The following is a 71,195-nucleotide window of genomic DNA, read 5'->3' on the forward strand; positions in this document are numbered from 1 at the left end:
TTAAGGTTCCTTCCAATCCAAGCCACTCAAAGATTTCTATAATTTCTGTGTGAGGGTCAGTTCTCCAGTGTACCCATCTTCAGGTGATGAGCTACACCCAGGATTACCTGGTCTGCATAAGCACCTCTTCTTTCAGCATGAGTCCCTAAAACCTCTCGCCACTGCCTGCTCACATCACAAAAGCTCATCTCCAGCTCATTCTCACTTCTCCCCCTTTCCCGACCCCTCCCCTCCTCCCTGAAGACATCCTTTTTACCAAAACGAGCCGTGGAGGCTCGAAAAGACACTGACGTCAACGTGAAAGTAAACCAGAGAGGTCTGGTTCCTGTATCATCCCCGCCGCGCCGAGCGCCGGGGAGCGACCCGCGGCCACTCGGCGCAGGAATCCGGAGCGGGCTCAGGGCTCGGCAGCGGAGCTTGCTCATCCCGGCCGTGTGAGTACTGCCTGCAGCGTGCCTCGGGCTGGGAGACAGCGGGGAGAGGGAGGGACATTCACCGGCTGCGGCTTGGGAAGGCAGTGTGCGCTGATCCCGGCTGGGCTGAGAGTTTGGAGGCATCGGGATGGGGATGGGAGTCCCTGCAAGCTGGCTCGGGAGCGGAGCACGTGGATTTGGATGCGGGTTGGCTCCGCGTGGGTGGGAACAGCACTGGAGAGGAAGGAGGGTGTTCTACACCAGGTGCTGGAGGGATAGAGGAGGGTTGGGGACTTCAGAGCTGGTGCAAAGGAAAAGAGCATCTCATCTAGGGAAATGTTGGGTTTTCTAGAAACTGAACTGATCTATTTGGATGGTAAAGAGCCTTGTGAGGGATTCTGCATGAAAACTTGAATATTTCTGGTAAACTTCCATGTACAGATTACTTGTGTCCAGTCCAGCTACACACACACCTGTGCATCCCACAAGTGTCCCGGTATAGAGATGCAGAGCTAGACACAGGATTTTTAGAATCATCCATGGCCACAAAAAAGTGATCTGAGAAGGCTCAAAACGAACGTTATAGTTTAAGGTTAGGAAGCAGAAAACTTTCCCCAGGAAAACAACATGGAAATGTCCTTACTCTGATTGCTGTGTGGTGGGGGAAGTGGCTCTGCCAGAGCTGGGATGGCTGAGAGGGATGAATGGCCTCACTAGGTCCATCAGCAAGTCTCTGCCAAATGGGACATGTCTGGCCACAGTAGAACACAGAGAGAGCATCTCCCAGTGTTTACACAACCCTCAGTGGCAGCGTGATGAATTGGCAACGGGGCTCTTCGGACTTATTTCAGCTGTGTTTTGGTGACAAGAGGCGCCTTTTCCTCTAACATTTCTCACATGCCAAGTCCAATTGCTCTTCTTCAGCAAAAAGCCAGCCCTTTTTGTGAAATGACAGCTTCCTTCTGCAAAGCTGAAACTCTCCCATTCAGAAATAAAACAGTGGGCATACAAGTTTAATCCCTATTACTTGCGCGTGACGGTCCCAATTGAAAACCACCAGGGCAAATGCCTCTGTCGCCCACGATCAGATGCAATGCTGAGCCTCAGCTCACCCTGTAAATCTCACCCTGAGCAGGGGAAATCTGGGCAGCCCTGGAAAAAGGAGGCAGAAATGCCCACCACCTTCCTGTTGTAGCCTTTGCCAGCACACGTGAGGGCAGAAGCCTCCCTTTGGCAGAAACCTCTTTACTAAGAAAATTTCCATCTCCTTTGTGCAGAGATATCTCTGCTAACCCCTTTTAGAAGGAAAATCCCCATCTTCCCCCCATCCTTTCTTACAAGCACACATGGCAACCTAGCAATGCAGTTGAGCAGCTACTTTAATAATCTATTTCAGAGCATTTTCCCTTACCCTGCTCAAGCCTCCTTCCCCATGTCTCCAGTGTGCTGAGATAAAACAGACACAGAGCCATTTCTTCCCTCCCTGTAGAGCCTAAAGGTGCCAAAAGCACCCTAAAATCTTTCTTCCCCCATTTTGAAGCAGAAGGAAAAGGCCAAGGAAGGAATTGCACATGAAACACCTCTCACAGCACGTTCTCCCCGAGGCAGAGCAAGCACAACAGAGGAGGCTGCTGAACACAGCAATAAATCCCACCAGGCGCACGTAACACAGCTCTGCTCCCCCTCAAGTGCATCATGCCCTTGGGATGATATGATTCTCACAGGTATGCAGGCTGTCCTGGCCCTACATCCCCTTTCAGAGGGGGAAGACCGAATCCTGCACTCCAGTTTGTCAGAAGGGCTGCAGGATTTTGGCAGTCCATGTTTTAAGCAGCTAGAGACAAGTAAAGGGGGATGTTTAGCAGGCAGGTGCTCACCACGTTCAGGGAAACCTCACCCATTAAGGAGATGTGAATCTGGATGCCTAAAATCAGGAACATCCAAATCCCCAAGCCCTTTTTAAAATGGGAGACAAAAATTCCTCTTGGGAGTAACATTTAAAGTGCACATTTTTTGGACTTCAAGTCCAGGTTGGATGGAGCTTTGAACAACCTGGTCTAGTGGAAGATGTTCCTGCCATGGCAGGGGACTGAGACCTTTAGGATGATCTCTAAGGTTTCTTGCAACCCAAGCCATGCTGTGGTTTGATGATTCTGTGATTTCCCTTTCCCCCCTGGGCTGTTATAGCAGGTTGCTATGAATGTCCAGTCACCAGGTTTAGGAGGTGAAACTACTTTCACCTAAAAGTACGTGTTAGTGAACATCCCATGACATCTATGGTAAAATCTACAGCCCCTTCTGAGGAATGTCTGCTACTTCTTAGCCAGCTCATCTGTAAATGCTGTAAGGACCCTTCCTGCACTCTGCTTTGCCTCTCAGCTATTTTTCATCCTTGCATTTTAATTTGTTGCTTTTAGCTGTACATTTTTGCAGATCACAAATAGCTGAGCAAATCCTACTGATGGCTTAACAGAGAAACACTTCCCATCCAGTAAATCCCAGAGAGACACAGGAGAGTCCAGCTGAGCATGACAAAGTCCAGAGACAGAAGTAGTTGTGCTGAGGTGAAGCATGAATCAGGGGAAGAGAAAAGTGAAGCCCAGAGCCAGAGCAAAGGATCAGTAAAGCTGTGGGGGTCAGATGGGATTAGGCTGAGCTGGCTGTGACAACCAAAGAAATGATGTCACCCATCAAGATGACACTAACCAGGGATGCTGCTGTTCAGTCTCAGCATGATATTTACTGGGATTGATACACCATTAGTATATAGACACAGAAGAACTGAATTCTTTATTAACTCTTACACACAATCCATAAAAGATGTGCACCTCATCTATCACAGCCTGAAAAGCACCATTATCACATAACAGAAAGGATGGCTTCTTTCACGTTGAAGCAAAAAAGATTTACTGTCAAATGTCCCCTCCTCTTTGTGGCTCCAGCCACCCTCTCTACAAATACCTGCCAAAAAGATGAGGCTCTGGGAAATGCTCTTAAGGCTAAAAATGTAGGATATGTGTGGTGGTGGTGTGGTGGTCCAGCAGACAGCTTCCCATCCTTGAATGCACTGAATTTGTCATTCTGTCTATGGCACACCCTGGAGAGCTGGATTTGGGCCACGTTGGGGGACTGCCCCATTGTGAGGCTATCACAAGTAGTCTCTGGCCTCATGGATGAGGGCAGACATGCCTGTGAAGGTTTGCCAAAATTTTGTTTCATTCGGAGCTACCAACAGCTACAAAGACCTCCATCAGAGTAGGTTGTTTGCTGCAGGTAAGCATTAGCAAGGTGAAATGGCACTGAGCTCTGAGCACACTGACCACACAGAGACAGCACAGGCATTTGTAACCCACCAGGGTCCTCTCAGAGGGGTGAACTGAGAAGGATGCAGTAAAGTGGGTACCTGGGCACAGCAGGACAGGGCACTGAGACTGCCTCAGCAGAAAAATCAGCTTCTTGCATGACGTGAAGGAGGTTGCTGTCACTTAAGTGCAGAGGACAGGAGATTACTGGAGGTCACATACCTCCACCACACAGAGTCATTAGTGTGCAGCCAGCCTCTCCTCTCAATGGGATGTATGGTCACCCTCTTGCTGGTCTGGCCATGCTCCAGAGCAGAGTAAAGTGAACAGGCAGAGCACACCTTTTCCTGCATCCATCACAGTATAACTGGTCATTACACATCTCAACAGAGAGGCATTATTAGGCTTATCAGAATCACAAAAACACAGAATAGTTGGAAGGGACCTTAAAGATCACTTAGTTACAATCCTGCTGCCATGGCAGGGACATGTCCCATTATCCCAGGTTGCTCCAAGACCCATCCAACCTGGCCTTGAACACTTCCAGGGGTGGAGCATCCACAGCTTCTCTAGGCAACCTGGTCCAGACTCTCCTCACCTTCACAGTGAAGAATTTCCTCCCCATAGCTAATCTAAATCTCTCCTAGTTTAAAACCATTCCCTCTTGTCCTGTCAGTATTCTCCTTGTTCAAAAAGTACAGAATTATAGAGCAGCTCAGGTTGGAATGGACCTTAAGTGAGACATTCAGCCAGGTGCAATTTCACCTTTATCCCCAAAGCCATTTTCTGGCAGGATGGAGAGGGAAAGCTGAGTTGTCATGCTGGGTTTCACCTGCTTGGCATTCACAGAGCTGCAGTTCCCCGGCAGCCAGGCTGGCTCCTTTTGCCTGGGTTGAATATGCCAAGCAATACATCTCTGTGAAAAATCCAGGCTGCCAAGCTGTGTTATGCTGTCTCCAGCTACCAATTATGTGGATAAATTGATTGTAGTTAGAGTGATAAAGTAGCACAACAAATACACTTCCAGGAAGCAGGCATTTTTCACACACCAACTTTGAGGCTTCCCGCTGCTTTGATAAAACACACAGAAAATTGTCTGCAGGCAGTGGTGGCATTAGAGACACAGGCTTGTGGAGGCTGAGGCAAACCAGCAAGAGGTTTAAAATACACCAATTACTCCACATTTGTGTACTATTGTGCAAGGTAGGTTGTTCAGATACTTTTTGAAGGGGCCACCATAAAGCTTATTCCAACCAGCAGCCGCCTCAGAGGATACCCAGGACTGAAATAGCAAGGGGCAGATGTCAGGAATCAGAGTCACTGGCAGGAGAGGGAAAGGAAGAGGAGTCGTGCTGCCTCTGTCCCCTGCCTAGATTAGATCTGTCTCATACCAGGGCTGTCCTTCTCCCACTCACAACAGTATCAAGTTCACCCAGAGAATCAGAGCTGCTAAGATGCTGGCATTAACGATTCACAACTGTATTATTCTTTGTGAGCAGCTTACCTAAGGAAGTATAAGATTATTTTAAACACTGATTTATTAATACACCCAGAATGGCTCAAGCCACTCGTTCTTGCCCAAGGGAGTTCAGCAGTGGAGCTCAGCATCTTGACTCACAGTATTGGGACTGATATATGACTAGCTATGATCAGATGGCATATCTAAAAATACAGAGCCTGTGGTTTATTTTTCTTGGAAAATGGAAAGACACCCAAAGAAGCAGAGCCCAGTTTAGCATCACAGCAGGCTGGATTTTTGCTTTAAAGAAGCCAGCAGAAATTGCCCAGAAGAAAGTGCCATCTTAGACAGTTACAGCCATGGGATTAACCTGTGGCTCCAGCACACTGGGGGGAACCTCTGGCTGCTGCTGTGGCTCTAACTCTGAATTACACAGGACAAGGATGTTGATTGCACATCCCTGCCCTAGGAGACACAAGCAATAGGATTCCTCTTACCCAAAGGAAGCCTCTGCACTGAGACCATGACAAACTGGGCTGGTCATCTGGCCCAGACTGGTGTTAATGAACTAAACCGTGCGAAATGAACCCACCTTGCACCATTCCCAGGGAAGCTGCCACAGACATCTCCACAGCTGTTATCAGGTTTGCCTTCTGTTGTCTCTTCTGTGGATTAAACAAGCCCAATTCTGCTGCTGTACCCTGTTGGGTCACATTTGCTGGCCCTGAGGTCATTCCAACTGGTTTGGTTTGAATGTTTTCCAAGGCAGAAACATATCCCCCTTTCATTAGTCAATTTAACAGTATTTATTACATGTAATAGTTCTTTTCTAGAAAATAATCCCTCCAGGTGACATGAAAGGCACATCTAACAGCACCTTGCAGCACTCCCAACGTAACAAAGACCGAAGCTACCAGTACCAAGATGAAGTTATGGAAAGGAATGATTCAGCAGTGACAGGTTAAGCTTTTGCTCCTGATAAAAATTTTGCTTTGAGACCTTAAACATAAACTGGAGTAGGGCCTTGGTCTTCCCTCCATCATGCCATCCACTCCCCACACCTCAGTGGGTTCAAGACCCCACCAGCAGGGACAATTTGCTGCTGTCTATAATAACATCCCAGACAGAGAAAATATCTCCTTGGATTTCTGAACAGTCGTGTTTCCACCTGTCTCAGGTCTCAGCAGGTTTTCTCTGCTCCAGGTGGGAGACAAAAGGGTCCATGACCTCATAGCAAAACATTCCACCACCACCACAAACAGTACTAGCTGGATTCTGCTGCCCAGCATCCTGTTCCATTTGTTTTTCAGGGAAAACTGATTATTTTGGCATTGCAGTTTCCAGTAAATCACACATGTCACTTCCTCCTTCCCTTCCTGAAAATTTCCCAGAGCACTTCTGCCCATTGTGGTTAGAAGGATGGTTTCAACCATAAGGAAACTGAGGCACCTTCCCAGTTGTTTTGCCCCCAATGAGGCACCTCACACAGAACTTGCTGCAAGGACAGGATTTGTAATTCTCAACAGCTGAGAACACAAAGGAACACACCCCCTCCAAAATAAAAGGAGAAAAACCCCCTCTTCCAAAGGGAGCAGTTTTAGGAATCACTTGTAGGCAAGCAGCAGGGTGGTTGTTGGGGTACTTTTCTTCCCAAATGGGGCCCTTTTTTTTTCTTCCCATTCCTACAGGGCTTTTCATCACTGTGGCATTTCCTATGATAATCCCCCAGATTTATGCTGCCCTGTTCCAGATCAGAGCATTGCTGAGCTCTCTGCACGTCTAACAAAAGACAGTCCTGCCTTGAGCCCTTCCAAATCTCCCCAAACCACACAAACAAAAGGAATGGGAGAGGAGGATTAACAAGTTTGCAGAGAGTGAGCAGGGAGAGGATATCTTTCTCTAAAGCCTTTTTTTATGTTTGTGGGTCCAAGTACCAGATTTTCTGTGTTGCAGGTGTCCCTCCTCCTGAGCTAGGTTTCTCAGATAGCAAAAAAACCCCAAAAGTTGAACAGATGGCCCTGGGAACTTCCTACTGCCTCTTGCCAAGTTTGTGGTCACAGCTAAATCAGAGCAGGTGGAGATACCAGAGTGGGTCCCTAAGTTCCCTGCCACTTCCTTGCCATGAGTTTTCAAATGTTCCTCTGGCCTCTGCATCCTTGCAGGGCACAGCACATCTTGAGTTCAAGGTTTTCTGGCTCAGCCCTGCCACACTGCGCTTCCCACTGCCACAAACACTGGAGCAGACTGCTGAGAGCTCTCTGGGGGCTCTTCAACCATCCAGGACCAACAATCCTGCCAATTCCTGCTCTGCAGCCTTCAAACCAGAGCTGGGCAAGAGCCACTCCACCCAGCACTGACCTCCCAGGGCACGGTGCCCAAGTAATGCCAAAGCCCAAAGCTTGTGTAGCTTTTCCCTTCAAGCATCAGTGTCCCTGTGAGCCCAGTGACAAACAAAACCAACAGGAAATACTTTGCTGGGAATGGGGAGAGTTCTGCAGTGAGGTTATGACACTGGACATTGAGTTCTTGGCAATTAGTTTCTGAATCTTTGAAAAAAATAGCCAAAAAAAAGAAGTACAAGAGGTGACTGGCCAAACCTGGACTGGGGGGCCAGAAAAGTCCCAGTGGGACCCTGTAAAGGATCCCAGTGAGGTTTGGATCAGTAGGAGCAGCTGAGACATGGCATGCTTTGTTGGGTGGCCAAAGAGTCCAGGTGACTCACTTTGCTGCTGCCTTGAACTGAGGAACTTTCTCAGAACCCTCACAGTTGTGAGACCTGTAGTAAACTGGGCAGACTGGGATGGAGAGAGGGATCCTGGCTCACCCTCACAGGGTGCACTTATAACAGATGAGGGACTTGATACCCCTTGCCATGCAAGAACTGGAGATAGGTAGGACCAATGTGCTCCAAAGCAGTCACTCAGGAAAGACCTCAGGGTTGCCCAGAGGAGCAGCTCTTTGTGCACTGCAGATATCTTCATTTTTCTTTCTGTTCAACGCATCCATCAGCAAAAGTGCCATGGCCTGGAGAGAAAAACAGAGGGGGAGCCAGTGGTCAGCAGAGCCTTCCCAAATATGCAGCAGGCAGGCAGGAAAGCAGCTCCTACACATTTCCTCCCCCGTGCCTGACTCACCCACCAGGAGCCACGGCCATCATTTTAGGGCATCTCTTGTCTTTGTCCCTTATCAAGCAGATGAATTGCAGCTGGATCCCATCAGCAGAGGCCTCATATGACAAGCATCTCTTCTCCCTCCTTGCACAAATACACAGAGGAGAGCCTGTTCAGAGGCAGGAATATAAAATTATGGTGGCCTCTGGCCCTTGCAGTCCTCTGAGGACAGCAAGTGAGAGCCCAGCGAAATTATATCGAAATACTAGGATCATAGGTATTTTCTGAGCTGGGAAATACCTGTGATCCTGAGCAGTTGGCAGAGGACACAGACTGTGCCCTGCAGAGCTGCTGACGTCAGCTGGGTACAGCTGCTTCTAGACCCTGCTGAGATGCCATCAAGAGAGCCAGCTGGACCATCTTTTGTGGCTCTCCACAGTCTCTGTTGCCCATGCTGACAGTCAGGTAAAAAGCCCTGGGGGTTTTGAATGTCACTGGGGGAACAATCCAAGTCCTCCTTCTCCAGGGGTAAGTAGTTCACATTTCTTTGTCTATTTGGTGTTTCTATGCCAGCATTTCAGGAAAGGGACAAAGGTCATCCCTTGAAACAGATTGTGCCTAAGAATAGAGAGAGCTCTGATCTTTTTTTCCAGTCCTTCCAGCTACACCTTTTGGCATAACCAGCATGAATGTTTCAGGGTTCAGATCCCAAAGCAGTCCCAGGATCTCCCAGATGTCCCAGCATGGCACACTTGGATCACCAAAAGAACAGCAAAGAATGACCTCTCAATAGCCCAGCAGGTGAAGCCACATGTTGCTGTCTTTAGCTCTACATGAGCAAGTGCCATAAGCTAAAAGCCAGGCTGGAGACAGATGCCAGCCTCAATCTGCAAAGCTCTTTCAACTGGACTTCCCTTAGATTCTACCAAAATCACCAGAAAAACCCTGAATCTGCTTTCAGGATCTGCCCATTTGCCATCTATCACTTCCACACGGTACCAGCTCAGGAGCCACCAAACAGGAGTGTGTTACCACACTGCTCTCCAAGGGAACACACATGTCACTTCTTTATGATAAGAAAGTGTGCTGGGGTTTAAGAACACCTGACCTAGGTGGAAAGTTCCTACATATTTGGGGAGAGCCCTGTTGCCCACATATTTCCTCCTAAATCAATGATGACTCCTAGAGGGTGGTCCAGTGCAGAAATTTCTCCACCTCTGGCCCATCTGTGAGAACCTACATGGTTCTCTGGGTCAGTTCTGATTCACAGCATCCCATAATAGCCTTGGAGACAGTGGACAATCAAGATTTTAGGGCTCATGGGCAGTGCATACCATAGGGATATACATGAATGTTTTCCAGCATATTTTAAGGCCTGAGGATCTGCTAGGGTAGATTTACCAGAAGGAAGAGTAGTTAGAGAAGGTAAAATGGATGTAAACTCTCCTCTATGCCATTAGCTTTATCTGCCACGGCTCACCAGGTGAGCTCACATTGTTGCCTCTCCATCAAGCCAGCTGCTAAAAAGAGATTTTCTAGACAGGACAGTGAAGATCTCATCATTCAGTGAAGATCTCATCATTCAGTGAAGATCTCATCATTCAGTGTCTTCCATGTAGTGAGGATCCCACTCTTTGGTGAGCTCCTCACAGTCATGACCGTGGGTAAAGGCTCTTCAGTTTTCTGAACTCTGTTATGTCCATGTCCAACACCTTCTTGGGTAAGAATACTCCTTCACTGCTGAAGAAAATAATTAATTTGTGAGGATCTGTTCAATATAACAAAGCCTAAATTCAGCTTCCAAAAAAACCACAGGCATGTTCGGACACTGGATTTGGGTCCCTGCAGGGCTGGTCAACAGAGACACCTTGAAAATTGATCTGGCCGTGTGCCTTGAGCCCATCTCAGCTCTGTTGAAGTTCATTATGCAGTGCCCAATCTCAATCTCTTCTCCCACAGCAGGGGATCAAAGGATGCTCATTTTTCCTTTTTGAATAGGACTGGAAGAGTACACCCTTCTGACAAAAACAGGACACATCCCCCCAGAGAAATCAGAGATATCAGCTTTCTCTCTACCTTCCTCAAGAGCTGTCTGGCCTCCTGCTTTTCTGCACTGGGCCACAGAAGACTTTTAACCAGAGCCCTATTCTACATGGCAAGGTTAAGGGATTGCTAGGAATCACAATGGACTAGTAGCATCCTTCCCTGACATAATGATTAGTCCTTCTAGGTGCTGATTTTGACTGAGCCAATACCTTCTTCCACCTACAGTCTCACTCCGAGATTTAATACTGTTGTATATTCAATGAACAAGCTTGAAAATTTTCCACTTACTAAAGCTTTACTCTTTTTTTCCCCTGCTTTTCTCGCTCCCTCTGAGAGGGTGATAAATGATTGAAAATCAAGAGATGATAGAAACTCTTCATTTATCAGCTATGGTTGCAACTCCTCCTGAAGCTGAGTGTGGGAACAGGGTCTGGGACAAAACATGGCCCTGAGCCCGGATGTGCCTTCTCCACCTTAACAGCAGCATCTGCTTCCCAATATGGCATGTTCTGCGCTATCTCAGGCACAACTTGAAACTTTGCAGCTGTTGCCACTCAGAGTCTTGCTCTAAATCCAGCAAGGAGGGAGAGGCTGGGATAGTGGGGGAGTGCAGGGCACTGATTATCCCTTGCACAGGGATGGGAATGCAGCTCTCATGAATCATGTGGAAGCATAAAATCAAACCAGTCCTCACATAGGAAGGACCAGACAGTCCAAGAGAAGGACAACAGAGTGTAGGTACCAATAGCTCATCCTGGAGAAAAGTCTTCTCTTTCTTACGGTCTCACATTTGTAACTCCAGAGAGCCATTCCCTAAATATAAAAATTTTGTTGACAGACTGCAGGAAACATAAGCATTTGCCACCATAGGCATTGAGAATGATAAAATCATAGAATTCTAGAATGGTCTGGGTTGGAAAAGACATTAAAGACCATCTAGTTCCAACCCTCTGCCATGGCAGAGACACTTTCCACTAGTTCAGGTTGCTCCAAGCCCCATCCAACCTGGCCTTGAACACTTCCAGGGATGCACCAGCCACAGCTTCTCTGGAAAACCTGTCCCGGTGCCTCAAGAGGGTCCAAGTTCACCCACTCTGCCCAACATTAGACCATGGGTTGGTTTCTTGTCTTTGTTCTTACCCCTGCTGAACTTTCAGGATGAAGGGATCTGAAGGCAAGATATCACCTAGACAGGGCTCATGTAGACTTTCCAATCACACTTGTTTTCCAAGCATAAGGAAGTGAGAAACAAATGAAAGTTCAGGCATGTGCCTGAGCTAGAGGGCAGTTGTGGAAAGCTGGATGACGGGATCAGGGGGCTCATAAAGCAAAGGAGGATGTTCCTGAAACTGGGGGAACAATCTGCTCCTCAGTGTGAGGAAACCCAAAATAGAAAATCAATAAAATAACCAGGATCAGTTCAGTATTCCTGGGAAAGATCCAAGGGTGAAAAAGTAATTCCAGAAAATGAGGTCAACCTTCTCTAATAACCATAGCTACTGTTTGTGCTCCAGTGAGACATGCATGTGTGGAGTTTACCTCTCCTCTATTTATGGATTTGGCCTCTTGACCTGGAATTCAATGCCTCTCAGTTGATCCTGTCGTGTTGTGACAGGCCATATCCTGAGTGTTTATTGCATTGGCACCACTGTTGTCTTTATCTGAAATGTGATGCAGGCCAGGGCTGATACTAAAATCCAGCATCCTTCCTCTCTTTATTTCTACACAACTAAATTTGACGTAAGCTCTTGCTTTTTTTCCGCCTTTTCTCCCAGACAAAATCTCCAAAGCTACTGAAAACCTCCTGGGGACAACATCTGTGCAAACCCCAAAAAAGTACCAGTTTGGTACTCAATTTAGAGCAAGAAATGGGACTTGAGATGGAACATGAGGGATTTTGAGTCATTAGTACATCAATCAGCAGAGATGTCTTGAAAGCGGCTCTGGCCGTGTGATTTGAACCCAATTCAATAATGGGATAATTCATCATGCTTTGTCCAATGTCAGTCTCTTCTCATGTAGCCAAGGGTGTAGAGATACTTAAATCTCCACTCTGAGAGAGACCTGATACATACAACGATTCTACCACCAGTAGGGAAGGGCTGTATGAGGATGGAAGAATATATTTGAGGGCTCCTTGGTGGAGCCTCAGACTCTCTATTGCCACCCATGCTCAGCCATTTCAGCCCTAGATAGGTCTCATTATCTCCTCTCCCAAATGACTGCAGGCAGCACTACCAAAGTGTGCAGGGTCACCCTTTGGCTCCCTGTGCCAGGGGTTTTCTCAGGGTCTGGACAGCTGGGTTGGGTCAAAGCACATCACAGGCTTTGTGACATTTAGTTCAGCACCTTGCTGCAGCTGCCAGGGATGCTTCTCTATAATCCCAGTTCACATCAGGAAGACAAAAAGAGGGATATTTTCCTCGTGACACACATGGTGGTGGCACTGCAGTGGCCTTAAGCTGGCAAGTTCCCAGCAGGGAGATTTTGTTCCCACAGAGACACAGGAAAATTGACCTGGGGGCAGCAACATCAGGTTTAGTTTACCAGAGATGTTCAGGAATTAGCACCATGAGTACGGCTGGAGCCCTCTTCAGCATTTACAGCACTTCATAAATTTCAGAGAGATTTAGGGCAAGGAGCCAGATGTTTGGGGAGAAATTCTGAACACTACAGACAAGTGGAAATTTTTTTTTTTTGGTAGTGTATATTTTTTCCCATTAGTTGCAAGGCTATATTTAGAAGAGGAGGGGGGAGAGAGGGAGAGAGATTAGGCATTTCTTCATATTCTGTAGTCACTCCAGTTGTTCTGCTTGTAGGAACAGATGTCTCTTTCCTGGGCTGATAGCAGTCAGGTCCACAAGGAAACTTTCTTACCGGCAGCTCCTCTAACATAGAAGAGAGATCAGGACAGAGGTAAGTCAGTCCGTCATGCAGGAATACATTGCAGGGACCACTGCAGGGAATGCTTTGGGATATTGGTCAGAGACAAAGAGGGGGGCATGGGATCAGAGCCAGTGGGGGGCCAGGAAGGATTTGCTGGATATTGGATTCCAAGTCCTGGCTATTGCAGAAGGGAGACCTGGCAGGGGTGGGAGTGCAAAGGGTCCTGCACTGAACACGTGGATGTGCAGCTTGGGAAGTCTCTGGCTCTGTCCATGCAGCAGGTGTGGAAATCCCTTGGGAAGTGCCTGACCCAAAAAGCCAGGCTGTGCCAGCAGCTAGCAGGGGCTGCAAGGAGCTTCTCCTTTGTGACTTTCTTTGCTCTTAGGATTTGGGGCAGTGTAAGGATATTTTGTTGTTCTTCAAGGAGATGGAGGGTTATGGGAAGTGTGCAAAGCTGCAGGCTTTCCCTTCTTGAAAAGTATTGTCAGCTCTTGTGAAGAGGGGGGTGATGTTGTTTGTACATATGTACTCTCAGGCATAATTAAATTTTGGTGAAATGCATCCAGGAAGGTTTTTGAAGCCAGGAGAAGAGATGGTGCACTGCCTGGAATGGGGTCAGCTGCAAGGTTGGGATGTTTTACCTGTTTGGCTACACGGCAGGGTGCAAGCTCAGCTCAGGAAAGGTGCTGTCTTCCCTCTCTGAACCCACTTGTTGGGTCAGTAGAAGGAGAAAGCAGATCCTTTCTAAGGTCCTTAGCAAACCCTTTCAGAAATGCTCCCTGCTTTCACAGCAACACACTCACCAACAACGCTGAGTTTTTCCAGGTTGATCTGGTGAATCCAAAATTTGTGGAACCCTGAAGTCACGGTGGGGTCTGCCCAGCACTGTCATATGTTGTTGCTTGCTAAGGAAACCACAGAAACCAGTCTCCCAAAGGGTTAAGACATGGTTCTCCATCCTGGGATGCCTCAAAAACTGTCTGCTCCCTAACTGGGTCTCCTACCTTTCTGCATTCCCCATGCCAAGAGCACACATGGCTCTGTGCCTCAGTTTCTCCCTGCTGCCAAGAGAGCAGCACAGCTTGGAGTGAGTACAGGGAAGCAGAGCTGCTACACCTGACCCCTCTGCATCACCCCTCCATCCCTACCTGCCCTGGTGCCCTGTGCTCCCTGGGGTGTGAGCACTGTTTCACCAGTCCTGCATTCCCTGGCTGTGCAGGAGTGCAGGTATTTCCCCAACAGTAGAACTCTGCTGTTGTTCTTTTACTGCCCTTCTCAGCTTCTTGCCAAAGACAGAGCAAGCAGGCAGCTGAGGACAGAAGGGGAGAAAGTGCTCAAAGAGTGCTAAATTTGCAATTAAAAATTTCCTTCTTAAAAGCAAGCAGCAGTACCCAGGCCAGATATTGTTTTTGCACTTGCCTTTGAAGTTTCTGCATGTGCCTATATGGTAATTTTCACTGCAAGGTTCTCCTTGCACACAGCCACAATAGTTGTTATTCCAAACTGACATTTCTAGCACTTTGTCTCAGGCCCCTGGAAACTCTTGATGGATTACTGTAATCCTTATAAAATCAAACACATTTCTCTTTTACTGTTACAACCTCCCAAGAAGACAGGCTCAAATCCATCTTTACTGGCTGGACCCAGAAGAGTCCAAATCTATACATTTTGTTTAAGACATAACTTTTTTTTAAAAAAGAAATGTTAATAATCTTGGAAAAAAATTCACCCAAAAATATGTGTTTTCCCCTCACGTATAATGGTCCACAAGGGACAGAGAGGGATACACTTAGGAAGTCATGCTCTGATTTCTCTGAAAGTAATAGAGCTGGAAACACACAGCACCTACTGCAGAGATGTCACTCCACGCTTTCTAGTGACAGATGGCACCTGGTATGAGCCCTGACAGGGTATGAGATATTGGTCTTTTAAATGCTAGCCGCATGATTGATAGAGCATTCGCTAAGAACTTAGCATTTCTGCTACTCCAAGGCCAAGATCTGATAACACAGAAAAGAGGGACATGAAAGATACAGAGGTATTGATTAGGCATTGTAGACATCCAAATGTTTCAGGAGGGACTTTTCTACATAGTGTAGTACAAAGAAGCAAACCCCTTTTATTATTACCTTTATTACAGGTGACCAGTACTAGCAAGCCTCATCAAAGATGTGCTGGGGGACCTCTAGGGGCCCACCACTGCTGGGTGGATATTTGAATGTCTGGAGAGGCAATGTACATCCCACTTCTCTTTTTGCTTGCACATGCACATCTGGGCTCTTTCTTTCAAAGGCTGAGGCATTGCTCCTGCAAATGGCCATAGAGGAGGTATAAATTCATAAGAAACCTGCTAGTATGTGATTTTCATCCTCTGTGTATCTCTGGGACCTTCATTTCAATTTTTTTCATGCATGCTGAGGACAAGAGCTGAGGGAGAACCATGCAGATCTTTCCAAGTTTTAAATAGATTGTCTCTGGGGTGTCCAGGACTGTGATCTGTCACCTGGTTTTAAGCAGCAGGTTCAAGCCTGGATGCAGAGAGTTGGCATTTGGTCCAAGCCAAGTGGCATCAGTCCCATCTGGGTCACTTTGCTCCGTGGAGAAGAGGAATGCACTTTGGAGAATTGTGCTCTCCCTCGTCTAACTGGCAGTAATCCCTCATGGCCTAGAGTGACCTACTGGACTAAATCATTGCTTGGGCACCCACAGACTATTTCTTGTCCCAAAATGAGCTAGGGATGTGGGTCCCTCACCTTCAAAGGATGTGATTTTGGCCTTGTGCCCATGGAGAGCACAGGATCCACCAGTGTGTACACACAGAGTTGAACTCGGTGTGGTGGGTGGAGCTCAGATCCCAACACAGAGCAATACCCATTGCCCATCCACAGCTGGGCCTTGGGGATGAAGGAGCACACAGAGGCAAACTGGGCACCTCAGGCAGGAGGCAAACAGCTCAAAAGCACATCAACAGCAGCCCAATAACCAGCATTGCATCAGCCTCCACATATCCCAAGTCTCTGATTGCTTACAGGTCTTGAAGTATTACCCCTATGCCTGAGACTGGACATACAAGTTTTCCCTCTTGCTGATGGGAAATCTGATTCTCATGGCCAACATTAGAGACTCAAAAGTCACTGTGGTGGGGTTAATTGCTCTTGGTCTTGAGAGGAAGCTGTATGAGGAGGAGGTGAGGTCAGTTGGTCTGTTCAGCCTGGAGGAGACTGAGGGGAGATCTCATTGAAGTTACGAAGAGAGTTATCTCTCTTTGTGAGAGCAGGGGCAGGCACGGATCTCTTCTCTGTGGTGACCAGTGACAGGATCCATGGTAATGGCCTGAAGTGATGTCCAGGTAGGCTTAGATTGGATACTAGGAAAAGATTCTTCACCTAGAGGGTCGTTGGGCACTGGAATAGGCTCCCCAGGGAACTGGTCACAGCACCAAGCCTGACAGCTCAAGGAGCATTTGGACAACTCTCTTGGGGATGGTCCTGTGCAGGGGCAGGAGTTGGACTCGATGATCTTTGTGGGTCCCCTCCAACTCAGGATATTCTGTGATTACAGACAAAAGCTGTAATTGAGCATGTGACCATTCAAACCACCAGACAAAGTAGGAATTGCTGGCCATCACACTCTTCATGATACATGGGCGAGCAGGCCATGGCTGAATAGTGCCAACACCCAGCAATTAGCAATCATCTGTCTCAGTCAGGCTGGTTCTCCCATGGTTTGGCATAAATCTGAAATTATTTCTCTTCACGAAAACAACAAGAAGCAGGCGACATTCTCCTTTTTTCACAGAAACCATCCAGCCCTCTTTGCTGTGTTTCAATGCCAAAGCAAATGTGAATTTGAAGGGAATAAGATCTAAATGAAAGGATGTGTGGTGGAGAGTGTTAACAAATGCCTTGCAGGTTCACATTAGAGGAAACAAGGATCACTCTCAGTGCTTGTTTGTGTGGTTGTCAGCTCTGATTTCCTCCATCCTCCTAATGTTTTTCATTCTGCTGCCTAATTTCAACTAGAATTTGGCAGAAGGGAAAGATCACCTCAATTTTCAGGAAATTAGGCAGCAAAGAAAGGAGAAAGTCAAACAAGTGTCAGAGCCAAGGGAAGAGCTGGAATGTGAATGCTCATTAAGGCAGCCAAGTGTCCACATGGGAAAAAGTTATAATAAGCATCTCAAGCAGGGCAAAGCATTTCCCCAGCCCTGTGAGCCACTGTGAGATATGAGACTGCAAGAAGTCAGGTGTCATTTAATCTGACACTCATAAAACTATGTGTTTTGTGTCTCCAAAGTCCCTTTTATGTCCATGGCATTGGAGGGGAAGGAATAATCCAGCTCTGCTCTGGATTTGGCTATTCCAACTGCAATTCCCCAGAAGGTGGGTGTTTCACACCAGCCACCCTCAGACCTGGAGGTTTAAAGGAGACCTCAATGCCCAGGAATCAAGTGAGCACAGAGATCTGATGCCCACAAAAATGGGATCTTACCTGCCCTGAGAATAGCCCCTTTTCCGCTTTGGAATAGAACCTGTCTTCCCCTCACAGTCCAAGGGCCAGATGGGCACCAGCTTTTTCCTTTCAGCAGCTGGATTCATTCCCTTTCTCTCTCTGTTCCCCCTGTCAGCAAACCCACCCTCCCCAGGCTGAGCACGAGACACACAGAACAAGCTCTACCACATATAGGGCAAGGTCGACATGCACAAAAACACCATATTTGGCCAGTTTGAGCCAGAGCTGAGTGAGAGCTTGCCAGAAGGAGAATCATACAATTTAAATTGAAAGAGAGTGAGTTTAACCCTTCATTTATAAATATGATGATAAATTACCCAGGGAACTTTAAACACGGGAAGGCTGCAAAGCTAAACACACACTGCTGCCACCCCAGGCAGCAGAATAACACCAGCAATCAGGACAGGGTGAGGAGAACAGGGAGGATGACAGAGGAGCCAGGTTGCCATATCAGATGTTCCAGTTCAGGACAGGGAGATGGGAAAAGCTGAAGCTGTTTATACTAAATTACACTTGTGCTTGTTTAACGTCCTTTTCAACTTTCCGATCCCAGTGTGTGGCTCTAGTGTTCTCTGGGTCTGCACACAGAGATCCTTTCTGCACACCAATAAATAATCCTTTTGGCATGTAGTTAGGACAAAGCTCAGTTGTCTGACCTGCCTTTTCTTTTATATCCCATTACTTGAATTGCTAAGCCAGATCCAAAAGTCTCCTGGGCTAAGGAAGTGAACCCCATTTATTTCAGCAAGATCAAAGTGAGGCTTTAGGCTGTTACCAACACAAAACTGGGCAAAGTGGAATATGGGATGGTCAAGGATCTCCTCCTGGAGCAGACATTGCACTGACCTGCCCATGCTAAGTTAACAAGTGTGATGCCAAGCAGTGAGTGAGTGAGGGAAGAGGCTGCAGGACCTGTTTTCAGCACAGTGACCATCTGTTTCCTATTTGGCCCAAGAATGATGAAGCTGGTTGCGTCACACAACAATGAGAAAGTATTTCAGAGCAAGTCTCGCTCTCTCAGTGCTGAGCAGGGCCCTTTATCAGAACAAGGGAAAGCAGGTCAACCTCCATTCTCTGTCCCTCCCTTTATCCCATTTCTACCCAGATGCTTGCTGTACTTTTAAGGAAATGCTACCCACAGTCTCCCAGCCAGACAGACAAAATCCAGCCTGAGAGGTATAATATAACAGCATAGGCCAACTGGCACAGTCAGACAGCACTCAGAAGGATGCATGTTTACCCATCTTGGGCTTTGCAGACAGCCAGCTCCAAGAAACAGGAATTGCATGGAAATCTGGGGGGCTGAGAGCTCAGTTAGGTATGAAGCAGGCTAAGCTCCAAGCTCTTTGAAGATTTTAGGAAGGGGGTTAATACAAAGTCTATTTGCTCTGTAAGTAAAGATGGTTCTTACAGCTCTGCATGAGCTCATGCCATAGCCACGAGTAATAAATAGTGCAAAACACAGCAAAATAAAGGTTTGCAGAGGCTGCAAAGCTTCTCACTAATATAGCCTCTCATTAATTCACTGACTTCCACATGCCACCACATCATGGTGATGGGTAGCTGAACCAACTCACTTTAACACCTGCATGAGTATGTCTGATGGCAGAGAAAGAGACCTGGTTGAGATAATATTTGGACTTGGAGACAGGAAGAATTCAAAATCTTTGGAAATGTTTAGCTTTGCTCAGACTCAAGGTCAGGCTGCCTTTCTGTGCTCAAAAATGGGGCAATGTACCTTTCTCATGGGCCTGGAGCTCCACAATGGAAAAATCCTTAGAAGCTGTAAACCAGGGGGTTGATCCAGCTCCATCTCATTAAAAGCACTCAGAGGAATTCTGTTGTGTTGCTAGTTCAGTTCTCCATCCTTTCTGCTTGTAAGCCATGAGATGAGAGCAGTCCCACAAAGAAAGGAAGAGGCCATTCACCCAAACATCCATCAGAAACAATTTGATTAGAGGAAGATTTTTCCCACCACAGCCCAAGAAGCAGCTTTTCCACAGACTGTCAGGGAGGAAATCTTCAGGATTAATTAAATTTGCCGGGACTTCTTTCATGTAGTTGTTTAGATTTTGAGTTCAGCTAGGGCAGCGACAGACTGGGAAAGCTCTAATGCAGCACTTCTTTGCATATTCAATTTGGCAAGCACAGTGTTACCTGTTGTTTTTCAGCAGTTTACAATATCTGGAGTTTATTTCCTTGCACATGAGGCTCAGTGGAAAAGGTGACTATGTAAGCCAAGACATTGTATACGCTGATTATTTTAATTTTCTGTTGGGATGCAACATGCCATACATCCCTCAAAGGCATTGTGAGGACGAGGAACATTTGAATGTATTTGGAATTGTTGATTTCATTGAGACAAGAAAGGCAAAATAAGATGAATATCAGGTGTTTGTGATAAGGGATCTCTGAAGAGAAATCTCCCAGAGGAGATAAGCTACTAACAAGATGCAAAATCCCAGCAAACAGCCAGTGCCATGGAATTACAATCAGAAGACAAATGCATGTGCAATGCAATTCAATACAGTTTAGTGCAAGCTCAGGGATGGGATGGGTGATTTTGTCTTCTCCCCTTGCTCAGGTAGGTATCTGAACACAAATATACAAGCTCACACTGCACTCCAGGGGAATTGAAGTCTTTCTTTATTCTTTGGCTTCCACACTGCTCCTCTTGATAGCATCTGCAAAGAGAAAGCTGGGAGCAGATCCAGGCATCTGCTCATTTCAGTTTGTTTTCATAACTAAGGAGTGAAACAAACAAACAGAGAAGATGGTGAGAATTTTAGGAAATCAGTAGAAAATGGGCCAGGGTTCTGCATCCTCCCCATGCATTTTTCACAGGTGCCAAACTTTGCAACTCCACTACCTTCAGCCTATTTTGTGGCCAGTTCTTCCTGTTTTTGTCTGACATTGTGCTTGGCACAAAATGTAAAGAGACAAGACTCTCCCTCAGGAGTCTGCAAGCTCAGTCAGACCCAGACAAAATGCCATGAACATGTGTGCTACTTTGGCTGCCACGGGAGTTCAGTGCAGGGTGAGGTAATCTGGTCATTCCCAAAACAGATGATGTTCCAATGTCTGTTTTCTAGTGGAGATGGCCTAGAGGGGTAAAAGGGGACAGAAACTAAGACAGAAACTTGTTCCTCTTTGCCCAGTAGTTCTTTGGGGCATTACAGGTGGCCTGACCTCAGGATTTCAGTCCTGCAGTGTATTCTGGCACTGGGTTGGATCTCAGGAGGGCTTTATGTTTGAGCACCAGCCATTCCAATGAACAATTCAACTTCTTGGGCTTCAGTGGCTACCTAAATAAAATAAATTGCCATTTGATTGGATATAGCCTTCTGAGCTCAAGGACATTAAAAAAACAGCTTTTTCCTTCAAACCACTTCCACAGACTGAGAGGCAAGAAGAAACTAGATCAATGCCCAGATTCCAGGCCAACAAGCCCAAGAACCATCATGATGTCAAATTCACTTCTCCAAGAATTTTCACACATGTTCTTCTAAATTCTCGCTCCCAATCTCTACTTTTTCTCAACAAATGTTCTGCTTCACTCTCACCTGGCTTGAATGAACCAAGCAGAGTAATCACAACTCGGCTGTAGTACCCCATGAGGACTCTTGATCTTGGCCAAACACTGGTGAGACACATTAGGAGTGTTGTATGCAGACAATGCAAAGAGACATGGTGCAGAGGCAGAAGGCTGCTTTGGCACACATGAGGCAGGCTCAGAGCTGCTGTGATGTTTTCTAGACCCAGTTAGTACTGTCCCTGCAAAACATTTTATTTTGGCCAGCAGGGACTCTCCTCAGGATCTACTTTTCACTTTTGTCCTAAGTAGCATCCTCCTCCCCCTTGTACACAGCCACCAACAGCTTGAAGCATCTCACAGGTGATAGAGCACCTTTGGTCCATCCTTCTGATCCCCATAAGGAGCAAAAAGGATTAGAGGAGGGGGAAAAAGAGCTGCCAGAGGATGGGGCATGCTTGGGGGAGCTGGACATCCAGACTCCCTCAACAATTCCAGACTTCCACACTGAGACACCCAGCTCAGGCACACTGCAGTTCTGTGAGCGCTGGGAGATGTGTTTGCAGATCCTTGTCTCCCAGTCCTTCTGCACTTGGCTCACTGGTATCAGGGAGTTCAAACCCTCATAAATCAACTCTTTCAGCATCATTCTCTGCTGATCCAAGCTGATTTTTTTAACCTCAAAGCCCTGCCCAGCCACTTTGAGATATTCCAGACATTTTTCAACCATTTACTTTTATTGAAACCAGCCAAGTCTCTGTATATATTGGGTCCTTTTTTTTTTTATCTTTTTAATATACAAATCGGTTTAAAATAGTGTATAAGTCAGGAATGATTTGCAAATTAAACTGTCAAACCCTGGCAGGACTAGCAGCTGATGCTCTTAGCTTGAAATCTTCCGGCTGCTGTTGCTATGAATGCAGATCTCTAGAAGATGCCACACAACCTCCTTCTGCTTTCTCAGAAAATTCAGGCTTTCTTTGATTTCAGGGAAATCTTACAGCTCCTGAAAACACTACTGCATGTAGCTCCCTAATGGGATCACGTGCCCAAGGCAAGAGATATGATATTTTAGGAATCAAATGCTGGGGTTATGGTTATGCAAAGGTCTTCTGGACTTACAACCACTTTTGTACAAGGAAGAGGAAGAGAAACTTGAAGTGGGGAGTGTGTGTCTTCCCTAAAACATACATCTGGAACCACTGGAAGACACTAATTATAAGCCCAGGTATTTTCCTTGTGATTATTGGTAATCCCATATTGGTAGATGAGGATCTATTACTCAGGGTGTGCAAATATGTTGGTTAAAAGGTTTTTATGTGACAAGATTTTGAGCCCTAACAAATGCTGACATATTTATCACTATACCTCTGTTTCTTTTCTTCCAGACTGCCGGAAGTCAGCGACCATGCCGACCTCCTCCACCCAACTGCCAGCCCTTGATTCTGTCAACTCCACTGAGCAACCTAACTCCAACATCAACTTGTTCTCCAAGTTCATCCACTCAGACGAACAACTGTTCACAGATTTTTATAGCCTGTGGATTGTCCTGATGGTAGTGAATGCCATCATTTTCCTGGTGGGTGTTGTACTGAACAGCTTGGCGCTGTATGTCTTCTGCTTCCGTACCAAGACAAAAACCACCTCTGTTATTTACACCATCAACTTGATCGTAACTGATCTTCTGGTGGGCTTTTCCTTGCCTGTCCGGATCATCATGTTCTACAGTGCAGGGGATTGCAAGAATTGTTCCTTGGTTCACATCTTTGGCTACTTTGTCAACATGTACTGCAGCATCCTCTTCTTGACGTGCATCTGCGTTGACCGCTACCTGGCAATAGTGCAGGTGGAAGCCTCACGTAAATGGAGGAACCCCACCTGTGCCAAGGGGATCTGCATCTTCATTTGGATCTTTGCCACTGTGGTGACTTTCTCCATCCTGACCATGGCGATAAAGTTTGCTGAGTGCTGCCTCTCCAAGATCCTGGTCCTGATGGTCTGCGAGTACTTCTTCCCCCTCATCATAATCATCTTCTTCACCACCAGGATTATGTGTGCCCTGTCCAAACCCAGCCTCATGCACCAGAGCAGGGAGAGGAGAATGAGGGCTGTGCAGCTCCTTATCACTGTCCTCATCATCTTCATGATCTGCTTCACTCCTTTCCACGTGCTACAGGTCGCAATTTCCATCAACCCAGACATGCCCCACAACGTCAGTCTCATCGTCTACAACGTGACAGTGACTCTGAGTAGCCTCAATAGCTGCATGGACCCCATTGTCTATTGCTTTGTCACCAATAACTTCCAGTCAACCATGAAAAACATCTTCAGGAAAACTGAGCCAGAACAAACTAATGCAGACATCCTGGGTATGAACAAGAACTCCAAGGGCTCCAACGCAATCATCGCCTTCTCAAACACAATAGGAAGCCCTCTGAGCTTGCCACCACCAAGCAGTGTCCAGACATAACCCACATCTGATGGGACACGTTGCAGGAAGCCAGTGCCATGATCCTGGAATATTGATAGGATGCACAATACTATAGTTTTTGAACTCTTTGTGTTTTAGGCTGAGGTTCAGACTGACAGTGGTGGAATTTATTCCTCAAGAACATTGTGGTCTGTTTGGAAATGGAACCTACAATGCTGTTAGTACCATACAAAAGACAGTTTATTAATTACTGTTCCCAGCAGGGAAGTTTTCTTTGTATTTTAATACAGACATTTTGCTAGCAACAAACTCTTTACTGTGGTTTTCTTTTCATATTTGTCATCATAATGCAACACTTCTAGGATGACTTAGAAAGCAGGATAGCTCTGGTTTGTAATTAAAGATTTTTGTGCCTTGGGCATATGCTTAAGAATAAAGGGTAAAAGGGATGTTTCCAGAGCTATCCACTACAAAGATTTTAGATGCCAATGGAATGGGAAAGAAAGTATTCTAACCCACATGTCACTAGTGACTACTCATTTGTTCCTGAAAAATCTGGACCTTCTCAGAGAAGAGATGAAGTCAAGCAGTGAAGTCTCCTCTTGGCTAAAAGAGAAAAATACATGTCCATGTATATATTTTCATACACATTGTGTTGGGGAGAGGTTAAGGATATGTTCCAGTCTGTATTTGGATCACTAAATCCCCTGAATTGCAGATGAGTATACAAAAATCTGTGAAAATGAACACGAGTCCCAGCAAACTCTGCTGCTCTGCTCTGTCTCCCTGAGGAACAGCCAAGATGAAAACCAGAACCAGAATATGATGCTATACTACTCTGGTTTGGTTTTTCTTCCTGACATGTTGTAACATCAGGGCTTGCTGTCCTAATTCTCCCAGCAATCCATCCACTCACTCACTCAAAACCAATACTTCAAGCACAAAAAAAGAATGCATCTTAGGCATCTAAGCTGAAATTCAACCCAGGACAAACTCACTAGGATGATTTAAAGAGCAATGTTTAAAGGCTCTTAAAGGCTTAAAGAGTCTAAGGATGCTGCAAAACTCTAGCCTTAATGGTGGGGGAATGTTTCAGATGACATTATATCAATAAAACAATGCAAATGCAAATGCAAAAAAAAAAATCCTAGGAAAACTGCAAGACCTGTGGCATGAACAGCAATAACTGTTGTTGTTCCACATTTCCTCACTCACATCTATGGCCACTCCATCTGAAGGCTACTAATAATTCATCAAGTCTAGTGGTCAGCTTTTCCTAACACTCACTGGTGTTACCTGTCAGAAGAGCTGGCATTGGTCCAAGCTAGAGCATCCTGGAGTACTCTGCTTTCCTGAGATCTGACTATGGTACAGCCATCTCCATTACTCAGGAACACAACATAAACAATGCCTCAAACTGCCTCTTGCAACAGGGTTTGGCAAGAGTTTGCCTCCTGCAATACAGATATGTTTCACCTAACCTGTTTCCCTGACCAATGCAATGAGTATAAAATTTGAACCATCAATATCACTGCAATACAGGGAACTGGGTGTTCCAGTACCTGTTCCAGACAGTGGAGTCTGTAATTGCCAGCAATTGCCATTGCCAGGCATGTGAGCTCTTTCCCAAGCAATGCAGCTGAGTCAGTGCCCTTCTGCTGAGACCTCTATTCCTTTGAAGAGGATTTTCCCTCCAAGAGGTGGTGATGAGGGCCACCAACACTATGGCACTATCCCATGGGATGTAAGATTGTTGTCCTGGTCGTGGTTTCACTTCCCGGGGCCCAATTGTACCATGGTTTCCTTCTGCCTCATTTACTTCTTTATTCCTGTAAATCCCTGATACAGGCACCTCACAGCCAACATCTGTCAAATGATGCATCAGCATTCATGGATCAGGTTCTGACTTCTCAGCCAGGATGGCCATTTCACATTTCTGCCACCATTTTCCACCAGTCATGCCTTTGGAGAAAGTAATTTTGTGCCTCAGAGGTCTGCACTTCCCTGCAAACTCCCAATTGCTCAAGCCCACCAACCCACCACACACACTCAGATCTTTCCATGCCTCCCAAGCTGCTTGTAATGAAAATGTGTATTATATATATAGAGCTGTTAACTGCACTGTTTTGCCAAGGCTACTCAGAGAAATAGGAGAAAATGTGCAGAGCCTGTGTATAGCTTATTTTAGCTTCTTTGTTCCAACAACCCACAGAGTCACAACTCCCTTTTTCTTGCTATCAACCATATTTTTGCCATATACAGAAATGTCTTAACGTCTTTCTCAGTTCAGTTGTTCATTTGAGGTCAGTATAAAATCTCTAAGATGAATTGCTTAGATTTTTATAAGTTCCTAAACAGTATCTCAGTCAAAGCTCTGTCTGCTGTAAACTTCACTTGTGGAAGTCTGAATTCTCCTTACTGTCACTGTATTATTCATTCCCTATAAAAGCCTCCTGAGACTGGATAATTATTTTTAATGCCTATTGCCTTATCCACAGCTTTCAGTGGTTCTTCTTCATTTTATACTAGCTCCAAAACAGAGTCTGGTCCCTTATCAAGGACACAGTCTCTGAAAATTGGAAGGAGATCAATTTTTTCACAAGCTAACCTACTTTTTGAGCTTTCTATTTAATCCATACTGTTTACACATCTTGCTGTTCCTCAGGGTGCAGTCCTTGCAAAACTTCTGTCCTATTTCAAATCACCCATTTGTGCTCAGGGCACAAAGTTGAAAACCAGAATCAAAAATTCAGCTATCATCAGAAATAGCTCCCCAAACAGCATGATTTCAGGGGGGAACCTTCCACCTGCCAGTTCCCATTGCTGCTGAAGCATCCCTCAGTTCTCTGTGTTTCTGGAGACTGGGACAAGGTGTTTCACCCCTGATCTGCACCGTCACTCTGCTCAAGGTATCTCCTTAAGTTTCCTCTTACTGATCACCAACAGGGATTGGAATTGTCTTGTTCCTACTCCAACCTGCCCTTTCTCTAATGAGAACTGCCACATATGACAAAACAGGGATGCTTCCGAGGACAATGTGAGTGATTCCGTGCATCACTAAATACATGCAGGGACTGCCAAGGTAAAGCATACACAAGTCACCTTTTGCAAGGCAGTCCTTTATGCAGCATATTTAAAGATTTAGATGCCAAATTCCCAATGATTTCAAATTAAATCCAGTACTTAGCAGTCTGAGGATCTGGATCATTCCCTAGAGGCTGAAATAATAATCAGAATGGATGGGCATTGCATGTCATACTACCACCACTGAGTCCGTGGTAGACAGAATGCGTTCCCTAAAGAGCTAAACATCAATAAAGAGCTCTGTAAAAAGCCTTGACCTTTAAGGGAATTACACCATTGATTCCTCTTTGATGTGCTGTGCTTCTCTTGTGCATCTAAAATCCTATAAAGCTAATTAAAAATATCCTCTTCTACCAGCAGCCCAGAGGCCAGCAAAGAATGATGGTGAAAAATCTCTCATGTATTTCTTGGGATCTTGGTCATTCCTGGGACACAAAATCTCTGCTAACCATGAGCCTGAGTCACAACACACAGATATCTGCAGTCTGTTGACACGCCAGGGGATGGGTATCCAGAAACAGTTGAGTGTCTTTCTCTCCCTGCTGTGTGTCTCACCTGAACTGGATTCAAAGCACTTCTGTCTTTGCAAGGTTTTTCCTGTTACAGCCCAAAAACATGTAGCAAGGCAAAGTTGCACAATAGCCAACCCTCAGTCACACTGCAAATGTATCTGGTCCCAGCAAAGGTGAAGAGCTCAAATTCTGCACCAGAAATGAGCTGACTCCACATGTGGGGTTATCTGCCAGCCTAGCTTCCTCCTGGGCTCTGAGCAAGCTCTGCCCTCCCTCCACAGCCTCATGGTAACTGCCAAGAGGAGACAACACAGCAACGTGCAAGGACAATTTCTTCCTTCCTTGTCGCTCTGAGGTTTGGTCTCTCTAAGAGGTGTGCACAAGAGTTTCATTAGTCAACCTAATCAGCATTAGTAAGCATTGCTAGGTGTTGGCTCTGTGGGCAGAAAGGCTGAGGAAAGTGGAATTGGCATGTTAGGAATATGAGCACAGGTCACTCTGCCTCATCTGTACCTGTCTTCCAAGTGTAAGGGCAGGGGTGGCTTCAGGCAAGGATTTGGGAGAAGACAGGTCTGATCTCCATAGCTATTCTGGGACAGAGGAAGATGAGGAAGGCATTGCAGAGGAACTCAAACCACAAAGTAATAGAGGAAGGGAAGGAGAGGGACCCAACAGGTTAAACAACAAGCCGAGTTCCATGAAGGGCAGGGCTAGTAAGAACAAGGATGAGGAAGGTAGGACAAGGGAAAACAGACAGAGAACGCAGGGACATGATACGCTGCAAAGGATGCAATAGGAAAACAAGTGAGGATTGGCTTGCTTTTCCCCTTCTGGACACAATTAGTCCCAAAACAGGATCTCTGGGGAGGGTGCCAGTGCTTGGATCAAAGCTGGAAGACTCCCATTTTAGGAAGAAAAAGCTTTAAAGCAGAGCACTTTATCGCTTTTCCATGGTGAGGCCCAGGAAAGGGACGAGGGTGATCTCCCCACATCCATCTGAGCTTTTGTGGTCTGGCAGTACAAGACAGGACAATCTCCAGTGTGCTGAGAAAAAGGAAGAGGGTCTTTATCCCTACACCCTTAGGAAGAGGGTGCTGGGGATGCAGGAGGGGATCTGGTATGGTGTGGATGCTCATGGACTCATACCAGCATCCACTGTAAATGCTGGCTACATGACAAGCAGTATTGTCATGGGAAATACTGGCTGAGGCTTATGATAGACGGTGTCACCTGAAATGTCACATCACAGCACATGTCCCATCTCTGCAGGGCATCCTGGGCAGGGTAGTCTGGGATTGCAGCACGTCCTCTTGCACAAGCAATAATCAATCACAACTGCCTCGAAAAGCACCCAAACTTCCCTGACAGAGATGGGTGTTTCTCTAAGTGTTCTTATAAGCATCAAATGCTGGTAGGATATCAAGGTTTTAGCTCATGAAACTGTCCATCATGATTCTTCATGACAGTGTCAGATATCAGATTAATTTAGGTATGGAGGTATGGGTCTGTGCTCTAACACAAGTGATTTTGTTTTTCCTTCATGGCTCTATGCAGAGCCAACAGCCCAGCTCAGGACTGAGGCTCTTCTTTCCAGCTGCTATGCAACAAGGAAGAGCCTGTCAGATGAAATAAAGCCAAGTTTACGTGGAGGAGAAAGTCCTTGTTCACCTCACAGCACTCTCAGGGAAAGCTCACAGAGAGGAGCATCTGCCATCCCAATGAGAAGGTAAGTGGAATAATGGAATCATAGAATACCCTGAGCTGGAAGTGGCCCACAAGGACCATTGAACCCAACTCCTCACCCTGCACAGGACCATACCCAAGAGACACACCATGTGCCAGGAACTCTGATCCAAACATATTCCTCCAAGCACATCACCTGTGATCTTCTCAGTAGGAAAACTCAAAGACCAAGGACTAATCTGAACTCCAAAAGAAGCATTCTTGGGGATGTCTTGAAGACCTTGCAGGAGACCCCTTGGCTTCTCTTTAAATCCCTCAGTAAACTCTAATAAGACCTTCCTGACATGACCTTAAAGCAACTAAACAAATTTCCATCTATTTGGTTCAAGTACCCAGGAGTAAAATAGCAGCAAAAGTTTTTTGTTTAGAGCAGTTTTGCTTCCATCTCCTCCAAAAGAGGACTCTAAAACAGGGCTAGAAGTGCTTGTTTGTCTCTACAGATGGAGAAAAGTGGAAATTGCTGCAGATCAGTTAAACAGATGCCCCCAAGAGACTTGCTCAGGGGAAGTCCATATGGGAGTAGGGCATGGCATGAAAGCCTTGGGCCAGAGCCCAGCCGTTGGCTCATCCATCCTTTGATCCCACAGTCAGCATCTCTCCAGAGAAGGATCCTTATAAATTAATTCCTGAAGTTCATTAGACAAGAGCTTAGACCAAAGCCCAGTATCCAACCTCTCAATGTTTTGGATAGCTTGGAGACCGCCCAAATCCTGTCTTCCCAGGGAAGGCCTCTCTTGATTGATTATATTTAAAGTTGGAAATGCCGCCCTCCCTGCATTGCTTAGAAAAATTGGTGTGTTCAAGACGCCAGTTCAAACGGACTTCTCTGCACTGCTGCCCATTTGCAGATCATGTGGTGAGAATCTGTTGATAGGTTCTTGATAGAAGTTATGGCTTGTTTATCTGGTAGCTTTACTTTGTGCCTTCTACCCAACCCGGAAACCCTTCCTCTTCTAACCTCTTGGCCTGCTATTATACACAGAATCATCCACGATAATTTTGGTAACCATGATTCATCTTATGACAAACACTGCATAAAGCAAACAGATTTGTATTGTCATAATTAAAGCAAACAATTGGATGGTTTATCCATACAATCCTAACAGTTCTGCCACTGCTAATACTGCACCTGACCTGCAGAGGTTTCCATAAGTCACTGCAGGGTGTATTCACCCATGGAATATCAAAACAGGCACAACTCGGCTGTTTCCTCAAGGCTGAAAGGACTTGGAAGCCAGCAGCACTTCTAAGGCTACTGACTGCCTAATGGAGGTGAGAAAGCCTCTCCCAGTCATCCCAGCATCAACTCATTTAAACTGGAGCCACTTTTCCAGAAAGGCTGCAGTTCTGCTCTAATTTCTCTGAGGTTTAGAGAAGATACATCTCCTTCTTTGTCTTTGCAGTGTTACATTCCAAAGCCACAGATATTTGCTCTTTGTCTAACAGATAACTACACCCTGAGATGCCAGACCTTTTTTCTTCCCAGCAAAGGTATTTGTAAACAACCCTCTCTTCCTGCATTCCAAAAAAAATTAAATTAGTCTGTCTCTTCCTATGAGGCATGTTTCCAGGGTCAGGCTTTCTGGTGGTTATTTGCTGAGCTTCTTCAGATGTTTCAGCTGCCTTTTCCAGGTTGAGGCATGAGAGAAAGATGGGAATGGGAACAGAGAGGAGTTAGTCCACCAGTTGATTTAAAGTAGATTAAACACCTTCTTTACATTGGGGCAGAAATGGGGTGATACAAATGGACTGGGGAACACAGTTGATGTTCACACATCACACAGGAGCATAGTTCTTCCATATCCACCACCCAGAGCTCCAGATCTGCCAGTATCACTGAGCATCCTTAACATTTTTTGCTTCCTTTCAGTCACCACACTACCTGTCTAGACCTGCCCAGCAAAGCCCACATACTCTGCACTTGGCAGCCACGTGGGAAGCCCTCCCAAGCCCAGACAGAGTGGAGGAGTGGGTGGGAGGGTGTTCTCTGTGTGTTGTTTCTACAGCTGCCATGTCTAATACCAACAGCAGCAGCTGCCAGTACAAGGAATGCGGATGTGCCATTTGTAACTTAACTTTCATGAATGATAGCACAGCTGTTTGTGCTGCAAGATGCTGGGAGGCAAGAAAAATCAATTGGTCCTGCCATGAGTATCCTGGAGGGTTATTTGTCAGCAATGCTGAGCGAGGGACCAGCAGAATCCCACGGGAGGAATGCACAGAGGAGGGTAGGACACCTGCACAGAACATAGCTGTGCAGGTAAGGGTGGCAAATGTGGAGTGTGTGTTTGTAGTAATAACTGTGTGATGGACAAACAGGGTAAGGAGCTGGCAGAGGCAGTTGCAGGGAAGTTCTTTCGTCTGCTGCAGGCAGCAGGGGCCTGTGCGTTGTTTAACACACCCTCAAATTCCTGTGATGTGATGCAGATAAGACATCACCCAGATCCCAATCCAGCACCCTATAGCAGCCAGGGAGGATTTCAGAGGTGTCTAGCGTCTGTTCTGGGCTATTTCTGGAAGTCTTTCTCACTTGTATTTCTGGTGGCATGATGCAGTTGGGAACTTAGCAAAATCCCCTGCCTGAGGACCCCAGCACCTGCCTGAACATCTGAGGACACAAACACTTAAAAAGGAGGAAAAGAAATTCACAATAAATCCAAAAGGGACAAGTTTGTGCAGCAATGTGTTTGTGTGTGCATGTGGTGAGAGAAAGAAATTATTCAATGTGACTAGGGAGAGGATTCACAGACACTCACCATGAAGGCACAGACCCTGAAGAGACCAGGGAGATGAGAGGCAGGACACAAGTACATGGAGGAGGTGTGAGGTGAAAGCAAGAAGGAAATTAAGGCACATTCTCTGCATTCAGGTTCTCATGAAAGAAGTCAAGAGTTTATCTGTGCCACATCCCAGGGGTCTGGGGAGTTTCCCCCTTGCCAGGAGTGTTTATGGTGGGAGAGGAGACAGCAGCATGGGCACCAGCAGATGACATGAGCAGGTCAAAACCACAGGATAACTTCTGTGTGGGAGAGAGCTTTATAACACAGCTTCAGTGGGGAAGGAAAACCCTTCATTCTTCTCTCCAGTTCCCCTTAAGGATAGAATTTCTTTCCCGTACATGGCAAGGTACAATTTTTTTCCCTGCCATCAGCAAAAATCTTTCACAGATTAAATATGTTCTAATAGCTCTCCAGAGGATCATCTTTGTCCAGCTCGCAGTGCATAAAATCACAGGAAATAGCCTGCCTGAGGGCTTTCCTCAGCAAGTGGAGAAAAGATAAAGCTGCTGGGACACAGGTGTAAATATCCCACCAGTTCTTTTTAGACTTGGGCTTTATGCTGTAAAGTCTCATCCCTTTTGCCTGCAGCAGGACCAGAGGATGCTCAGCACCAGGCAGAATTGGTATTACAACAGTCCTGGGTATTGCACCAGAACAGATACTCCATTTGGCCCAGGTCCTTTCATCTTTCAATGCTTTCATAGCCCTTCCCAGATGGAACGTATAAAATATATTGATTTTGATTAACATGTACAGTTAATTTTTCCTGAACAGGATTTTGACCTAGGTTTCACTTTAAAAACCCCCATACACCTGTGTGGGGAGGGGCACAGGACTATGTCAGGCACACAGAGGGATAAAGGGATCCAGGTGGGCAGGCAAATGATGGCTAAGTGCTTGATTTTATTTTTGAACTTCACTTCCAGTGCTCCCAGTCTCCCATTCCTCACAAGCTCTGCTCCACACTTATACCCATGTTACAGTCATCCCCCCTTCTCCTCTCACCCATCCTCACTCACACCAGTGCATCCAGTGGACTGGAACTGAGTTCATCCTGCACAGAAATGGGATCCTAAAACTGGGCTACTCCAGCAACCCCAAAGCTGCTCTGAACTAATAAGTTCAATGTCACATCAGCTGCCACCAGCCCCGTACACAGCAAGTGGCCAGGAATCCCCAGCCTTGGCTTCCCTCCCACAGCAGCATCTGCCATGCCAGCATCCACAGGGAGACCATCGCAGGAGTTCTCCCCCGGCATCCCCTTCCCCGGCTTTCTGAAGCAGCTCAGAGCACCTCCACACAAATTTTGCTGTGTTTACAGAACTTTCCCAGGTCCACTTAGGACACATTGCTTGGTCCAGGTGGCTGGTATCCCTGTGTGGAAGGAATCTTTCCTTTTTCCTGCATTTCTTCCCTTCCCACGGGAACAGGACGCTCCAATGACAAGACACTGTATTGTATCTTTCACTCATATGAACATTACTGGTTATAATTACTGTTTAGTGGGATTTTATAAACACATACAGCAGGTTTAAGCTTTCTTTTTATTTATTTTAATTAAGTACTTGTGGATAACAAAATGCCAAACTTCTCAAAAAACAGCAGTAAATCTAAAGATTTAAACAAAGTTAAGGAATCAATCTTTTTCCTTGGAAACCCTCTTTTAGATTTGTAAACTCATACAGGATGGGAAGAGAGAAGTTTGCTAAATTTCCCCAAGAGACTTCAGTGACCCACCATTACCTCTGCATTACACGGATGCAAGGCAGAGAGGATCTGTGTGCACCATCCTTTTCTACAGCTTTTTTGGATATTCTGCAGCAGAATTATTCCAGCAAATAGCATGGCAGTGCTTTAAGAGGTCTGACGCTGCCCAGCCAAGCAGTGACCAAACCAACCACTGCCCTCTGCTGAATGCAGCCCAGAATCCTCACAGAGCTCCCAGTGGTCCAGAAAATGATGGTCAAAATCCTGTTTTGCTGTGAGGATGGAAAAACTCAGACTATTCCCTTAGATAATGAATCTTCCCTTCAGGTCAGCTGTCAAAATCCTATATTTCATGGCCTCCATGTTGTATTCCTGCTGCAGTGATGCATTTTTATAGCTCATTTAAGTATCTCCTTCAACCTCAGAATATTAATCAGTCTGTTAACTTATACAGATGGGGCTCAGTTTCCCTCACTACAAGAACTCAAAGAGCCCTGAGTGTTTCCTCATGCACACCTTGGGTGTACTGGACCCCACAGAAATCCCTGGTAGGGTCTCCAGCTCACTGCTGGCAACATATACCATTGTTTGTTCATGACCCTGGACAGTAAGCACTGGGGAGACTGTACCCCAAATTCTGTGCTCAGTTTTGGGCGCCTCATGACGTGAAAGCCATTGAGGTGCTAGAGCAAGTCCAAAGAAGGGCAGTGAAACTGAGGAAGGGGCTGGAGCACAAGTCCTGTGAGGAGTGGCTGAGGGAGCTGGAGGGCTCAGCCTGGAGCAAAGGAAGTTCAGAGGGGACCTCATCGCTTTTTACAACTCCCTGAAAGAAGGTTGTAGCCAGGTAGGGTCAATATCTTCTCGCAAGTAACTAGAGACCGAACAAGAAGAAATGGGCTCAAGTTGTGCCAGCGAAGGTTTAGGTTGGATATTAGGAAAAATGTCTTCATGAAAACAATGGTCAAGCATTGGAACAAACTGCCCAGGGAAGTGAAGGCTTCACAGACTTGGAGGCATTTAAAAGACATGTAAATGTGGCACTTAGGACGTGGTTTAATTGGAGACTTTACAGTGCTGGGTTAATGGCTGAACTTAATGATCTTAAAGGTTTTTTTCCACCTAAATGATTCTATGATTCTGTGATTTCTTATCCCTCTCAGAGCTTATTGTATACCTGTGCCCAAATCCCTGAGAGTCAGTCACCACTACTCCAGGGCAGTTCCTGCTTCGGGACCTCTGGCATGGCTGGAAATGATCGCCAGAACTGCATTTAGGTGAAGACAGAGGATGGGGAGAACCTGGCACAGATTGCCCAGAGAATCTGCGGCTGCCCCATCCACGGAAGTGTTTCAGCCCTGGGTGGACAGGGCTTGGGGCAGTCCGGACAAAGCATCTTTCGGGCACAGCAGTGGCAGGGGGTTGATGCTCAGCCTTGTCAGGGAGGGAGGCAGCTGCAGGGCACGTCCAGCCTGCGGCCCCTCAGCAGTCTCACAGGTCCCACACACGGCAGGGCCAGCCCCGCTCGTCGTTCTCTCCGCCCCGGCCGGAGCTCGGCGCTGGCTCCCGGCTGCACCCGGGGCCGAGGGGAGCGGAGCGGGACGGGCACGGCGGCCCCCGCGAGATGGCGCTGAGGGAGAGGCCGAGGCCGGAGAGCAGCGGCCCCTCCGGAACGGGACCGCGGCCCCTCGAGGGCGGGCTCAGATCTCGTTCTCCAGAGACAGGATCTCCTCTATCCTGTCCCCTCTGTAACAGGACCCCCGGTCCCTTGATGCGAGGCACAGCGTCCCCTCGGTGACCGGATCTTCATTCCCTCGTCCCCTTAGTGATCGGACCCCCATCCCCTTAGTTGCAGGACTCCCCTTCTCTGCAGTAGGGGCTCAGACTGCGTCCTCTGAGGCAGAACCCTCATTCTGTCCCTCAGTTTGGGGGGCTCAGATCATGTCCCCCGGAGACAGGATACCCCTGCTCTGCAGATGGGCTCAAGACACACGAGGCAGGACCTCTGTGGCGGGGCTCACACACTGACCCCTCAAAGCCAGAACCCGCAGACAGTGTGTGGCGTGCTCAGACTGTGTCCCCTAAGGGGCAGGAACACCCTGCCCTGTGGTGGAGTGCTCAGACCTCTTCCTCCCAGAGGCAGAACCCCAGCTCTGTCCCCTCGATGACCAGACCCAGGCTATTGGAGCTCTCTGGACACTCCTCCAGCAGCCTGCGTCAGCAGCAGGACCCAGACCAGGTATTGACAGCTGTGACCAAGGCAAAAACCACTGTGACCATGGCCATAGTAAGAAGCACAGGCTGAGCAATAGAGGGAGCCCACAGATGTCTGGGCAGCCCTGCTTCCGTCAGCCTGTGACACAAGAAAAAGGACATTCTCCTCTCTTTGCCCACCCCCACACATAACATAGCTGAGTTATGCCCCCATCACTCAGCTGCTCTGGGTGTTGAGCAGCCTATGGGTTCCCAAAACCAGCAGCAGTCAGGCATAGGACATGGTCAGGGCTGGGAATTGTCTTTGGGCATGGTCACAGCTGGGATTTGGCTTTGGGTGATGCTGTGCAGGAGCAGCTCCTCTAGCCAAGCACTGGAAGGATTGTCAGCCTGCTACAGACCCTTCTCCTGCATGGGTAGTGCTGGCAACTTTACAAGAAAGGTTCCCCTGTTCTTGCCTTGGCAAATGCTTGTGTAAATGCCATGGGATAGCCCTGGAATAACCTTTCCCACTACAAATCCTTCCTCTGTATTTGCTGAAGCCCCAGGTTGGTCTAAATGACCCCTTTCATCCTGTAGCCACATGAGGAGGTCACTATCTGTGTCTTGACTTGTTTGCTGAGCCATGCTCAGTGTCCCAAAAACACCTGGCTAGAACTGCTGTCATGATCTGGAATGCATCCACTCCAGGGACAACTGGTCCAAGCCCAGGCCTCCAAGAGAACTGTGGTTATCCAGCATGGGTACACTGCTGAATCCATGACAGAAATGTCCTGGGTCACTCACATCACTGGAGCATGTATGGGAATATTTTTTCATCTCCAACACAAACCTGCACAGTTACACTGCGCTAGACTCTGAGAGTTTCCTGTCTGAAACAGTTTCATTTGTCATCTTCTTGATCTGCTAGGAAATCAGAGGAGGGAAAATGCTATGACTTATGCCTTCCATTCTCAAACACAAAGTGCTCCTGGTTAGGCCATGCCTGCATCAGGAATTTCCTTTGGGTTACCAAGTCACTACGGAAGGAAAAGGTTCTGATGGAAATAAGTCACCACACACCAGTCCTGGGAACCACTTACCTTGGACCACAGAGCTCCAAAACAGATCACCATGATCACCTTATGCATTGTCCCCAGGCAGTAACTGCATGTCTGAAAAAGCTCCCAAAAAGCTCTGTTCAGGGTCTTGCTCAACTACAGCCCTTCATGGGCATCCCCAGCAGTTCACAGTCAAGAAAAGACTTGAAATGTAAAGGACTTTAAAGCCTCCAAGCACAATGTGCTGTTGCAAAAAGGCAAGAGACAGCAAGTATGTTGCCAAGGTCATGGATCCATGTCAGATGATGTCACCCACCCTCTGCATTACAGAGAAGGAAGGACCCAGCCCAGTTCCTCTCTGACGTTAGGTCTGACTCTGGGACAATTTTTGGATGTGAGAATGAGCTGGGCACTCAAAACATTTTTTTCTTCTTCTAAAAGCACAAATGGAGTGCTCAGCCTTGCCTCAAGCTAATTTTGACATGAGTCCATCCAATGCTAACCGGTAAAGGAGAGAAGAAAATCCCAGGAACAAACTGAACCTGAAGCAAAGTTCTGCATTCTTCCTGGCAGAAACCCTGAAACATGGGAATAATTAAACCCACTGAAAATGGCACGTAACAAACTGAGAACAGCAATGATCATCTCCTTCCAACACCTTCCTCACAATATTGATAAATTCTACACCCTCACTCTGGCAGTCCCTGTGCAGTCCTTTCCTCAACTTTACATCTTGCACACTGAAAGAGGCTTGATGCCTTTCTTTGGAAAGATTTCCTAAAAAGTCTCAGAGGCTTAGAAACACAATTCTCCTTCCCAAGCTGAAGATTTCCATGTCCAATTTATTCCCACTTGATCCTTCCCTGGTTCTACCTTTTAACATAAATACCTCTTTTACCACAATATATTTAATATAAATACTTCTTTTTCACCCAGACTTCTTTTGCTTTGCTTACAAGCAGCATCTTTCAGCTTTGGTTGACTAAGTGATTTGGAAGCATGTAACAAAAAATACATCTTGCTTTCCCTGATCCAAGAATAATCTGAATTTTCTGAGACTGTGCTGCACTCCGTGGACCTGCTTGTAATCCTGGGTTCTTAATTCCTCTTTGCTTTTCCTAAGGAGTGGAAATTTCTATGGTTCAAAATGCATCAAGGGAGACAATATTTCCCTTATCCCACTTCTGTTCCTCATTGCACATAGCTCTGTCCATGACACACAGCCTTGCCACAAAGCCATGAGGCATCAATATGCTGGGAATATTTTTTGACGTTCCTTTCCTAATCCATTTGAACCCCTTACAATTTGACAGGTCAGGCAGACCTAACAGGTTTTTCTCCCAGCTGGCAGAGCAGAACAGAAGAGCTCATCCCCCTTTAAGCAGGACCCAAAGGACCAGGAGGCCACATCAGCCTCCAGTCCTGTGAAATGCATGATTTGGTGGGGTCAGGGAGACAATCGCCAGTAATCCCAGAGCCTTTCCCTCTAATTCACACTCACGAGGACAGGGCATGTAACCTGCCTGTGACTCATCTCATTCTCAGGCAAAGTGCCACAAAGGAAGGACACTCAAAATGGCTCATGACAACACTCATCTGCTTCACTCCAAGTAAAACAGAAGGAGAGGCAGCTGCAGAGTTGTTTCCAAACAGATCCACAATGAAACAGTGACACAGCAATTCACGTAAGTGCAAAACAGAGCACAGATCTGACAAAAACAGCCTCTTTTACAACCCAGCCTAAGGAGGGGGCAGCTCACCTGGCTGGAGATTTGAGTTTCTGATCTGTTTGTGAGTGACAAGTCAATGCAGAAAAACGTGGCAATGCACCAGTGAGAAAGAGTGGTGTGCAGCAGCCAGGCAACTCCAAAATCTGCCCCTTTCCCTCTCTTCTGAAGTGTTGTGTCCCATAGGTCAACACAGGCTGTTATTTCAGAGGCAGGGGAGCCCCCAACCTTGCAGATGAAATATGGAAACCATGGAGGAAGTGCAGTGAGTGGCTACATCTGGCTAAATATCCATGTGGAGAAATGGAATTGTTACTACCTCGGCACTGTTGTCCATCAGAGCTCTGGGGTGTCCTATACCCTAAAACATTAACCTAGCCTGGTAGATATTACAGTTTTCTCAGTATACTGACACCTTGCTTAGCCCACATTAAGTTTCTATGTCTGCACTACGAAAAGTAAAGTAACTTTATTTTAAAGCAGTTTCATTCACTTTGTCCTGGTTTAATGCATGCACTTTGAATCCACCCCTTGGGTAGTCAATTCAAAATGCAAAGATGTTTCTGCAGCAATGAGCTCCTACCTAACTGCTCTGTGCTAGTGCCTTGGCACACATCACAGGCTTCTTTCTCTGCACTTTAGTTTAGCCTGGTCCTGGAAGTGGAAGCCAAGGAATCACTGGAAACTCCAGCAGGAAGGACTAACCTGTCTAGTATTTGTAGGGTGCTATCTACATCCTAGCTGAGACAATTTCAACATAAATGTTGACTGTATTTATTCTCCCCTGCATTTGCTCACATAAGACCCACCTAATCCTCTTCCCACTTACATCCATCTGCTGAGCTGAGCCCAACCCATTAGATCTAAGTTGATACCAAAGCTGTAGTGTAGGAGGGCAGAGAGACATGGAGAGAAGGGCAAATACAGCTACAATCATGCAGGGAGAGGAGCTGGCATAAGCCAGCAGGAGCAGAATGAATGGGGCAGGGGTCTTGGGTAGAGCCGGTGTCCCTCTGAGACTGTGGGGTTGCTGTCAAGTCTGAGGCCATGGTGGCTGAAGGGAAGAAGAGAGTGCTAACAGCTCAGGCAGCAATAGATAGAGTGCTCTGCTCAAACTCACTCAAAACTCTGAGTCCATCCTTTGCACGTAGGGAAATGTGGTGGGAGAGGATCCTCCTTCACTCCCTGAGGAGACAACACCCAAGTCAAACTCACTAGTAGAGGGTGGCCCCAGACAAAGACAAGGAAGAAGAAAAGTCATTAATGACCTTCATGAACAGGCCCTGCTGCATCCCAAATAATCTTCCTTGCTGAGAGTACAGGAGTCAGCAAAGCTTAGAATCACAGAATCATAAAATATCCTGAGTTGGCTTCATGTAATTCCCTTGGGTCCTGTAACTGGTCACCAGAAGAAAGGCACTGGTGCTGTCACTTCCCCTTTTGAGAAAGCTGTAGTTTGTGATGAAGACTATCCTCAGTCTCCTCCTGAATAAGCCAAGTGACTTCAACTAGTCCTAGTAAGACTTCCCCTACAGATGCCTCACCATCCTTGGGATGCTCTTTAACAGCTTAATATCTTCCTTGAATTGTGGTGCCCAAAAAAAAAAAAAAAAGTGCACACAATATTAAAGGTGAGGCTGCCCTAATGCAGAGCAGAGCAGGACAATCCCCTTGCCTGGCTGGTGATGCTGTACCTGATGCCTCCAGGACAGGGTTGTTCCTACTGGCTGCTAGGGCACTGCTGGTATTTTCTAGGTCCCACAGGACCCATAGGTCTCTTTCTACAGCACTGGTCCCAGGCTGTCCATACATCCAGGCTTCTCCCATCCCATTTGCAGTATCCATCACTTGCTGTTGTTGAACTTTATATGGTTGGTGTTTGTCCAGTCCTCTATTTCATCAAAATCTCTCTGCCTTTGAGAGAATCAACAGCTCCTCCCAATTTAGTTACCAGGTCATTCCTCTTGCTCTTCTTGAAAACTGGGACAACATTTGCCAGCTTCCAGTCTGTGTTGCATGTAGATCTATGAAAACAGAGAACATGATGGATGTCTTCAGGAGGGCTATTAAGCATGCAAAGGGAAACTCATAGTGAGATGAAATGAAGTACTGTATTTTTAAAAGTGTAAATTGTGCCTCTGCTTGTACACCATATTTCCCACAGATTGGAAACTGCATTCTCAGGAATGTCCAAGCTGATCTGTATCTCCCTAAAAGCTTCGTCTTCATTAAACCAAGGAAATGCATCATTTGAAGGAAGCCTTTGTGCACTCCAGACACAAACTTCTCCAAAATCACCCCCAGCTGAGACAAACTGCTCCAAGACTTCACCCTTCTGCTTCAGTACAGGCAGCCACAGTGTTTCAGCTGACATTCTGGTTCTGGGAGAAGGTTCAAGTCTGCCCAGGGTTATAACCAATAAGTGAAATTAGCAGTGGCTTCATCTCAGTTAACCTCAAATTGCCTCTGTCTACACAGACATGCCTTGAAGCAATTGAACTCAAGATTTCCCTTGGCACTGGATCAAGAACCATGGATTTGCATTTGAGTTTTAGCTCATAGTTCACATAACATTTATGCAGACAACAGGCATATATGAGCACTTACCATCAGCTTCCCTTCCTTCTTCCTATTTCCACAGCAAATTGGCAAGGAGTGTTTCCTACAAGCTTTCAAAGCCCAAGTGGTCAAAATAAATAGGTATTTATAGACTACTAAGGCTATAGGAATACAAATAAGAGCCTGCTACTGAGCTGTAAAGCTCAGAATCAGCCTACATTAAATCTTAACTTTTAGAGGTCCCTTCTAATCCAAATTATTCTATGATTCTATGCAAGTCCATCCACACACAGCACAAGACCACTGTGCATAGAGATTGCATTCACATGTGACATGTGGTTACTACAGGTGAAGAATTAGAATACTTGCAAATCATTCCCTTCACCCCCATCATTCCCAGCATTCTGTGGCACAGAGCTGCACTGCCTTCAGAGATTTAGTTTCACACTGAGTCCCACTGCCTTATCCCCTGAGAGACACAGGCAGTTGGAAAAGTCAGTGGTGCTCTGGAGAGCTTGGGAGTTTGGTTCATTGCAACCAGGTGCAGGAGCTGGTGATGCAGTTTGTTTATAGCAATGTCAGTAACTCTCCATTCTTGCAAATAAAGCTTTGGGTGTACCACAGCCACATCTCTGTGGCTGTCCTAAAACTGGCAGCATATCTTCCTGAGGTGTGCAGATGTAAGAAAACACACAGAGAAAATTACTTGATGCAGACAAGGACAAGAGTCGTGGCCTGTGCCTTCCCAGATCACCAGGATATTGTTCAACACAACACTCTGTGCTTCACCACACCAAGCTCTGCAGAAGAACATCCTTGCTATCACCAGTGATGTGCTACAGAACTTCAGCAAGTGACAAGGCTCTTTGGGATCTGGTTAAAGAAATTCAGACACAGGCCAAAAGTGGAAGGTGGCCCACATGGAAAACAAGTTCTGCTGAGAGATACCAGCTTTCATTCTCCTCTTTTGGGGATAACACCCACTCAGAAAATTTGAGCAGTCCATAAAAGTGATACAAATCACATAAATGATGGCTGGAGGAGGTGGCAGAAATCTGTCTCAGAGGTGAGCACAGGCTGAGCTACAGCAGATGTCTGCTTAAACACTAGTTAGACAAAATCCTCTTTTGTCTCTTTCCCTACAAACCCACAGTCAAATAAATATTAAGATCTTTTGATGTTCCTGAAATATTGGGGGGCCTTGGCAAAATACACAGTGAGATGCCTGGGACTTGTTTACTTGGTGCATGCATGTGGTAGTTCAACAGCATTTCTCAGATCAAAAGGAGAGGCCAGGCTTTTTTTATTCCAAGTGCACAAGGTCTGAAATCCCCAGACTCCTTCATTTCTGTTTGTTTAGCACTTCCTTTGTGGAAGTTTCAGATGGATTTTTCATTTCCATCTGAAAACCTTCACTTTTGGATTTAGGTGCTGCGATGTGAATCAGATGCTGTCAAGAAATAATCTGTCCTCTTAAAATGACAGTGTACCCCTTGCTTTTAAAAGAAGAATCATTGGCATTGATGTATTTTACAGTTACAATATTATTACCTGCTGATTCCATTCCCCTTCAATCTGTCCCCTTTCCCACTGTCCTTCTGGACACATGAACACTTGCAGATTATAATCCTGTTTCCCTATCTTCTGATACATCGTCCCACAGTCAACCACATATCCACATGTATCATTGCAAGGAATGTTTTCTACCTTTTCTTTCCTTTCAAACCCTGGAAAAATATCTACACCTATCTCTGCTGCTAAATTTCAGACCATCTTTCTCAGTTCTCTCTAGAGACTGCAGGTTCCCACCAGCTCTTAGCCTGCCCTGTGGCTCCACAGTCGTAGAAGTGGCAGCTCCTGTTGTTTCAAAAACGCTTTTACAGCAGAGGCAAAACAGGAGGAAGGAAGATGCTCACAGAAACTTCCAGACAATCCTTTCCCTAACAGCTTCCAAGCCCTCAGGACCCAGCAGAGGCATCTGGAAGACACCTGTGCCTCCAAGCCCTTCAGAAACCCTGTGGAACATCTCTGCCTGACTGAGCATTCCCACCACATCTTTGGGCAATGAGGGACTGAATGGACTTACTGCTCCTCTAGCAGACATAAGGCACACATTCCACAGCTCCACATTTTGCCTCAGCCTGTTTCTAAGAAAGGATGTCAGTGTCAGGCACTCCTCACTCACTTGGCTGCACTGCTCAGCAAAGGGAAGGTGCTGGATCAGAGGCTGCCTGTTTTTCCTCTCCTAAATCGCTGGTACTACACCTCATGAAAACTTCAGCCCAGACTCTGACCTGGCACAAATGGCTATAGCACCATCAAAGGTGTTTAAGCTGCTGTAAAACAGGAAGGATCTGGATCCTTTGCTTCTAGTGCATCCCTGCATGTGCCGTGACTTTATAAGCAATAACTAAGAATAACATTTAGCCTCCCAGCCTGAGTGCTGTGCAGAATATCAAACTAATTCACCAGGAGTGCAACAATATGACTTGTTTCTGTCCTTCACAGTCATAAAAATGTCCTCGCCTCCCACATCCAGGGAAACAGTTTAGTTTATCCCCTAAATTATACGGAAATCAACAGAAGAGGCAGAGTCCTTGTTTTACCTGATGTTCCATTTGAGAAGGAGCAGCGTGAGAAGCTCTGTCATGGCAACTGCTCGTCCCTTGCAGACGAGCTGTCTCCAGGCCTCTCCGATTACATCTTTGCCGTTATAATTCACATCCTGCACTTATTAGTGATAAGGTCAATGGGAGCAATTACAATAGGAGTCGCTGAAAACTCTGTTGTTGCATATGCTCCCAGCGACACTCAGTGTGCTACAGAAACCAAAAATAACTTCCTGGTCTCCCAGAGCGGCATGGAAAATATTTCCCTGTATTTTCTAGGTTATGGATAACTTCCCTTCTTTAGGTTTACAGTGGCTGTTTCTCCAGAAGAGCCAAATACAAATTTCCCTTGGGGCATGTTTTCCCCTGCTTTCACCCTGGAGATTTCCATGTCCTCCTTATGAGGGCAAGACATCATTCTCCCTCACTCCTCTGACTCCTATTTACATGTACACAACTTTAACTCAATATTTTTCCCTTCCTTTTTTCCAGCATCCTCAGACTTATCCTCTTACTTTAAGGCTTTTAATACCTGTGTGAAGGTGGGAGCTCTCAGTACACACACATGGCAGAGAGCAATGGCATTGTTTGTGTCCTCTGCTGTTCCTCTAAATGAAACACACAAAACCCCTGAAAGTCCAAAGGCTCTTTTTCACTTTCCTTGTAAAGAGAAGGAAGTGTTCCAGGAGCTACATTTCTTCCCTAAGAGAAACCACGTCTGCACTGCCTAGACAGCGTGACAGCAATGGACCAGGAAAATTATTCTGCTCAAGAGATCCAATTTTTCTGCTTCTTCCTACCATTTACCCATTTCTTCCCGTGCTGTCTGTCACAGCCTTCACCTGGCTCTGAGTGGCAAATGCAGAGACTGCCTCTCTGCACTGGCTTTAAAGCTCATGAATTATTTCTAATGGTCTATAAATGTTATTTGTTTTTGACAAACAGTTGTAAATTACAGAACCACAGTGAGTATTAGAGGAGACAGGAATGGGATATGAGAATCCAGCTGGGTTGAGAGTGAGTAAGAGGTGTATCTAGGGACCTTTGTGAAGGTCAGGCCCTGCAGATAAGTCACCGTATCATAAAAGCAATTATCACGAATTGTTTGTCTAGGAAGAATCCAAGTCCCTTTTCCCAATGTGTTGGAAAATACAACTCACACACACATGGGGTGACCCTAGAACTGCCGTTGCAGTGACACCTGAAGACCTCAGATGCCAGCAAGACCCTGCTGTGCTGTACTGTCCTATGGAGATGAGATAAATCCCTGACCTCAAGTAAGATAAACTGGCAGGGCAGAGAGAGCAGAGTGGGCAGAGCAGGCACAGGCAGTGCTGGGCAGGGGAAGAAGGGATTCAAAGCCCCTTCACTCTAAATTTAATATTGCACTAGTCACAGAGAGATTCCTTTGATGGGACTGATCTGTCTGGCTGATCCCAGACTCCCAAAAAAGCACATGAACTTCTGCAGTCTGAAGTATGCTAAAGGCTTTGACTTTCCCTGATCCTTATGCAAAAAACACCATCCTTCTTGACACCTACAGCTGTGGTGATGACTCGTTGCCAGAGCAAACACCTGTGTCTCATCTAACATATGGGGCAGCACAAAAAGGGATCAAGTTATTCTATAAAGAAACCTGATGATGAAGCCAAGACAAGGAAGGCTTTAAGCTGGTCTGCACTGCTCTGCAGTCTCCAGAACACTATTAAATGTACAAGGATGTGCAAGGCCTGGAATGGGGATCCCATGCCCTTTCCTGACCTCACATGCTGCATCCAGTTAAGATACTGAGCATCACCATTTGTAAGCAGCCAGCTGCTCAGGAAGGAAACCTGGATTATGTAAGAAGGGTTGAATCCTGCAGGAACAGGATCTTCTGTAAATGGTAAAATTCCCAGCAGTCACTCAGATCCCCTCTGAGCCTATGGCCTCCCACCTTCTTCCTGCTCACCTGAAACCAAGATCCCAACACTTGGACTCGACTCTCCACCTCCTTGACCCTGTTCTCCCTGACTCCTGGTCCTTTTCAAGAGCAGCCTTCCTTCCATCCATCCATCCCATAAACCTCACCAGTTTTCTTTTTCTTTCATGCCTTCTACATCTTCCGTGGCCCAAACCTTGGGTGTTTTAGAGCCAGCCCATCCCAACATAGGGAACTATTTGGTTTACTCCTGCTGTCTTATGGGATCAGATGTGACAGCAGTGAACACAACAAAAAAGCTCTCCACTGGAGGAAATACAGGGAGACTGGAGTTCAGATCTAATGACTGGAAACCATTTCAAGTGTTAATCATTCTTTGTTGTTCTTTATCCGAGTTGAAGCTAAATCTTAATCTCCTTAATCTCACTATTTCCATGTGAAAGGTCTGCAGGCAATGTGGGAGATAAACTCATTTTTTTTCTCTTAGAAGTTATGTCAAGGAGCATGATGGGAAGATCCACATAGGCAGGAATTTTTAGGTACAGTCCCCCAGGGTGCGAGAGCTGTGTTCTTTTTTCAAACCTGATTAATTCTGCATCAGCTGGGCACATTACAGACACCATTTTTCCTGAAGTCTGCAGTGTATTCCCTGGGCCACAGCTGCCACTTCTGCCACTACTTGCTATTTGTGGAGTGATCACATCTGACAAATAGCAATGGGGAGACATTTCAGGAATGACTCAGAGGCAAAGGCAATTTCACATCCAATTTTATATCCAAGGACAGCTCTTCACTGGGTACAGAAATATGAATGGATGAGGTTTACTCCCACTGCAGCACCCTCTTGGGATCTTGTCACATCCTAAACCATGAGTATCCATCACCCTTCAGCATTTCTCTGCCTAGGCAGAGAGGGCAATGACTATCAAGCCCTCAGCACATTTCTTGGGCTTCTCCCAGGCTGGTGACAGTGTCTAGGTTTGGATGTACCTATTTATCCCTGAAGGAGCTGCCAGTGATTGATCTCTCCAACCTGAACTACCTTAGTGAGTCACCAGGATTTACTGACTGGTTTTTCTTTCCCAGTCTTGGTGTCCTGAGACATTGCACGTAGCTTTCTGGGATCTTGCTGATTTACTCATCTAGTGGCCATCTACACCTGCCATTTTTGCAGCCCTCGGCTGTTTGTTCCTTCTGGTGCTTCTACACCAATCCTCATCCAATTTCCATTCTTTCCAGTCCCAGCATTTCCATTATAATTCCACAACACACACTAAATCCCTTCTCCTGCTGACAGCATAACAACACCTTCACGATGGGACAAGATGCTGCCACACAGGAATCTGCCCATGCAGAGCTCATCATGTGAGATATTTCAAACACAGTCCCAAGTTCCTGTGGGAAATACTGCAGGTTCAACAAATTCAGGCTACTGCTCTTCAAATCCCTTTGCTAGAAACAACTGTAAGCTTTTAACCACTCTGGTGTAGTCAGCCAAGAAACACCATAAGCCAAGGTTTACATGTTCACACCGAGTTGTCCCTAGAGGAACATTTCTCTTTGCTGGCAGAGATTGGTGTGAATTTATCCCAGAGAGGGCTAACACAACAGTAACCCTGCCTTCCTCCCCTCCAGCACCATTCCACAGAGCAGGAGCTCTCTCTGCCTCATCCTGGGCAGGTCTGTGACATGCTCCATGTCCACCAGTTGCACAGCACATGGCTCTGCAGGGCAATTGTGGAGTGGGAGCATGGTTAAGGGCATCCTTATGCTGTAGTGATGAATTATCCATAGTGAGCAATCAGCCTGACAGAACTGAGTGCTCAAGCTGCATCAGGGTGATGAGAATTGAGGCTATTTCCCTTCACATCCAGTCCTTTCTGCAGCACTGTCCAAAGCCCATTCAGGAAACGAAGCAGTAAGCAACAGATGTCAGTAGTGCAGCTTGCAAGCTGAAACATTGCTGAGCTTCAGGTAGAATCCAAGAGCCGACATTATCCCTAAACAACTAAAAATGGATTAAAATTTGATCTTCAGTGCTCAGTTTCCAAAGCACCCAGGATATGAATTACTAATGACAGAACATCAGTCAGGGTGGGATGTGGCCACATTAGTGACTCCTCTGTACCTGCAGGACCCACCTGCTAATGGGGACCGAGAGAAGCCTTATCCCCCACTGTGGGTAAGCCACATCCCTGCCACCCCTGCACAGAGAATCATTGAATCACAGAATCATTTAGGTTGAGAATGACATCTACAATCATTTAGAGGCATTAACCCAGCACTGCCAAGTCCATCACTAAACCATGTCCCTAAGTGCCACATCTACACATCTTTTAAATACTTCCAGGTATGATGACTCCACAACTGTTCTAATGCCTGACCACCCTGGTCAGACCACATTGTCCAAAACCCCATGCACCCTGGCCTGGAACACTTCCAGGAATGGGGCAGCCACAGCTTCTCTGGGCAATGTGTGCCAGGGCCTCAGCACCATCACAGTAAAGAATTTCTACCTAATGTATAATCTTCCATCCTAAAGCCATCCCCTCTTGTCCTATCACTGCCTTTGTCAGAAGTCCCTCTCCAGGTCTCTTGTAGCCCCTTTGGGTACTGACAGGCTGCTGTAAGGTCACCCTGGAGCCTTCTCCAGGCTGAAAAACCCCAACTCTTTCAGCCTGTCTCCATATGAGAGGTACTCCAGGCCTCTGAACATCTTCATGGCCTCCTCTGGACTCACAGCAACAGGTCCATATCCTTCTAATATTGGGGACACCAAGGGTGGATGCAGCTCCAAGTGGAATATCACCAGAGCAGAGCACAGAACAGAATCCCATCCCTCCTCACCTGCCACCCTCACTGCTTTTGTAGCTGCATAGGACACAATTGGATTTCTGGGCTGCCAGCGCACATTGACAGCTCATGTCCAGCCTCTCATCCACCAGCACCACTACCAAGGCTGCTCTCAATCCATCCTTTGGCCAGCCTGTATTTGGGTTTGGGAATGCCCCAATGGATATGCAGAACTGTGCACTTGGCCTTGTTGAACTTCATGAGTTCTCACCGTAATGGTACTTAACAGTAGATATTAACACCTTCCTTTACTTTCATTGTTATTAATATTAATGATCGTAATTGTTGTTATTCCTGTGTCAATTAGAAGAATAATAGAGTTATTGCTGATATTATATGCTGTTGTCATTGACCTGTAACCCTGAAGCACCTCAGAGTGCTCATCATGGGTGAGGACACCCCTGTTCTAGGCTTTCTCTGAGCCAGCCATGGTGGCCTGAGTCTCAAAGCACAAGCCAGGAGGCTGCTTGGGGAGATGCTGGAAGGAGGTGAAGAAGTGGGGACATGAGACATGTCAGCACATGAGGAAAGCGTGCAAGTCGCGGAGTTGAGAGATTCAGAAGCATTCCCCATCTCCATCACAACCTTCCTGCGTGACCTCCAAGGAAGTATTTAGAAAGCCACAGGAGACAGGAGGCAGATGCAGCTTACAATACTTAATTGCAGGTGTCTCCTTATGTGTTAATGCCTGATCTCACATTACAGCCACCAAGGAGCTCATCAGCACTGTCAGCACAGACTAATTAGCAATTTAACGGAGTGAATGTTCAGCTAACCCATTTGCCTGAACATAAGCACCACACGTTATTTGAGATGCTTGGATGTATCTGACTGAAACCTGCTGAATCTCTTCATGGTGCGGCTCCCCACCAGTTCCATGGAGATGTTACAGCCCCAATAAGAGGAGCACAGAGCTCTGTGCTCAACTGAGACTCATCAGTTAAATCAGTAACAACAAACAAGAGTTTTGCTTTGTGGGAAGGCTACAATGATCAGCACCTGATTAACTCAGTTTTGGGTTTCTTTATGAATCTCACATCTGCATGGAAATCCCAAGATGAGCCAAACACTAAATCTATATTTTGAATATACTTAAATACTTCAACCCATCCTGGAAGCTTTTAACATCTGTGAATGAGAAGACAAGCCCAGCTACATGTGCTCACCACATCGTTAACAGTGATTCACTGTTCCAGTCAGGAGCACTGCAGAAACCAGTGTGGGTCCTGCTGGCCACCCTCTGCTCCCCAGGAGTGACACATGACAAACAAGATTCCTTGTCCTTCCCCCAGGTGTGCCACAGGTTGTACTTAAGACCTTCCAGTGTCCACTCCAACCTGAATTATCCTGCAATCACAGACTCCTGCAGTAAAGCATGGATGCACAATGTAAATGTTGTACCCACCAGTGCAGCCTCATGTCAGGAAGGGTTCTTTAAGGGGCAGCTTTTTGTTGATTCTGGAATAGCATCACTTATGCCATTTGTCCTTCTCTCATATCTCCTCTGTGCCAGGAGGCCTGGGGGGCTCAGCCCTGACATCAGACCTCAGGTTACCCTGGACAGACCTGGTTGTGGAAAGCCTGCCAAGGCAGCGTGGCTGGGGCACACCTCCGCCTCCATCCAGATCCAAGCAACAGCACAGCAGGGCCAGAGTGTTGTCTTTGGCCCCCCTCCAGCAGGTGATTGACCTTCCTGCTTCTGAACAGGGGTTTTGGCAACAAGACCCATGATCAGTATTTATTTGTGAGTCAGACAGCTAAATAGCAGTTAACCTACATCCAGAGAAGAGCAACAGAACTGGGGAAGGATGTAGAGCCTAAGTCTGTGAGGAACAGCTGAGGGAGCTGGGGGCACTCAGCCTGAAGAAAATGAGGTTCAGGGGTGATCTTCTTGGTCTCTACAACTCCCTGAAAGGAGGACATACCGGGTGGGAGTAGGTCTCTTCTTCCAAGTAACATGTGACAGGAAAAGAGGAAATGGCCTCAAGATGCACCAGGGGAAATTTCAGTTGGATATTATGCAAAATTTCTTCACAAAAGGGGTAGTCAGGCATTGGAACGGGCCACTCAGGGAAGTGGTGTCACCATCCCTGAAGGGATTCAAAGGACTTGTAGATGTGACACTCGGGGAGATCATTTAATGGTGGAGTTGGCAATCCTGGGTTTATGGTTTGACTCAATGATTTTAGACATATTTTCCAACTTATATGACTCTATCAGTTCTATTTCAGCTGCCTTCCCTTGTGTGCTTCATTAAGCTGGTGACTTTGAGCCTTGGGCTATGGCTACACAACCAGCCTGGATCCCCATCCCAGGAAATTTAACACTGGTGATGGTTGTTGGATGGATCTTGTGATTTCCTCCTCCTGGCCCATAGCCATGGGAAGGACTCTTTGTTACTCAGAACCCTGTTTAATCATTTACAGCAGGGCAGAGGTGGGGCAGGCATGGTGTCCCTGTGCTCTCGGTGCCTGGGGAGGTGTCACACTGGAGATTCTCCAAGCCTGCTCCTAAAACCCCTGCACGAGGCTGACCCAGGGACTCCTCCCCTGCTGTGGCAGAGCTCTCTGGGCGGGTTATTTCAAGGGGGTTTCAAAACACCCTATATTCCACATCCAGCTACAGATCTCCCAGGTAATGCCATTCTTTTGCTCCACACTTTGTGCCTACTTGACCCACACCCAGTTCTTTGCCCTCCCCACCCAAGGAGAAATTAATTCCTTCCCACCCACCACAAGACTCCCTTTCACACCCAGGGAGCCCTGGCCATTCCTGGTGACACAATCTCTGTCCTCAATGCTGACACTCACTCTGAGCCTCAAAATGTGCCAGTGAGCATCCCAGTACCTCCCTTGGAGTCAGGAGCAGCTCTGCAGTTCCCTTCCCCACTGCCATGCGTTAGGGGTATTCACATTCCTGGTGGGTGAGCACCTTGCTTGAGGATCTCTGTTGGTGCCATTCCCTGAATGCTCCAGTCACAGCCCCAGAGCCCCAGGCACTGCAAACACTGTGGGAACAAGACATAAACAAGAAGTCTGTAAGAAACCTGTGTGTCACTGATGGGAGGGCCTTGTTTCCAAAGTAACTGGGTGGATCTCAAACCTCTGAGGGCGGGATTGGGACGGACATGTCAAGGTGACCTTGTCCTTCCCTCTGCCCCAAGGCAAGATCAAGCATGCCTGAACCAGTTCTGAGAGCTCTCAGTTTAACCTGCCTTTGTAACATCCAGGCCCACAACATTTGTTGCCTCCAGCTCTGCCAAGTCCATGCTTCAGTTTCCCTACCTGTAATAGGAGGAATGGTCAGAACCAGTGGATCTATTGCTGTGTTGCTGGAGAGGAGAGAAGTGGGGAGGGAAAGCTTTGGCTGGTGATTGATGATACACAAACATCTGGTGAAAATCAGTAAATAAGCCTGGAGTATTGTGTACCTATGGGCAGGAACTTTGACCACATTTCCAAAGGATACCAGGTATCTCCTTTTAATTTGCAGCAAGCCTTGCTTTTTTATTTCATTGGGCATGGAGAAGTGAGGGAATCACAGAGCTGGACTTCCTGAGGAAGATCAACATTCAGTAGATTAGGCCAGCATCCAACTGCAGTCAGGAGAATGGCAAGAGGATCATTATTTGTGTCCAACAGTACATGTATGTGACACTCGTGTGAGCACATGATTCCAAGTACACCCAAAAATGTGTTTTTAAAAGGGCAGCATTTTTATGGCACTTACAACCTCAAGATTTGAACTCTACTGCCTTGAAAGACATCTTGAGGCTCCAAAACTGGTTATTGTGGGTCTAGGTCTGTGGTCAAGAAGAGCCTGTTTGAAGACAGGAGGTGACAAATGCTCCAACATGGGCTGTGGGTATCAAAATCCTATGGGTGCTGGGGGTCATGCAGAGGCAGGAACCTATTTCAGCTGTCTGAAACCATGAATGGACTGCACCTCTGCTGGAAAACATGAGGAGCCATGATCAAAAGGAGGCTGAAAACCAGGCTTTTAACCCCAGATGATCTACACTATAATAGTATTACAACATACATCCCAGAAACCTCCAATTTGCCAAAGGCGCAGGGAGAAAAAAACAAAATGAAAGAGGATTTTTTTTCTCAGATTTGAACAATAGTTTTGGCACATGCCAGAGCAAACTTAACTGAAGTTGATTTGGTGTCCTATATCTTATTATGTTCCTAATTTAGCTCTCAACTCACTGCTTCAGCCAGTGACTTGATACACTAAACCTGTGTTATTAAATCATCTTGCAGCTCCCTGGGGAACAGATAAGATTCAGGATGGCTTCTCAGCATTACTGTGCAATTTAGGTCTGCTTAATTCCCTTTAGCCAAGAAATACGATGAAAATGTATCTAGGAGACCAGTAATCAGCCATACAGCTTCTATTCTTGACAGATGCAAAAGCCCAGCTTTCTGCTGATAGTAATTGCTGAGAACTAGGACTTCATGATTTATCCAAGGCTCTTAAGAGCTTGATATGTGCTGTTCTTCCAGCAGGGCAATACAAAGTTTAAATATAAAACCTGCCTTGAAAAGTTCTGTGCAATCCAATCAGCCAGTATATTTCTTACAGATGATAGCACACTGATCCTGGCATAATCCAATGTTTCATAAATGTCTTAGAAGATTAAGGCATCATTTTCTGCCCAAATGACAGAGGAGATTCACATGTCTGCAGAGTAAACACTGGCAACACTCTTGCATAAGAGCCAGCAATATTGTTAAAATTCTCCTCTGTGCTTCCTCACAAGGGCAATTACATAACCAGAAGCCTTCCATCTATCAAAATAAATCCTTTTCATTAAACAAGATGCTGTAGTGTAAGTGCACAAACACACATCCATGGGAAGGAAAGGAAGGTGGCTGGATTGAATTGCCTGACTGACCTGGCAAGATTTTAATCCTGCAGTGACTCACCACTGCTGGCTATGCTCTTTGATTGATTTCTAGTTGATTTCATGAATCGTAGACCCCAACACGCCAGACACTTTGCCAGTCACACGTGTCCCATCCTTTATAACAGACAGGGTTTGTGCCTGCAAAGGAGAATGGGTCAGAGCAGGACTCTGGCTGAAAAACCTGCAGGTGCAGAACTGCCAAAGAAACCTCACCAGATGCTTGCCAAAATGTATCCTGCTCAGCAAAGCTCCCTTAGGGACTAGTAGTTCTGCTACTCCCTCTGCCAGAGGCTCCCTTAGTTCCCAGTTTATCCTAAGCTGCAGTGAGACCTGCAAGTTAGGGCAATTCCTGTCTGAATCCAAAGGTGACAGCAGACAGGAGCAGGTGTCTGCATGTGACCTTTCATCCGGGTTCCATAGCATCCATATCATCCACCAGACATTCCCTAGCATGAGATGTCCCACTCAAGCCCATTTCCCTCTGACTATGTGGGGTGAACCTGTCACAATCTGCAACACCTCTGCATCAGTTCTACAGGTACAGCAATGGGCAGCTTTGTCACCACCTTCTATGGTACTACACATAGCAGCTGTCCCAGGAGAAATCCCATCAAGAGCCATACACGTGTCCTCAGAACCATGTCCAGTTACAGAACCAGCAAATGTGCCAACAACTAACCTGTAATAAAAGATCCCTGCTGTCTGCTTCCCAACAAGAGACCCTGGGAGAGCCTGGGCTTGCTTCCTCACAGGAAAGCTGTGGGATCTCTTGCCCTCACTGGGGCTTCCCCTTGAGCTGGTAGCTCAGATTAGGACAAATACATTGTCCTCAAGGGAGATAAGGCCCAGCTGTGCAGGGGCTCTGGACAGGAGTTGAGATGAACCTCATGTTTCTGTTCTTCTTATTGCCATCCATGGTGCAGCTACATGGGAAAAATTGGGGACAGAAAGGACCAGATTTAATACACATGATCTCCTCTGAGTCAGCTGAGGAGGGATGTAATTCACTGAAGTGCCTTCCCTCGGCAGGAGAAACTTTCCTGACCACTGATAATGAACTAGCAAGAAACAGTATTTTGCTTCTCAGACCTGGCAAGCACACAGTACAGAGGGGGAATTTTTGGCAGAAGTCCTCTCAGAGAGCAGAAGGTAACATGGTAATTGGATGAAGGCAAATGGGGAGCAAGGAGAAGGAGGCCATGATGGCATGGTCACAGTCTGCAAGACAGGTTAGGATGCTGGAAAGAGAAGCAAGCACAAGGAAAAAGAGATGGAACAAGGAATAACTGAGACAGGGAACAAGGGGCAGGACATGGGTGTCCCCAGAGAGTGCCCACCCCCACCAGTAGCAGACATACAACAGACATACAGCACAGCTGTGACCTGCTGCTGTGTCTGGGCCTCCTAAAGGCTCTTCCCTACAGAGAAAAAACATGAAACCAGATGAGTTTATTTCTGAAAAAAATCCCACCTTATATTTAGGCTCATCCACTTGTGATCTACCAGCCCCACATTATCTTTCACTGCCATTTCTCTGGCTTCAGTTCAGGCCCCTTGGGGTTTAAGGCTAAAAGAGTGCAATGTCATAAAACCGCAGAATGGTTCGGTTGAAAAGGACCTTTGAGATCATCTCATTCCAACCCCCTGCCATGATCAGGGGCATCTTCCACTGTCCCAGGCTGCCCAAAGTTCCATCCAACCTGGCCATGAACACCTCCAGGGATGGCGCAGGCACACTTCTCTGGGCAACCTGTGCCAGGGTCTCACCACCCTCACAGTAATAAATTTCTATCTAATATCTGATCTAAATCTGCCCTCTTTCAGTTTAAAGCCATTTCCCCTTGTCCCCCTGTTCCCCCACCACAACCCATCCAACTTCATTCAATACTTTCCTTGAGAAAATAAATCCCTGCTTCTGAGGCTGCAGCTGGATATCACTAGTGGCAAAAGGGGTTGATTTAACCAGTGCAGAGATCAAGGCTGGAGGATGCTGCTGTAGTCCTCCCATCACCAGCATGACCACAAAGCCACAAAGCCATCCTCCTGCAATGGCAGTTTTTGTGGTCTCAGCTCAAGTCCAGCTCTCAGACTGGGAAATTACAAGGGCAACAAAGTAAGGCAGAGAACCTAACAAACCCCTGAAATTATTCACTGCAAGAACAAGTCCTTGGAGAAGTGGATCAATGAAGCCTGCTTTTAAAAGATTGGAAGGGTTTTTACAGAGAGATTTTGAAGATTTTTTAGAAACTTCTGCTGTGTGGTAATATGTAGCATCCTTATAGCATTGTATTTCCATTAGTGGAGGCTCTGAAAGATACTTTTTTCTTTATCCAGCAATTAATGTCTGCAAAAGGGGTAGGAATTTTTAATATTGATAATCATTGGCACTTCACCAGACTTGGCTGAAATGGGAAAGGATTCAAAGGTATGGAAGAGTGAAGGGGGAAAAACACATCAAGAGAAAGCAAGGCAGCATTAGTTTCTTATCTCCAGTATATCAGAAATCAATATCCTTAGCTACTGACTGTGGCATCCTGCTATTGCAGGAACTGGCCCTTGAAAGGTGTGTAAAGATGGCTCAGTAATTTCAGAGGTTCGGGATGACTTTGCCACTTCCTGTTAGCATTTTCAGGAAAAGCTGGGCACCCAGTGGGAGGAGGAGAGCAAACACAAGGCGATTGTCTGAGTAACTTTCACATACATTCACACAGGCGGCTGTGCAGTCAATGGTCCCATTGAAAGTGTTTCAAAGCCGGGCACGAGATTGGTCGCAGAAAAAAAAGTTTTTGTTGGAAAGTATTAGCCCTGGAACTAAATACCTGTTGTGCTCTGCCTGTAGCAAGGTTGCAGCTTATCTCCCCAGCAGCAAGAAAGCAACACAAGCCCTCCAGCAAAACAGCAAACAGAGGCAGGATTAATCAATAACACCCAAAAAGGAGACAGTGCAGGAACAAGCTGTTACTACTTTACTCAGAGGCCAGACCTCCTCTAAGAAGCCACTTTCAAGCATTCAAGGATGAGACAAAAAAAAGGCTTTTAAGATTAATTACTCTTTGCAAAAGATCCCCTGTGATGGAGTTTCTATGGGTCCGGGCATGGTAACACACAGGTTGTGGTGGGAACCAGAGACACCATTCATCCTCTGAGTCCCATCAGGGTAAACACAATGCTTGGGACAGTAGAAATGTCAGAGCCTGCACCAGGCAGAAGAAAAAATACAAGGAAAACTGCTGATCCTGCAGTTGAGGGGATTGAAAAGCTGAACTGACTTAGAGCAGGTCACTTCCACAGTGCTTGGAACTGCCTTCAAATTATCCGGTCAAATGAGCGTTAGATAAGCAGAGTCCTTCTGGGCCTTCAGGGGAATTCAGACAAGAGGGTTATTCAGCAGCTGGGTGATGACTAAAACTTTCTGCAGGTGGGGGATAAATCTCTTCTGTGACCCGAGACTCAGCTGGTGCTGGAGGGCAGGCTGGGAGGTGCCTGAGGGAACCGGGGTGGCTCAGCTGGGGCAAGGTCAGAGTCCATGTCTGTGTCTGTTTTTGTCCTTCCCAGTCACCACATCCCTGGGCTCTTTGAGGAACCTTATTTCAAGAAGGGATTTTTTTTTGCTCAGATTTATATTTCTGTCAGGTTTCCTAAGTTGCCAGGGAATCCCCTTATGCAATTGCTGTGCATGATTGTAACTCTGCTCCTGACCAACAAGTTTTACCTCTCCAATGCTGGGCTCTCAGATGTCCAAAGAAAGGTGTTTTTCAACACATGATGTGAAAATGGTGGGTGAGGAGAGCGAGATGTTTGGGATCAAAGGGTTTAAGCAAAGCATGGGATCAGTCTCTCTGTCCCCTCCATAACAGCAGAGGTGAGGACAAATCCCTGTAGAAAAGCTGGAGGATGTCCACCCTCAGACACACCTCAGATTGCAGAGATGGGCAGGAGATGGAGAGCATTCCCACCTGGTGGGAACCACCTCTACCTGCCTGCAGCCAGGGCTGGGCCTGCTCTGGGACCCTGGCAAGCACTCTGAGGCTTTGTGCAGAGGAGGGACCTGGAGAGAACCATTTCTGCAGTCTGGCACAGGACTGTGCTTGGAGTTAGCCGAGATGGAGAGGGCTGGGAGACGGGAGTCTGGCTGCTGCCAGTGCGTCACTGCAGAGCTGGGCAAGCTGCCTGTTCCCTAATGCCTCCACTTCTGGCAGAAACTGGGATACAGCTCTGTCCCCACACTGGGCTCTGAAATCAGCTGAAGGAGGCAGGGGTTTTTCATTAGCCATCCCAAGCCCATCCCTGTGACCCTTGTGAAGGGAAAGGGCACAGTTTCCCCTGCAGCCAGCAGGGCCACATACACAGCTGCTGGTGATTCAAAGTGTATCAGTGAGGTCAATGAAGGACACTGAAGTCATTGCTCCCCCTTCACTTTCCTTTCCTCTTCTTGTCAAAACAAAGATCATCTTTTTCATGTGCTACCTGAGGAGAATGGAATAATTTAAGTCAAAAAGGTCCTCCGGGCATCTCCAGTCCAATCTCCTGCTCTAATAAGGGCCATCTTCAAATTTTGGTCAGGATCTTACCCGAGTAACTTCTGGTTATTTCCAGGCGTGGACATAGCACAGTGTCCTGTGTACCTGTCCCCTCTCCAGGTGAAAAAGGTTTCCTTTGCCATGCAGGGCTCCATAACAGAAGTGTTCAGACTGGAGGGAAGGTGGATGTTCTGTGTGGATGCACCAGAAGGAACAAATGGCAGGGAAGGGCTACACAAGCAGCAATTTCTGGTGGCACCTGGCAGAACAAGCCAGCAAGATCCCAGCACATCTCCATACACCACCTCACGACACTCAGGATAGGATACAAAGGCCAGTGAGTAGATCCTGGTGACTTTCAGACATGGGACAGGATGGCAATGTCCAACTCGTGACATCCCTTGTCCTCCATGGCTTTGCAGGGAGCCCTGGACAGATGACTTGGCCTTGAGTGTTTTGGTGCCAGACTGGTAGGTACACACAGCTGCTGTGGGGCATGAAAATCTGGAAGCAATGAGTGACAACAAAGTTTTTTCTTTTTATTTCTTTTTCTTTTTCTATTTATTAAAATTTTATCAACTCCCAACAAATACCTTCTGTTATTTGTCAAATATCTGCATGAGCAGCAAGAACAAGCTCCTGCACCTTGGGCAGCAAATCTTTAAGTATTTGCTGATGAGAACTAACTTTCTCCACTTCATTTCATGTGTCTCCTCTGCTCTGCCTGATAAATTGGCTCCCACATCTCTGCTGAGCAAAACCTGATTAGGAGCAAACATAAGAGAAACAAACAATAAAAGGTTCCTGCCGGTTTGGAGATGAAAGGGTGCTTTTAAATCATTAAGAAAATAATGAGGGAGGTTTTCTTCCTCCAAAGCAGGAGCCTAGATGAGCTTTTAATTATTTTCTCACCCCTACAGCCCCCTTGGGAAGTTATTGCCCCAGCTGGTTGAGCTCATTGTGGCCAAGAAGCAAGAGCAGGAGGCTGCAAGACAGGATGTCTGGGCTCCCCTCTGGTTCTGTTCCTGACCTGCTGTGGGAAACACAGCTCAGCCCTGCTCCTGATGGGCCAAGCCTGCCTGAGGGGTGGGTTTATGCAGCGTATGTCACTGCAGTTGTGATTTTCACTGACTGACCTCTATGACACTCCAATGCTTCCTTGTCTTCTGGAAGAGTCAGGAAGATTAGTTGGTGTTTGCTCAGCACTGGACAGATGCAAGGGGTGGGAGAAAGTTCCCTGCCAGCTCTTCCTTCTCACTGAGCAGATGCAATTCTCTCTCATGGTTTCAAGGCCTGCCCTGTGCTTGCCTTTGCGTCCTCCCCTCCTGTGGCCCTTGCAGACCAAGGTCCCAGAACCTCTCCATCCAGCATGACAGGAGCCTTCCATGGGAAAAATAAGGCTCTTAAAAAGCCCTTCTCTTTCACATCTTGTTTTTGTGTCATCATAGATTTATCAAATGGTTTGGGTTGGAAAAGACCTTCAAGATCATCTTGCTCTAAACCCCCTGCCATAGGAAGGGACACTTTCCACTAGACCAGGTTGCTCAGGGCGGCATCCAGCCTGGCTTTCAACACCTCCAGGGATAGGGAAGCCACAGCTTCTCTGGGCAGCCTGTGCCAGGGCCTCAGCACCCTCACAGTTAAGAATTTTTTCCTAACGTCTAATCTAAATCTACCCTCTCTCAGTTTGAAGCCATTCTGCCTTGTCCTATCACTGAGGGCCCTTGTCAAAACTCTCTGTTCAGATCTCTTGTAGCCCTTTCAGGTCCTGGCAGGGGCTCTGAGGTTTCACCAGAGCCCCAGTTTATCTTCTCCAGGTGGAACAACCCCAGCTCTAACAGCCTCCCTCCATAGCAGAGATTCTCCATCCCTCAGAGCACGGTCCAAGCTCCACTCTGGACAAGCTGAAAGACATCCACAAAGTTGATTTGACCATCAGCTCTTGGGTATAAAAAGTTCCCCTGCCAGCTCTCCATGCTAATGCAAGCAGCACAACTCCCTTGGTCTGAGACACAGTTGGGAGGAACTGCAAGTGATGACACAGCACCACAGGTGACACACACCCCAGTGCCACCGCAGCAGGGTGCAGGGCAGCCTGGCTGCCTTGCTCTGAGCACACTCTGCAATGCAGGTCCCTTTCTCCCAGCGGGGACCAGCCAAGAGCTGCACCAGCTCAACAGCACAAAGCCAAGGCACGACCCGCCTCTGGCAGGGACATCCCATTTGTCTCATCTATGCTCCTGCTGGCTTGTCATTCCCCATGCTGAGCACTGCCTGCATTCAGTGAGCATCTCCTGATGCCTCCAGGTCTGGTCTGAGCTGGCAGAGAGTCACAGCAGGGCTGCTGTGTCCCACAGGGCTGCTGTGCTGTGTGGGCACAGGTCAGGGTATAACACAGGCACTGCTCATAGGAAGCACAGAGAGACCACGTGTAGCCAAGCTGGTCAATCCCACAGCCCCATGGGGTATGTCAGGAGCTCTGGTTTTGTGGCCATGGCCCATTCTTGGCAGACCTCCCCCTCCCACCAAGTCCTGATCTCCCCAGCTGATGTCCTTTCATGTTTTCTTTGCTCCACCCTTTCTCCAGCCACAGAATTGAAGTGAGCACATGTGCTCTGCTTCACTCTGCAGAGAGCTGTGGCCATTTCTCCAAGCCAACGGTGCCATGGGGACAAACACTGTGCTTTTAATGAGCCCCATGGGGAATAACCACAGAGAATGCAGAAAAACAGCAGCCAAGCAGCACCACAGCTCTGCACAACTGAATTACTGTTTGAGGAATGAAGAAATCCCATTTTCTGTGACTTCCTCTTTGCTGCCTGAAGCTTAGACACTGCCATGATTCATCCCCAGGAACAAGAGGCAGGTTAGCTCTGAGTTACTTCTGATCTCTCACACAGCCTGATGCCTGCAAAATTCCACATTGCCACCAGCTGAACCAGCTGCTGCTGAGTGCTGAGCCAAACTCTGAGGCTCCTCTGTGTTGCAGATCAGCAGGGCTGTGGGACAGGGATATCCTCAGAGTGGAGAGGGGCAGGAGGAATACAAAACCAGCAGCCTTGCTTCAGGGGAGCAACACATATCTGGGGAAAGGAGAATGAATAACTGGACTTGCTTCCAGCTAAAGGCTGACTTCAGTGAAGAGCATTTGACTTCATGCCAACCCCAGAGCCAGCAGATCTTGAGGGGAAAAGAAGCAACCCAACAACAAAAGTTCAAAGTGAAGCATTCCTGGACTTGGAGGGAGGTTTCATGAGGCCTTGACTCACAGAATTTTTTAAAACCTTATCATAATCAAAAGGAGGGCAGGAATCTCAGCAGTTGAGAGGACCTTCATCTGGCCAAACAGTTCTGAAAGCTTTCTGACAAGGAGCATTCTGAGGTGACTCAGCCATGAGCAATCTCTTACCACGCTGAAGCCTCTGCTGGGGCAAGGGTCCTGCTGCTGCCAAATTTCCCAGCTTCAACAGAGGACAGCAGAATGAGGCATCAAGGAGAATTTATTTATCCATCTCCTCACCCTCCAACTTCTGGTCATGCTCCTGATTAAGCATTGTCTTAAATCCCAGGTTTCCCTCACAAAGCTCCTGTCTGATGCTCTGCTCTGCTCTGCATGTGCACATCCCAGGGCCAAGGGAGCAGCAGAGGAAAGGGGCCAGCAAACACAGGCATGGGCAGGACCCCTGCAAGCTTTTGCAGGGAAACAGGTGTGTTGCAGGCAGAGACATTGCACATCTACAGGTCTCCTTCATTTCAGGCACCTCTTTGACTCAGCTCTTTGTGGTCAGCACAAAGACAAGGTATGAGGATTGCTCCCTTAAAGTTAAAGTCTCCCCAAATTTATGTGCACGGGAAGCAGAGATTTTGTCAGTAATGCTGCAGAGCATCTCCTGGCCATGTAATACACTCACAAAACTTCTCATGACTCTGGCTAAGAGGGGCAGTGACCAGCTGCTGGTTCAGAGTCACGGGGGTTTAAGGCACATGGAATAAACAGTGCTCAGCAATCTGCCCTCTTGCAAAACCCAGCACTGACCACTTCTGCCAAGCCCACAATTTCCTTTTGAGCAATAATTTTGCTGTGCTGATTTGGAGATTTCCGGCAATGGAGAACCTACTGTGTACCAGCTACCCCAGGTAGCTGGTCATAGTGGTCTGCAGCCTCCACCAGTTAAAGCCAGGAGGGCACCAGACTGACTGAACACATCTGGCCTCTGCTCCACATCACTTGGTTTTCCCAGTGGGGATAAAGTGTTGTTCATCCCTTGAAAAGTCTTTGCATCCACTTCATCCAGCTCCTTTTCTGAACTTCAGCACTGCTTTGGGCACAGCTGTGTCTCATCATCCACAGTGGCCAAGAACATCTGTGCTCTGCTCCCTGCTCTGATGCCCTGGATTCCCCTCAAGGGCACGTTACACAAGATCTTCTCAGATGTTCAAAAACCAAGAGCCGCCTCAGCACCAGGAAAGGCCAAATCAACATCTGCTGGACATGTTTCTCTAAGGAATCACAGTGAGAGTGCAGGACAGACACACAGGACCTGTGAATGTTATTATCTGGGGGTACTTTTATTAAGACTCAATATCCTGTGCTCTCGTAGTCTCCACTGACACCCAGCACACACATTTTTGGTGCTCCTGGTAGTGCCAGCAGTCTGGGATCTCAGTTCCACTCATCTTGCCTTCTTGTGGGCCCAAGGGTAGAGGCAGGTAATCTGTCCCCTACATCACCTCATCCTTTCAGCCAGAAGCTGCTTTAAGCCTGGGGACAGCCACTTTCGTGGCATTCGGGTCCAGTGTGCAGCTTGTTCTCCTCAGGAGCATCAGATCCCTGGACACACTCTGGGCAACTGAGGTGCCCCATGGTGGAGGTGTAGGGGGTGTGGAAGCCTGGATATGCCTTGTCCTCAAGTCAAACCCCAGGCAAGCAGGTTTTTGAATCCCTGTGAAAACCCACCACCAAGTGCTGATAAACCCAAACCCCTTAGGAGCCTTCTGCATGACCTCAGTGACCAACAAACTGCTGACCTCACTCCCATTTCCATCTTGGACATCTCCATCTCTGCTCTGGTTACCTCCCTAGGGGTTTCTGACTGAAGTCAAACCTCCTCCCCAGCATTCTGTGCCGTCAGAGAAGCCACTTTGCCTTTCAGCTGCCAATTTCACGCGAATCTTTGATTTGCCAGCAGCTGCCAGGTGGGACCCGGCAGGATCCCGGAGCAGTGCAAGAGCCGCAGGGATGAGCCACGCAATGCCTGAGCTGCAACCGGATCTGGAGAGGGAACGCTAGCCTGTGAGATCTGACAGGCTCATAACAAACCCAGCTGGCTGGCACACACACCAAGCCCAAAACACCCCAGGCCACCCCCCTCCCACCCTTCTGATACCATCACACCCCCTCGGCAGTTAATTAAAAAAGGATTAAAACAAGGCTGTAAGGACGTGGGCGATGCTGAGGTCAAGGGGTGCCTTGCGAACCTTCGCCAAGCCCCGCAGCTGGTGCTGGGACAGGGGGCTGCCTGCTGGTGACTCCAGCTTCTCCAAGAATAAGTCAGGTCTAATCCAAGACCCAGGCAACCTATCCGGGCTGCTTGCCTATGGCAGTGCTGCTCTGTACAGAGGGCTGCAGGACAAGGATTGGGACCAGGGATGTGGGAGCCTGCAGGGTAAGAGAGCCAGCAGTTATGGCTTGTTTGCCAATGCTTCCAGTGCTGTCCTGCTGGCCCTTCCTGGGGCTTGTGTTAGGCTGTGTCTCCTTCCAGAGCTCACACCTTTATCCCACATGAGCCACGTGCACCCTTCCCAGCCCTGGCAGTGAGGTTCATCTCGTGTAAGCAGCTCTGTCACAACAGTACAGGCTGTTCCTACCCACTCCCTGTTTCCGAAAAGATGAATGTTTCACCAGGGCAGCACTCAGAGGCTTTTTCCAGCCTGAGTGATGCCAGGTAGATAGGTCCTTCCCACATCCAGCCTCATAGAAAGCCCTGGGAATATGTGTGGAAGAGGCATAATGCCAAAGAGTCCCTCATCTTACCTGGCTGAGATGCCCTGATCATGGATGGCTGGAAGTCACCTGTGCACAGGGATTAACCCTGGGGTTAAAGCCTCAGTATCAGTGAACTACACCTTCGAGGGGGGACATTTTTTCACAAGGAGGTAGAAAACACCCTGGCTGACTCAGAGGACACTCCTACCCGCTTCAAAGGTCTATGGGAGCAGACTCTATGACATACCTTGGAGGCTCCCACATGGAGAGAAGCTGAAGGCAAAGCTCAGCAGGAAGGGTAGGGGAAAATAGGGAGACTGTGGAAGATGCAATTTGCTGGCAAAGAAACAAGGCAACAGGTCCAGGTCTGAAACTCACCCCTGAGTGACAGGACATGTTGTATGGGGGCAGCAGAAGAGATGTCTCAGGCTGCTGATGGACTGTTGGGAACCCTCTCAGCTTGTAATCACTGCATGCAGAACTGACCTGCAGGACACGAGGTGGCTCCTCAGCAGCAGCTTCTTGTCCCACCCAAGCCTATAACATGGGGCCAGTCCTTGCAAGGAAGACAATGGCACATTAAGTGCTCCCCACTTCACCCACTCTCACATCTCCCAAAGCATTTTGGTCCAATCACAAACCCACCTCTTTCAGAGTGGCTTGGCCATAACAAGCCTGAAGAGCTCAATAAAGGTTTTTCATGGTCTTTTTACCTCTTTCTTCTATGAAATCATTGCCTTTCCCTCCATTGCCTAAGGGACTCCTGCTCCGTAGAGCCAGCTGCTCCATGCAAGACCTGACCATTTTTTTTACATCCTAAGTGCTCCCAGTTATAGAATCACAGAATGGTTTGAGTTGGAAGGGATCTTCAAGATCATCTCGTACCAACCCCTGCCATGGGCAGGGGCACCTCCCACCAGACCGGGTTGCTCATAGTTCCATCCAGTCTGGCCTGGAACACCTACAGGCATGGGGCATTCACAGCTTCTCTGGACAACCTATGTCAGTCCCAGTGTCCTCAGTAATTGCTGCTGTCCCCTAACCAACCCATCCTGCTGTCACCCAGCCTTGGAAAGTTTTCTCCCTCATTACCTTGCACTTGCCAGAGAGCAGCTGATTCATCCACTCTGCCTTAGGCATCCCACGCAGCCACTGATGATTGAGTTACTTAACGATTAAGGAGAGCCTTAAATCTTTGCAGCACTTAACATGTATTGACTAATTAATCCAAGACTTATCTGAGGTAGGTTAGTCCAGTCTTGTGTGTAGCTTCCAAACATGCCCACGGCTGCCTGATTGGTCAAAGGCAGAAACAGCTCTGCAGAGGTGATGGGAGGTCCACCATCCCCACTGCCGACCCTTCACAGAGGGATCCATGTAGCAATTCTGAGCTGTGACTTCAGAGATCCCTGGGCTTAGGGGACCATGTCCCCAGCCCAGAACTCTTGCCAAGCTTGCCCTCGAATGGCCTTTTCTCCTGCATCTTCTCTGGCCCTCCATGATTGCTTCATTCCCTGCTCTCCCACCCAGTGGGGCTCTGGGCACATCCAGCAGCTGAAGCCAACTTGCTCGGACAAGCAGCAAGTTGCCTGAGGCTCTGCCAGACCTCAAGTGCAGATGGGATAAACCTTCCCCTGGGGTCTGACTGGCAGCCATCCATGAGTTCTGATGATGCAGGAGAACAAACCTGGCCTTAGGACAGTGACACTGCCCTGCTGCATCCTGCTGAAGTGACACCTGGGGGAGCCAGGCTTCCCCCTCAGCCTATTCACAGGGACTGTCTCAGCCACATCAAACCCCACATTCCAGCCTCACTGTCAGCAGGGAACAAGGCCAGGTGTGGGAGGCAGGAAAGCCATTCCCTGCATGGATAAGCTGCACAGGAGCTTTGTGCAGATGAGTAGGATGGGGAGGTGCAGAGACACACCCAGGGCTGTGCAGAAAGTCTGTGGCAGAGGTCAGTGCCTCAGTGACTCCTAGCCCTGGGCTTTGGGAGAGGGAAAGGGAAGAGGTTTTCAGTAGCTAAAGCCAAGGAGTTGAGACCTGAGCTCAAGGACCACAAGCCTTGGAGACTGATCCTGAGGAAATCATCTCATTTATCTCCAGTGCAGTCACTCTAGTTCCAAGACTAAAGGAAAATGCCAAGTTCCTTGTGCCCACAGATTCCCAATATTAGCTAAAAACAAGGCAGACATCAAAACTCCTGCCATTCCATGAGCCTCTTGCACTGAAGCACAGGATCCTCCCAGCACAACAAGGACTCAGAGATACAAGATTGTCTTCGACATAACACTGACACCAAAATATTTCAGCCCACCTGAGTCCTGTGAGCACCTCATGCCCTTTTTCTGCCTCCGTGTCACCCCAGGGTTTCAGCTCAGTGATAGCCCCAGCCTGACAGGCAGGTGATGAGCCTTGAGAGACGCTTGATGTGAAGGACATGGCAGAAGAAAGGGACTTTGTCAACCTGGGGAATCACAGAGCAGCCAGGTGGAAGAGAGCTTAATCCAAACAACCTCACTCAGGAAAGCCACGACCAGTGGAGTCTGGATCTGCACAGCCCATGTGGAGCCTGTGACAGCAAGGTGCTGGTTTGAGTCAAAAGGCATCAGCCTGCAGGTTATAAATATATCTCTTCTGCTTGTAAGGGTGCCCTTCACATGCCCTCCACCTCATGTGGCTAAGGATGGGTTCCTGCCTACCCCATGCATATCAACACCATTTGCTTGCTTTTTAACACATCTAACACTCCTCTCCCTACGAAATTCACCCCAGAAAATCCTGAATAGTAAAGCAGAGCAACTTGTGGACCAACACTTTTCTTCTGGGTCTTAAACCATCACTTCTTTTTTTTTTTTTCCTTGACTGAATATGTGCTGATCTCATTCATCCTGGGAAAAGCACGGGGTGTTCTCATCCCGGCTATACCTGGCAAGCTGCACACACTGTGACAGAGGGAACGAACTTCTGAGCAGGCTCTGCAGTGGCCGCTGCCCGGCTTCTTGTGGCTCTTTCCTGGAGCGAGAGGCCGGCTTCTTCACCTGGCATTCCTGGGAGAGATGAAGGGTAAGTCAGCAAATCAGCTTCATGCACCGCAGACATCCTCTGCTTTCAGCCATAGCAGAATTAGCTCAGGGATTTGCTGGTAGCTGGGCAGAAAAACATCAACAGGGCTTTTTCCCCCCCTCCCCACCTCCTTTGGAAGGAAAAGGCAAGAAAATGTTTTTAACGTGCTGCATGGAGGCAAGGTTGCGGGAGCCGTGGTCCCCAGCACGGCTCAGCAAGCACTGCCGGGGAAATCAACAGGGAACGTTCCTGATGCTATTTTAGACACCGGCAGAAAACGCCAGATAGCAACACCGAATTCGACGGGGCTGCACAAACCCCGGAGCAGCGGCAGCGGCACGGAACGCAGGGACCCGCTCCCGCCGATGTGTGGGCTGTCAGTCGATTTGTTGATGTGTTTGCTAACCACGACGCTGCCTTGACATGTCAGCTGGCGAGCCGGCGTCTGGATGCTTCGGTGTCATGCAGGCAGCTCCGTCTGAGCCCTGCGGAGAGCAGCTTAGATCCGCTGGCCGGGGTTAAAAATGAGCCGCAGTTAAGCTGCTGAAAGGGATCCGCGCTGCCGCCAACGTGAGTGCTCCGCGCCTGCCAGCGCAGGTGGAAGTTGCATGCCTGGCTCCGAGGGGGGATGCAGCTCCAAGGGGTCACTGCCGGCTCCATCGGGAGCGTCCCGGCTTGCTTGCCTGGGAGAGGATGGAAAGAGGGCATCTTGCGGGACTGCTGCAGCCAGCGGTGCTGCTGACGGCAGCGTGTGAGATTAAAGGCGGTATCTGAGCGTAAAGATACCGCAACAACCCCTGATTTAGGAATAATGAGTATAGCGGGGCTGGGTGCTGCAGGAAATGTCCCCTTTGTAAGTCGGGCTGTTTGGAGGAAAAAGAGCAATTATGCGGATTCTGCTGCAGCTCGTTGTGGTCATGTTAATTTGGGAAGAGAATGCTTGCTGGCAGCTAAAGGAGGCAGCCTGGCAGAGAGGTTGAAATGCAGAATTACCAGACCAGTGGTGTTTTGAAATGGTACAATAATCCCAAGGTAGGGGAACATTGTTTGGTACAATTTATCTTCTGAGATAGTCAGGAGCAGGGAGACCTTAGCTTAGAGGGCTACTCTTAAAAAAAAAACAACCTAAATATATACATATTTTTTCAAAGATAGACCCTGTTTTGCAAAGCCTCGACACCACAGTAACAGGCACTGCTGATACCAGCTGTCCTGCCTGCCGTCTGAATGCCAGGCCTTCCCAGAAATGCTGCTTGTGAAACATCCATCACAGGCAAGTTTTTAACACCCCAGTTTTGAATGTGGGTGCAAACACACATCTGTGTTTGGGGAGAAGAGACGTGAACTGCTCGTTGTGCCCCAAACCTGGCTGTGCAGCCAAGGAATTAGTGTAGCTGTGATGATGACTGTTAGGAAGGGCTGTGCTTTTAAAAGGACAGCGTGGCTGGGTTTAACATGGTGATCCCTCCTGGAGCTGTCAGCACTCGTGGTCTTGGGCATCTCATAGATGAAACTGGTGCCTGTTCCTCAAAAGCTGGTGTCAAATGCCTGGTGCTCCCCTAGGACCTCCTGCACAGACACAGCAAGGACACAAGGCCTGAGCTGATTTGCAGCTCCAGCTGGGGTGACATAGTGAAAATGCCATGGAGGGCAACTTGGCAGAGTTGATTTGGACAGGATGGGTATTGGAAAGGCAGGCAAATAGCAGTGAATCTTCCTGGACAGAAGGTGACCAGGGATCAAAAGGGAGAGATGGCACTGTGTGCTGGGACAGGTCTGGGATGTGAAGGGGACAAGGGTTTGTGATGGCAAGGAGTGCTCCCTGAACTAACCCATCACTGTCTGTACTTGTCAGCAATGAACAAAGCCACAGGTGAGATATTGTGTGTTTGCAAGAAAAGGGGAATTTGCTCTTTCCTCGTTTCTCAATTTTCTCTGACTTTACATTGCAAACTCTGCCTCAGCTCTCCTTCCAGAGGGAAAAGAGCAGTTGCTGTGAAGGACTATTTTCTTTAAAGCAGTAGCATAAAGAACCTAAAGTACAACCTTCCTCTGATACAACCTTACTCTGGTCTCATTCCCAGTGGCTGCTTCAGGACTGACCTGAACCAAACTGTTCAGCAGTGCAAGAGCACATCCTCCGCAGAAGCAGCAGCCTGCTTTGGAGGGCTACTTCATTTTCTTTCATTAAATTTACTGTTTGTATTATTTTGTTTAATGCTATTGAGGAAAAAGGGCCCTCTCTACCGAGCAGCTCTATTAAAACATGCTTATTAAACCTCACCCTATGAAATCACAGTGACAGTCCTGCTGATAATTCTAGACTTGAAGGTTACAGGAACAAAGCACAGCCCATTGTTGCTGTTGTCAAAGGCTGGGGGTCTGCTGGTACAAGAGCAAGAATGGTGTGTGAGGGAGGGCTTACAGCTCTCTGGCTGGCAGGAGACATTCCAGATGTCTTTTTCCTTCAGGCTTCACCTAATGTGAAAAAGGAGATGGAGTGAAGACTGTCCCTTCATGGCTTGTTGATAGCTTGTCAAACAGAGGTTGGGAGGAGGCTCCAGTTAACACCTAGGCATTTCTGTAATTTAGTTCTTTCAACAACTAATGCTGGTTCCGTGTTCTCAGAAACCTCTTTATCCACGTCTCATACACGGTCACTGCTTTGCTCAGCAGGGATCAGAATCGTGGTTATCACTTGCTATTGACATGGGCATAGCATTTTATCCCTCCCACCTTCCCACCATGAAAAGATGAGGCCTCACCAGCAAACTGATCCAGCCTGCCCAGTTCTCCTGGGCTGACATCCACAGGGTGCCTTTCTCTGCCATGGAGCCCTGTGTCAGTGCAAGCTAATCTGAGAACATGGACCCAGACCCAAAACAGGGGGAGGGCAAGGGCCTCCAACACCCCAGAGCAAGGGGAATTGAATCACACGCACAACAAACACTTTGCCAGTGGCTGCACCATATACTGAAGCAACCACACAGCCTGCAGTCCTGATACAAAACCACTGACCTGAACAGCAGCCAGATCATTTTTCTTATGAGAATGCACCATTCTTGAGCAATTTTTCCAGCACATCCCACGCAAACAGGTTTTCTCTGAACACCGCATGGCAGCATTTACCATCTCATGCCAGCTCTTGTTTTTCCCTAATCGCAGGGGTTGGGAGGACTCTCACGTATCATTGGTGTGTCTGTGCTGGTGGGCACGGAGTCTGAGGGATGTATTCTCATGGGAAATCGAGCACTAAACCATTTCACATCACCAATTCTGCTGAAGACAGAATTACAGGATGGTTTGGGTTGGAAGGGATCTTAAAGATCTTCTATTTCCAACCTTAAGTTAGACAAGGTCACACCTTTGTGCAGAAACTCGAGACCCTGGACCTTACACATACACACTAGTCTAATAACACATTATTCATCTTCTCACCACTGCAACAGCCTTTCCAGGAAGGGCACGTTGACTCTTCCCTGCTGGCATGTAGGGGTCGCAGAGCAGTGTTGATCCTTCAACACTGACACTAACTCCTGTTGTTTGGGATATTATGCTAAATTAGCTGAATTCTTGGTGGTTAAAAGGAAATGGGGAGGGAAATGGATAGTGTCTGTAAAGTCTCATTTCTGGCCCCATGTATTTTGTGCCTACTCTGACTTGGAGTTTAAGCTACTGTGGAAGCAGAGAGATTTTAAGGTAATTTTTGGCCCAATTTATCAACTTCCATTGCACAACAGCACCTCGGGGCAGCCAGGGTGTATCACCAGATGCATTAACTGGGATCTTAGTGGTGAGTGATGGCCATGTGCTATTTGTTCAAACTACGAGAAAGAAATGGCCAAAATCCCCCTCTTCCTACATGGCAGAGATGGAGGAATGTTTCTACAGGAGCAGCTCTGCTCCTTGGCAGACACTACTTTTTGATCCAAGCTTGCAATCTCCTCATGTCCCTCATTTCTGTATGCAGGAGGGAGGAGGATGCAAAAGCAGCCATGCTTCTTCCACTTGTCTGGTCCTGGTGCCCCATACACTGATCTGATGGGAAGAGCAGGGCAAAAAAAAGTATTTATCCAAAATGATCTAATTAACATTTCCCATGTTGTCTCATTTGGTAAGAGACTGATACTCTATTTCTCCCCTGATCACTCTGACAAGTCCAGTAATTTTAATCTACCAAAAAAGGATTGAGGGATATAAAATTTTGGCATCAAACAAACAAAAAAAGTGCAGAAATTGAGTATTTTCCCTTATTTGTAATGCAGTGCACTAAA

The 71,195-nt window shown here is 47.3% G+C and overlaps 1 protein-coding gene across 2 annotated transcripts; it reads left to right on the forward strand.

Moving 5' to 3' along the window:
* The first annotated feature begins 277 nt into the window (after positions 1 to 277).
* GPR20 (G protein-coupled receptor 20) lies at positions 278 to 26,319 on the forward strand. 2 transcript variants are annotated; one of them, XM_063406605.1, is made up of 3 exons: positions 281 to 434; positions 13,150 to 13,246; positions 22,649 to 26,319. In XM_063406605.1, exon 3 carries the CDS (start codon positions 22,669 to 22,671, stop codon positions 23,728 to 23,730), a length of 1,062 nt encoding a protein of 353 aa, XP_063262675.1. In that variant the 5' UTR covers positions 281 to 434; positions 13,150 to 13,246; positions 22,649 to 22,668; the 3' UTR covers positions 23,731 to 26,319. The 2 variants fall into 2 exon arrangements, with proteins under 2 accessions (XP_063262760.1, XP_063262675.1); XM_063406690.1 differs by lacking the exon at positions 13,150 to 13,246 and having other exon boundaries at positions 278 to 434; positions 22,649 to 26,318.
* Positions 26,320 to 71,195: the final 44,876 nt, after the last annotated feature.

The sequence above is a fragment of the Prinia subflava genome, chromosome 1, assembly GCF_021018805.1.
Source record: "Prinia subflava isolate CZ2003 ecotype Zambia chromosome 1, Cam_Psub_1.2, whole genome shotgun sequence".
NCBI classification, from domain to species: domain Eukaryota; kingdom Metazoa; phylum Chordata; class Aves; order Passeriformes; family Cisticolidae; genus Prinia; species Prinia subflava.

Coding starts and splice junctions, on each gene's coding strand:
- GPR20 (XM_063406690.1), top strand. CDS start 22,669: ATGCCGACCTCCTCCACCCAACTGCCAGCCCTTGATTCTGTCAACTCC.